General features: G+C 40.8%; 2 protein-coding genes and 2 long non-coding RNA genes across 10 annotated transcripts in view; 3 read left to right on the top strand and 1 right to left on the bottom strand.

The window, feature by feature from the left end:
• Positions 1-1,989: 1,989 nt before the first annotated feature.
• Positions 1,990-13,985, bottom strand: LOC102080373 (uncharacterized). 2 transcript variants are annotated; one of them, XM_005475558.4, is made up of 19 exons: positions 13,831-13,985; positions 13,688-13,746; positions 13,554-13,614; positions 12,670-12,830; positions 12,509-12,573; positions 12,308-12,401; positions 9,858-10,121; positions 9,347-9,637; positions 8,872-9,123; positions 8,164-8,478; positions 7,964-8,085; positions 6,886-7,099; positions 6,636-6,788; positions 6,235-6,425; positions 5,396-5,547; positions 3,748-4,005; positions 3,236-3,389; positions 2,408-2,537; positions 1,990-2,130 (listed from the first exon to the last, which is right to left on the bottom strand). In XM_005475558.4, coding segments are annotated over exons 1-19 (3,063 nt in total). In that variant the 5' UTR covers positions 13,833-13,985; the 3' UTR covers positions 1,990-2,005. The 2 variants fall into 2 exon arrangements, with proteins under 2 accessions (XP_005475615.1, XP_005475616.1); XM_005475559.4 differs by having other exon boundaries at positions 5,396-5,520.
• A 200-nt stretch (positions 13,986-14,185) lies between these two features.
• On the top strand, positions 14,186-39,575 carry LOC102080527 (cAMP-regulated D2 protein). 4 transcript variants are annotated; one of them, XM_013274167.3, is made up of 10 exons: positions 14,186-15,797; positions 17,457-17,658; positions 18,079-18,212; positions 19,914-20,041; positions 20,259-20,377; positions 20,868-21,008; positions 21,289-21,461; positions 31,718-31,803; positions 34,297-34,368; positions 34,484-39,575. In XM_013274167.3, exons 1-10 carry the CDS (start codon positions 15,330-15,332, stop codon positions 34,644-34,646), a joined length of 1,686 nt encoding a protein of 561 aa, XP_013129621.1. In that variant the 5' UTR covers positions 14,186-15,329; the 3' UTR covers positions 34,647-39,575. The 4 variants fall into 4 exon arrangements, 3 of the variants coding, with proteins under 3 accessions (XP_013129621.1, XP_013129622.1, XP_005475617.1); XR_269949.4 differs by lacking the exons at positions 31,718-31,803; positions 34,484-39,575 and adding an exon at positions 21,680-21,839 and having other exon boundaries at positions 34,297-34,433; XM_013274168.3 differs by lacking the exon at positions 31,718-31,803.
• Positions 39,576-52,196: 12,621 nt separating this feature from the next.
• LOC106097839 (uncharacterized) lies at positions 52,197-53,393 on the top strand. 3 transcript variants are annotated; one of them, XR_003214661.1, is made up of 4 exons: positions 52,197-52,372; positions 52,446-52,533; positions 52,614-52,979; positions 53,140-53,388. It is a non-coding gene; the product is annotated as an uncharacterized LOC106097839 (long non-coding RNA). The 3 variants fall into 3 exon arrangements; XR_002056847.2 differs by having other exon boundaries at positions 52,474-52,533; positions 52,614-53,393; XR_003214660.1 differs by having other exon boundaries at positions 52,614-53,393.
• A 6,126-nt stretch (positions 53,394-59,519) lies between these two features.
• Positions 59,520-59,668, top strand: part of LOC109195152 (uncharacterized) — a 753-nt gene continuing 604 nt past the window's right edge. Inside the window, exon 1 of the long non-coding RNA XR_002056851.1 lies at positions 59,520-59,668. This exon is cut by the window's right edge and continues 190 nt beyond it. This is a non-coding gene — a long non-coding RNA (uncharacterized LOC109195152).

Raw genomic sequence — 59,668 nt, 5'->3', positions numbered from 1 at the left:
TTTATAATTGCTGAAATCTTTGGTGAAAAACACGTTTAATGGGTTGAAATACACCAAAACATTCACCTGACAGCCAAAGTGCAGAACTGAAATTCACACAGAAGAACTTGGAAACTAGCTGAACAGCTTGAAAATGCACATAATAAAAACTGTCTAATGACAAAAGAAAATTTAGAGCTAGAACACATCTGAATGAATACTAATAGCTCATATTCTTTAAATACCTGGAAGAATGGACTTATGTATTTTAAATGTCTAAACTCAAGAATCTCAAATGAAAAAAAAAAAACCCTGAATATTTTCAGAATATGTCTGTGTGTTTGTGTTTGTGTTTGTGCGCTTGTGTGTTTGTGTGTGCGTGTATAATGTGTGTGCGGGTTCGTACTATCCTGGTGGGGACCAAAATCTGACATTTACTATACTGGTGGGGACTTTCTGCACAGTGGGGACCAAAATCCAGGTCCCCTCGGGGTTGAAAGCAATTTTCACACTCAAAATGTGGTTTTAGTGTCAGGGTTACAATTAGGTTATGATTAGGTTTAGGGTAAGGGTCAGGGTTAGGCATTCATTTTTGATGGTTAGGGTTAGGGTAAGGGGCTAGGGAAAGCATTATGTCAATGGGATGTCCCCACAAGGATAGCAAACCAGACGCGCGCTCGCGTGTGCGTGTGTGTGTGCGTGTGCGTGTGCGTGTGTGTGTGTGTGTGTGTGTGTGTGTGTGTGTGTGTGTGTGTGTGTGTGTGTGAGACCCAATTTTTATTCTTGTGGGGGCAGCATTTCATCGGTGGATTCAAATTGAGCAGATTCAGACTGGTTGACTGGCATAGACACACACAGGACACTCCATGCTCTGTGTGCATATGGTTCAAGGTTCATTATTTGTACCTTGAACCACATGCACACAGACACACACAGAGCATGGATGTGTGTCCATATTTGTAATTTTGTGCATCTGCTGGCTTTTTGCTTTTCTAATGTTTCTGCTTAAGTTATTACTTTTCTACTAAATTATAGTATTTCTGCTACTATGTTACATTTCTACTAAGTTATACTATTATACTACTGTATATTAAGTTACATTGTTACACCACTTCTTCCAAGTTGTTATGTTTGTGCTAAATATTAACATTTCTGCTGAATTACAACACTTCTGCTGTGTTGTACCATTTCTGCCAAGTTACTCTGTTTCTTCTAAGTTACTGTGTTTCTGCCAAATTATTACATTTTTGCTTGTTATGCTTGAGCAAAATGATTACAAGTTCAGCTACTTTTCAAATACTGACTTCAGCTTCTTCAGCGGTTTTCAGCAGATGGCTTCAGCTTTACAGCATTCACACAGCATTTTCGCAGGAAATGCACATTTTTCTAGGTAGACATTATGAAACATGACATGTAAAAGCGAATTTTGTCGAAGTTCCTGAAAAACAAATGTGTATTAAGAAAAAAAGAATTAAAAATAAAACTACTACATGTATAATTTTCTCATGTCATGTGTAATTTCGATTGCAAATATTAATCACAGTTAAAGTAAGAGGGGAAGGCAGTAAAAACTGTGGAACGGAGATGTCGTCAAGTACACTGTAGAATGATCGGTGCGTTCTTTGGAAGTCCACACTCACGTGCGAACTTCAGACTAGCGAGAACGTGAGTACGGACTCGCGTACTTGAGAATTGAGAAATGGCCCGAGAGTTTACAGCAGCGCTAGTTACAGCCGCAAGCTAAATAGTTGGATAAATGGATAGATAGAGTTGGGTCCTTGCTTGTAAAGAAATCAGTCCTTATGGCAAAGATAAGAAATGCAGTGACTGTTATAATAAACCATCCCTTTCACTAAAGCCCCCCACCCAATTGAAAAGCTCTTAAAACATTTAAATCATTAACACAGCCATAATGAAAAACATTTGCTGTGGAGATTGTACACATTTGTTAGTTCTCAGCAGCTCCCATCTCCCCATCAATAGAGCCAAGCAAAAACAACAAATTACACATACTGTTTCAGACACTTTATTGGGGCCGTAGCTGTTCATAGTAAGCCATGATTGCTTTAGTAGCACTCACTGAGAGCACCGTTACTCCCAGAAAGCCTATTGATCCAGCCACAATGGTGATTACAGTCATGTACTCTGCCCCTGGAAAGAGATGGATATATATTTCATCACCCCTGTATTCACAATACACATACACACATGTGCAGTAAGTCAAGACAAATTAGAAGATCAGTGACAGTCTATATCAGGACTGCCATTTTTATATGAACCAAGTAGAATTTAAGTTAAAACAAAAACTAACAGAAATGCATTGATGCATTGTAATCTAAGAATAGGTAAGAATAGGAAGCAGATGCAGATTCTTTTAAGAGTTCATTCTTAAATTTGAACTAACTGAATGATCCCTTGACAAACTCACAGTAAGACGGTGGAGCTGACTTCACTCTTGTGTTGACAATCAAAGGTCCAGCAGACACGACAGCAGCTTGTTTCCCCTCACTCTCCATTTGACTCATTGACCTCTTTGTGTGCTGCTTGCCAGTGCAGTTCTGCAACAGAATGAGAGTCAACTTTAGATTCATGCAGAAAGAAAAAAATATTTAATTTCTGAAATCTGGATAGAACAGGATAAATAGATTTAACACGAATCTGACTGAACCACAGAGCAGCATGTTAAATGAGCAATAATGGTCACCTAAGGGAACTTCATGTACCTGTAGGTTTTTGTAGCCAAAAAGCTTTGAGCTCTTGTCTTCAGAGTGTACCAACACTTTAAAGATTCCAACAGCTGAGATCAAATCCAAGTGCAAAGCTGACCACCTCAAAATGGGATTTGGTGGATTCTCATTGTGGCCCTATTTGGCAAAATTGCCAAAACTAAATGTTTTATAATAAATGTTTTGGAAACTTACAAAAAATATATATTTTTCTCTATTCATAGAAACCTAACTAAAATAAGAATATGACTACATGAATGTCGTTTCAGTATAATGACAGCCAAGCACGAAACAAAATGTGCTGTGACTGACATGCAGTGACATACACATGCAGTAGTTGTGGTATGCCAAGACACAACCAGAGTGGGGGCAGAAACAAGACAATGTTCCCACCTGAGAATTTCAGGTGGGAAATGGAAAGACCTGTTCATCCCTGTTGTCTGAGTAACCTATAGCCAGATACTTACATCAAATGGATTAACTACATTATTTTACCAAGTGCTCAAGCTTGAAACAATTAGCCATTTTACCAGTCGACAGTCTTCATCATGTCCACATATGCTGGCCAGGCAGTGAAAGTAAAGAGGTAACTTCTTAGGCATGTTGAACATCTGAATGGAAAACCTGCTTCTATGTGCCAGACCGTTCACAGACAGCCAGTGGAAAGTGGGATCAACAGGACAGCTGAAAGGAATATGTAACAAGAAAGAAACGTAAGCGTGTGGTTCTATTTAGCAATACTAACCTTTCAAAATGTATCTTCTGAAAGTCATCAAGTTTGTGGGCACTGAGGAACCAGACTTCACAAAGCAAGTTGGAGAGAGCTTGAGACTTCATTATATATCTAACCATACAGTTTTAAAAAGTTTGATTTAACTAATTTTTTCTAAAAAAACAAAAAAAAAGTAAAAAAAAAAAAAGGAGGAATAGGTATTTGGTATGTCCAAAGTCTAGCCCATTCATTGCTAGCTGCATGCTCAGCAATGGATTCTAGCTGTCAAACATAAAAGGTCAGTTCTCTAGAGAGAGATTTCATAAATACCCATCTTGCAAAAGTACGCCCTGGGTAGGGTCGTGAGGGTCGATGCTCTCAGTCGTCCAGCACGACTTCACCTGCAGGAGCAGGTCTACAGCAAAAGAGCCGTTTGTCTCCAGGGCCACCTGGAAGAACAGTGTGTCCTCAAGTTCCAGGGTTATGGCATCCCTGTAACTGTTTGTGTAAGACTCATCCCTATACAAGGTCATTTTCAGGCCCAGGTGCACTGACGAGTTAAACTCCACCAAAGTCATGGACGTGAGCCTACAAGCAGAGAGCAAGAGAGCTGACTCAGGATCAGAATCAGAGAGAATTTATTTATGAAAGAAAATGACTTCTTAATTGCCCCTTGGGGATGTTGCCCTGATTTACAGTACATTATGATAAAAGAAAGAAACACCTGCCTCACTTCACTGAGGTTTGCATGGATTTCTTCATGCACAGCCCTGTGAAAGCACTGCCACAGCATTTCAAACAGGTTTAGCCTTTTAATTTAAACTTATTCCAGTATTCCTCATCCTACATTAAAGATTACTACTAAGGCTGACAAAACACATGTTTCTTGTCCTCTACCCGTTTTCTTTTCCATCATATCAACTTTGCTGTCTACTTAAACCACAGTGAGTGTCTCAGGGGAACACATATTCAGAAACATCATTATTTTAACTGGAATAATGGACACTTTTTGGTAAAACTTTTGGCTTCATATTTGTCTTTACAATACTTTGGTAAGGAGTGCATGGTCAACTCAATGACTGCAAGGTGCTGGAGTCCAAAATCACCAACCTTCCAAAGGGTGTACATTATGGCAAAACATCCACACTTTGGTTTCATCTGTCTAAAGCAGGGGTTCCCAATCCCAGTCCACGAGGGCCGGTGTCCCTGCAGGTTTTAGATCTCACCCTGGGTCAACACACCTGAATCACATGATTACCAGGCCTCTGGAGAACTTCAAGACATGTTGAGAAGGTAATTTATCCATTTAATTCATCTGTGATGGATCAAGGACACATCTAAAACCTGCAGGGACACCGGCCCTCGAGGCCTGGAGTTGGGGACCCCTGGTCTAAAGCCTTGCAGTTGGTTCAAATAGAGTTTTGTAAACCTAATCCATGCTTCCATATTTATTTTTGCTTCCATATTTAAACAAAAAAACAAAAACAGGCTGAAGTCATATTTGTTCAGCCTTTTCCCCTAATTGTACTGTCCTGAACTTTGAGGCCTGTAGAGCCTGAAATGCAGCTCTTGGGTGCTTTGCAGTTTCTGAGCACTGCAGTCTGACCTTGGGGTGAATTTGTTACGAATTCTACTCCTGAGAAGATATGCAAACGTCTTGAATGCTTTCATTTGTGAATATTCTGTAGCTTTATATTGATGACTTCAAATTGCTCCCACTGATCAAAAGGGAGCAATGCTCAATCTTGAAGATTATATTGATCTTTGAGAAACAAACTTTGCTGCTGTTGTCTTACTTTTTTAATTCCTATGGAAACATTAACAGTGTTTCCACACATTGCTTCTGCATTTTGGCTTAATTTTTGTATATAATGTAGTGTAATATGTTTTGTAGTTCCTGTGAGGTTGCATTTACTTAAACCCCAAACTAGTAAATGTATGAATATTCCTACAAACACTGGGATTTGATGAATCTCACCATTCCATATCCACACTGACATGAGCATTGCGGACATAATGTCGTGGGTAAACACACTTCCACACCACTTTTAGGTCCTGCCTGCTGATCGTCTGCCCTTTGGTCAAAGTGACAGTCAGAGAATTCTGGAAGTTGATGTGAGTTTTGTTAACCTAGACAAAACCGACAAACAGAAATAAAAATCAAACCACAAGTATGAGGGGAAGAGGTAAAAAAGAAAAAAAAAAAAACCCCTGCACATTCAACTACTAGCAGATAGATTTTCCATTATTGTAAAACTCAGCTAATTTGACTGCACACAGCTAAAGAGATACATTAAAGTTGGGAAAAAAAAAAACAAACCCTAATTTGAGTATACATCATATCACTTGGTGAGCAACAATTTTCAGACTATTCTTGAAATAAGATTATAGGACTCAGGCTGCTTTATGCAGACTATGATTCATTAATTATCAAGCAAATATCCAGTCATGTAGCAGGCAGTGGCACACACCAGAGGTTTTTGCCTTCCAAAACCAAGATCACTAGGACTATACAAAATCTTTCCATCCCTCACCTATGGCATGACATGCATATCACAGAATACTGTGTAATCAATCCTGTCAAGGGCAAATATTCAGAGGCCACCGATGTATCCTTATTAGTCCTTTATTTATTCAGGTAAAAATCTCATTGAGATTTAAAATCTCATTTCCAAGAGAGACCTGGCATCCTAAGGGGACACTGAAAACTAACAGAGTGTGTGTCTTTTAAAAAAAAAAAAAAAAAAAAAAATATTGGTAAGAAATCTGTCTGGCAAACAAACCTTTCAGAGCTTCTGGCTGAGCTTAGTTACTCACCTGCTTCTCACTTCCACATTCAGAGACTTTTCGTGAGGTGCGGAAGTAGTACAGTGTCTCTGTCTCATTCACAATGCAGCGACCATCATTCAGCTTTACTGCAACTGCTCCTCCCATGCGAGAATGCAGGTAGGGCTTTGCTATTCCACCAGCCATCAATTTATCCAGACACCGGCTGAAGAGACCTTTTTCTGTTTAAAATTGAGGGTCAGAAAAAAAGAAAAGAAAAAAAGATCTATCTCTCTCTCTCTCTCTCTCTCTCTCTCTCTCTCTCTCTCTCTCAGCAGCTGTACTACTACACAGGCATTTTTCTATTCTAAATTCGTAATAAAAAAAAAAAAAAAGGATCAGCTTTTAGAATTAAATACATAGGTTTAGAGATTGATGAGAGGTCTCTGTACCTTGGCAGACTGGATGTGAAGCTGGAGCACGCTCAGTCACAGAGCTGACGTCATAATAACCATGCTGGCATACACAAGAAAATGAGCCCAGAGTGTTGATGCACAGAGAATTGTGAGAACATAAAGGCTGCTTGGAAGCACACAGGTCTGGACCTAATAATCAAGCAGACATGCAAAGAAAATAAAATCCCACGAGAAAGATGAAGGTTTTAACTGACAAGGGCTGAGCCAGCTTTTTACCATCACTTACCATCCCAGTAAATGACTCCACTTTTAACAGTGATGTTGGTGGCATTTAGAGAGCCAGTGTAATACAGAAGATCTTCAATATGTACGGGCACATTTTCTGTAGTATGGGAGGCATCAAAAGCCGTGAAGAAAATCTTTGTTTTGCCTGGCTCATCTGCAGGTTCAAAAGAGTCCAACTTTATCCGAACTGGCTTATCTTTCAATAGCTCCTGCAGCTGGAGGACGATAAAAAAATAAAAAAAAACCCCTTAAATTCAGTAATGTTCATAACAAACTAAAAACATTTATTATAAGTTTGAAAGTTTAAATGGAATAGCAAATTGGAAAGATGTGTTTCGTGTGTGACATGGAGAGAGTGAGGTTACTCATGTATGGCAACATGCAGTCTGACCCCTCTGCCAGCTTTTAAATGCGAACTTCTCAAACCTGAAAGCTAAAAATTGATATTAAAACATACCAAAATGAAAGCAGTCCCTTTCTGTTTTGTCTCAAAGAGTGTCCTATCATAAAGCTTCTTACCCATTTGAATCCAGTCTTAAATTGTGGTTGCAGTTAGCCATCTCTGAAAGAAGATTCAAATCCAACTAAGACTGCATTGGAATATGTATTCTGTCATTTTGAACTGCAGGACTTGTTCCATTAACAAATTCCTGAAGCTGTTATTCAAGTGTTATGCATGTGTGCATTTTAATAAACTTCTGGTCTTTGATATGAGACCGATGGGAGTCTAGTGAGCTAAACAAGGTATTGCTGACCTTTTTTTCCACTACTCTGAGATCACTGAACTGTGTGGAAACAGAGCTACCATTAGCTGGTAAATTAGTACACTCAGATTTATCATCTTAAGGTTCTCTCTTACCAACCACCCTGGCTAACATCAGATGTAGGAGAGTGGGAGATATTTTTGGCACATACCCTACATTGGTACAAGTTCAGCATGTCACATAACCAACTCTGTTTCAAAAGTGATGAAATGGCCAGGTTTTTACTTTTTATACAGAACTGTTTAAAATTAAGATGAGCCGATTACAGATTTTTTAGTCCATAGCTGCTGATGTAAATTTTTATGTTTTGCTCACCTTATTGTTGAAGATCTCCTCTATTTTATCTTTAGCTTCTGATGCGCCGTTGTCTAGATCCTCAGGCAGCTTCCAAGGTACAACCACTGTGAGACCCATGTTGTCATAATCTAACTCTAGTTCTAAAGAAGCCAGGAAACGGGAACAGTGGGTAAAAGTTTACATCAAAGACTATTGGAATAAAGGTATGTCAAACCAACCCATGTCGTGAGCAGGTCCACCAGCCCTCATACGGAGCTCTGAAGAGGAATTGGCTGCCATGAAAAACAAATGAGAATGTTCAGACTCCAGCTGGTTGTCACATTCTTCCCACACATTGAGAACATAAGTTCTCCCTTCTTCCAGCCCTAGGAGGGGTAGCTTTGTGACTGACACACGGCTGCTGTCGATGGTAGTGCCGTTCTTCAGGGACAGCTCATATATGAAGGCCCCAGCTTGCTGCTGTGGGCCACTAGGTTTCCACACAGCAGTAGAGTCATTAGAGTGGTACGTCAGCTCAGACACACCGTGAGGTCCTGGATTCACATGCAGAATCAATACAGACGACACAAAGACAAATAAATAACATACGTACATATGAAACTTAACAAGTTACAAATAGCAGCAGTAAGATAAGTTGACAGTGAAAATAGGTTTGCTTTATTAGCTTCTTTATGTCTTTAGCTCACTTATTGAACCATCCTGAGACACCAAATTTAAATAAAAAACTAGAATGAACTCCTAATATAAAGCATTCAGTAATGTTCGGTAACTACCAAGTTACAATACAAATATACTTGGTATAATTCAATATTTCATGTAAATGTTAGCCATTAATCCCATTTACACAAAAAGTAGTTACATTATTAAATGCTAAACACCAACAGTTACTCAACTTTAATGGCCAACACACAGAGGTCATGTTTTACCTGTATGTGCTATGATCGTCTTAGCACTCATGAGCACACCATCTCCACAAAGTGCCTCCACCCTGGCCTGGTACTGTCGGCACGGCAGCAGCCCCCCCACAGTGTAGCTGTTCATGAGAGTAGTGCCCTGCAGCACACCTTCATGAAACACTCTGAACATGGAGATGGAAGAGGTGTTCCTCACCTCCCAGCTCAGGGTGTAGTTGGTGGGGCCAAACAATGTCTGACGCAAGTCCTCAATGTTGGAATGGACTGAGGGAGAAGCAGAGGGGCTTTCACTAAAGGATGGCTTCTCTGCATGAAGTTGTAATGAATACTAGAAATATTTAAAAAAAAAAAAAAAATGCTATTCTATAGGGAGATAAGTGAATGCCAGTATGGTCAAAATGTGAATGGTTCATAAATTAAAGCAGGTAAACTCTGTCAAACTGCTAAATAGGTTCAAATCCAAACAGTGTGTTTGTGAGTCACATACAAGAGTTTCCGTTATTCAGGACCATCTTGCTGTAGCGGGACTCGATTCCTGCCTGGCAAACAGTCTGTAGGCCAAACTTCACTCTGCTGCAGGGCTGCAGGTCAGACAAGCTGACCTCAAAGTTATCTTTGTGCCAAAAAGAGACCTCCTCTCTGATGTGATTTGTACCGTTGAGGTAGAAGGCAGTGAGAAGGAAGACGGAGTACTTGCGGTTCACAGGGCAGTCCCAGGATAAAGAAATGCTGCTGCTATTCCATGATGTAACCTCAAAGTTCTCTGGAACATCTGGATCTGATGGAGAAACAGAACAAGAGCTACAGCAGCAGTTTTAGCAATGTTGAAAACAATTGATAGCAGTGTCATTTAAAACAAAACACCCCCCCCCCCCCCAAAAGCTTTGAAGTTAAAAATCACAGTTGGCGCCATCTACAGGTTGTTATGTGCATTTAAGGCCTTTAACCTCAAGTACCTTTGCAAATTTGTTAACTAAACATCACTCATTAGCCCATACCAGTAATAGTAGAGAGGCATGCTAAGGAGAGAGTGTCTGCAATCTCTACACAGGCCATGTAGAAGGTGCAGGGGTCCAGAGCAGAGAAGCGGTAGTGGTTGTGAGTGGTAACATCCAAAGTATGTGTGTTATAGGAGCCTAGTTCAACATGGTACAAAGTCACATTGTGACTATAGATGACATCTGGTTGATTCCTCTCCCAGGAAACCAGCAACATGGAGGGACTGCGGGACACCAGTTTGAAAGCGAGGCGCATTGTGTGACCTAAGGAGAAAAAAATAGTTTCAAAGATGCAGAAAACGGCAGCAGTGGCACACGCATATAAACATTTTTTATAGCACAACTGGGTGGCTGTAGCTCAGGAGGTAGAGCAGGTCATCTACTATTTGGAAGGTTGGTGGTTTGATCACAGGCTGCTCCAGTCTGCATGCCTAAGTATCCTTGGGTACTGAACCCCAGGTTACCCTCCAATGCATTCGCTGGAGTGTAACTGTTAGATAGAACAGGTGAAAAACACATGTTTTATGAAGAGCTTTGAGTGCTGGAGTAGAGGTGAAAAGCATTTACTTCAATGATATCCATGCTAGGGTAGCCTAGCTACAGGTCATGTGGTCTCCAAACAACTTAAATATCAACTCTAAAAGTTAGATACCGGTCGGATTAGGTTAGCGGCAAACATCAATGCAAGGCAGAAGAAACTAGAACCTTTCCTGAATATTCAACATCAGTAATGGTCACCTTTTACCAGTTTATTATAAATACAGGGTAGAAAAATTAGGAAACAGCCATCCATATATAAATAACACCCTGTGGTTTTATGCAGTTCTGTTGCTAAGGAATATTTCTTAGCTGGTTCAGGTGACTTCCCAGTTTTGCTGTCTGAAGTGTACAGGGAGTGCAGAATTATTAGGCAAGTTGTATTTTTGAGGAATAATTTTATTATTGAACAACCATGTTCTCAACGAACCCAAAAAACTCATTAATATCAAAGCTGAATGTTTTTGGAAGTAGTTTTTAGTTTGAGCTATTTTAGGGGGATATCTGTGTGTGCAGGTGACTATTACTGTGCATAATTATTAGGCAACTTAACAAAAAACAAATATATACCCATTTCAATTATTTATTTTTACCAGTGAAACCAATATAACATCTCCACATTCACAAATTTACATTTCTGACATTCAAAAACAAAACAAAAACAAATCAGCGACCAATATAGCCACCTTTCTTTGCAAGGACACTCAAAAGCCTGCCATCCATGGATTCTGTCAGTGTTTTGATCTGTTCACCATCAACATTGCGTGCAGCAGCAACCACAGCCTCCCAGACACTGTTCAGAGAGGTGTACTGTTTTCCCTCCTTGTAAATCTCACATTTGATGATGGACCACAGGTTCTCAATGGGGTTCAGATCAGGTGAACAAGGAGGCCATGTCATTAGTTTTTCTTCTTTTATACCCTTTCTTGCCAGCCACGCTGTGGAGTACTTGGACGCGTGTGATGGAGCATTGTCCTGCATGAAAATCATGTTTTTCTTGAAGGATGCAGACTTCTTCCTGTACCACTGCTTGAAGAAGGGGTCGTCCAGGAACTGGCAGTAGGACTGGGAGTTGAGCTTGATTCCATCCTCAACCCGAAAAGGCCCCACAAGCTCATCTTTGATGATACCAGCCCAAACCAGTACTCCACCTCCACCTTGCTGGCGTCTGAGTCGGACTGGAGCTCTCTGCCCTTTACCAATCCAGCCACGGGCCCATCCATCTGGCCCACTCTCATTTCATCAGTCCATAAAACCTTAGAAAAATCAGTCTTGAGATATTTCTTGGCCCAGTCTTGACGTTTCAGCTTGTGTGTCTTGTTCAGTGGTGGTCGTCTTTCAGCCTTTCTTACCTTGGCCATGTCTCTGAGTATTGCACACCTTGTGCTTTTGGGCACTCCAGTGATGTTGCAGCTCTGAAATATGGCCAAACTGGTGGCAAGTGGCATCTTGGCAGCTGCACGCTTGACTTTTCTCAGTTCATGGGCAGTTATTTTGCGCCTTGGTTTTTCCACACGCTTCTTGCGACCCTGTTGACTATTTTGAATGAAACGCTTGATTGTTCGATGGTCACGCTTCAGAAGCTTTGCAATTTTAAGACTGCTGCATCCCTCTGCAAGATATCTCACTATTTTTGACTTTTCTGAGCCTGTCAAGTCCTTCTTTTGACCCATTTTGCCAAAGGAAAGGAAGTTGCCTAATAATTATGCACACCTGATATAGGGTGTTGATGTCATTAGACCACACCCCTTCTCATTACAGAGATGCACATCACCTAATATGCTTAATTGGTAGTAGGCTTTCGAGCCTATACAGCTTGGAGTAAGACAACATGCATGAAGAGGATGATGTGGACAAAATACTCATTTGCCTAATAATTCTGCACTCCCTGTAGATACAGGAACGACACTCACCCAAAGCAAGGAAGAAATGTTCCTCCTGGTGGAAGTATACCGTTCCATTTTCACATGCAAACACTTCAGTGGGACTCAGCAACTTGAGGAAATCCTGAGGAATGATCAGATCATAAAAGCAATCAAACTATGCAGTGAGGTGGACTGTGCATGAAATCTAACATACCCACTCATCTGTGTAAAAGTCGTTGTCAAAAGTACCTTAGTGGCATTTGTTGGATGTTGTAGCGGCTGCTTTCGGCCTCTGATTTTAGTAAACTTTGTTCCTTGGGGTGAGGTAAACACATTTAAAGGAACATTAAACAAGAGGCTGGGGGTGTCAAATTAAACTAGGAATCAAATTAAGAAGGTATGGTGCTTACGTGCGCTTTGTGGAACTGTTAGAGTCCATGCCTGGACAGAGCCACCATATTGGAGGGTTAGCTGGTTTTCTACACCCGAGGACAGAGTCACAGAAGTCACTTTGCCCACCTTTCTGATGGATTTTAATGATGTGCCATTGAGCCATATGTCTCCATTTTTCCTTAAAGAATGGGAAACCGTACACCTCATTTTCTCCCATATATTACATGATCATTCCATATGACTGATTAATAGCTGCCTGTTTATCATCACCCTTATTCAGACATGGTCAGGATAACATGACCTGCTCACATTTAAAGTTTTAACAAGCCTTTGTCTTTATCATCTACTACAGTAAGTCATCTTGGCTAAGCTCATTAGACCTCTTTGATCAAAACTTCTAAAACTAAACATAGTACATTTACTCAGTTACTTCAGTTGAGTAGTTTTAATGTAATAGTGTGAAATTTTGTCATTGGTGTATGAATTCTTGGAGTCAGTGACCTCAAGAATTGATTTGTTATTTGTTATATTAAACTTTAATAAACAAACATTAACAATTATTTGATCATAATCTATGGAGTTCTGGAAATATAGGTACTTTTAATTAAGGTACCAAACGCATATTAAAACTTCTGGACGACTAACTTATTTAAGAACCTAAATACTAATTTCATCCCTTTTAAAAACAGTTATCAACAGCATTCTTGTGCAGCAGCACGTATGATGAAATATTCTGCATTCTAATTCGGCACTTTGTCAAGCAATAATAATAATAATAAGTTTTATCATTCAGAGTTAAAGGAACGCTACATTTGACATTCTGTTACATTTGTCCTGAGGTCTTTGAACAGCACAGGGGGAGATTATGCAAATCTATGAATCACGTTTACTTCACGTTTACCTGTCCAGAGCATTCCCTTTGCTCATCCAACACAACGAGAAGGAAATATCGTTGCAGCGTCCTGGAAGAAAGTCGATGAGAATACCAGATGTCACGTTTTATTTTCAACATTTTACGCGAGCAACCAAACTCACCGAGCGATATGACATGAGGCACCAGGATGAAGAAGACGAACGAGTACTGTAAGGAGTTCCTGAAAATATTAGAAGCGTATAAATCCGCTGAATTTGAGTGAGATAAGTTTGTTTAAACCGGCAGTGATAAGTTATTTCCTTACATGTTGTTTGGAATTCCAGCAAAGGAAAGTAGGTCGCGTTTATTAAAAAGAAGGCCGGGGTTTGAATCAGCAGGCTGCTAATAAGTGACAGGTGTGCACTTTCAGCTCACCTGCTCAGATCCTCGGTGACGCATTACTGCCGTAAAAAAGCAGCAAAGTCTTTTTTATTTTTTAGAAACAGAACCCCCCGATATTGAACCAATAGCGATACGTTGCATTATTCTTTATCTGTTAATGCAGGGGGGACGACCACTAAGGACTGCACAACTTGATTGCTAAGTGCAAATGTTGTCATCTCCTGTTCAGCGACATGCCATCGGTACGTGCACGCTAGTCGATAGTAGGCTATGGTTTCACCTGATTAGGGATATGATATGTACACGCCTGTTTCCAGGATTTTTAAAAAATGTCTCAACAGGTGGAGCCAAGTGGGTCATAGTTACCGATTCATTAATGTGTAGTGCATCACTTTATATGTTACAGCTGGAGATTATTTTAAGTGCGTATATTCTGCTTCCCAGCTTTATTTTAAGTATACGCATTCGTTTATGTATAATAACATATTACTAAATAAATATAATCAATCATCGTCAGAATGTTAAATAATTAACACTTTGAAAAATAAAAATTGTAAATCTGAAAAACTATACCATCTGTTTTTCTGTTTGATGGTGAAATTACACGAGAAACTGCTTCCATCATATTTTACAAGTGATTCTACAGTCTGAACTCTGGGTGCAACTCAAAAAGAAATATCACCCTGTAATCATTATTACTGAAAACAAGAAAATGATCTAATCCGATACTTTTGTAAAGCAGGTTTTAAGAAATTTCTGGATTTAAATTCGACTTTCAATCCTTTTCGAGGACAGCAGACATGCTAAAGATTGAGATCTTCCAAAAGGGGGAAACGTGTGTTAATAAAATAAAGTAAAACAATAAAAATTAAAAATCAAAGCATATGCATACTTTTCTATGACATAACCCTAATTACAGAATAACTGTGGCATGTTGTTGTGCATAAGGCCTGTAGATGGCACTGTGTACCTTATGTTTGCTGTCCTCTGCCTGTAAAGAAAAGCGTATTAATAAATGTATTGGTTTTAATTATACATCAGTGACTGATAAGTCTGAATGATAAAGGAGAAACGGATTTTTATATAAGCACAGAAACCCGCGTTCATAGAGCCCACTGCTTGGCTTATCCCTGTTTACCATTTGTGCGTGACTGCGATTACATTAAGCAAAGGAAAGACGACTCGTCCTCTATTAGTGGCCCTGCACCGCAGTGTCTGCATCCAGCTGTTCAGAGTCTACTGGACAGAACTCAACACTAAGACAGAGCAGCTTTTGTCTGTTTAATCTTAATAAGGAACCAGGCAAATTGGAGTCACAAGCATGCAGAGTGTGCAAGCTTATGAGGGCCGCAGCCATAAGTCAAGTCAAATCATGATCTAGGCAGCTGGTCTGGGGAAGTATTAAGAGTATTCTATCACAATATGGAGAACTGGCACTGTTTGCTGCTGCTGTGCACACTGAGTTTAGAGCTTTCCTCTGGAGGAGTTACAAAAAATGATGATGACATCGACCTTGTCAGCTTTCTGAGAAATATCTACCCCGAGCCGTTCATCATCAACCGAGACTTTGAGATAAACTCCCTCGAGGAGCTGGGACGCCCGGGGGACCCTGCAATCATACAGCAAACCAAGGACAAACCTGTCACTCAGGATACAAATGGGGCTGCTGGACCAGTGGTGATAACCAAAGATGGCCAGATCAAGGGGATTACTGTGGATAAGGCCCATGTATTCTATGGTGTTCCGTACGCAAGTCCTCCTGTTGGGGCTTACCGCTGGAAGCCCCCCAGACCTGTGAGTCCTTGGCACGGGGTTTATGATGCCTCCTTCCCCAGGGCCGCATGTATGCAATTCTGCAGTAGAGCTATCACTGAGGAGTGCCCTAAGAGTGTAAGTGTATTACAACCTTGTATTTCTTTATATGCTACTCTGATGTTTTATATCACTTTAATGTTACAGCTTGAGGTTATTTTAATTGCTTATGTTCTGCTGCTTTGTGATAATACATAGCTGTTGTGATTAATGTGTTGACATGCTAATTATCATAAAGTGACACTAACAGTACAACACTGAAATTTTAATGTGCATAGGCTTAGTGCACACAAACTTTTGCATGTCAAAGATATTTCATATTCAGTTCAATTACACTGATTATATGGAGTGGGTGGATCAAAAGAGCTGCCATTATTTTTGAGAGTGTGAGCTAAGCCATGGATGCTAAATTCTGCACTTAGAGATGGAACCAATTTCATTAGAGTAAAAGTGAACAATCCAGCTCAGTAAAAGTCGTTAGAATCCATGTTGTAAGGGTCATGTCACATGGAGTGGCCTCATCCCTTTATGAGGCCATTGTTAATAAATTATATTTAGCAAAAAGATCCTCAAAGTGACAAATATATATAAATAAAAATCTATATAAAATACATAAACAATTTTATAGCATTATAATCGGTTTAATGACTCAAAAGGATGCAGCATACTATTTAGAGGATACAATTTCAAAACTACTGCAGTTATTTACAATAAGGGAGAACAGTTATGCTGTATGTTAGATTTTTAAGGACAGCTGATAATAATCCAACTGTAATTTAAGTTAGTGATATTAAGAGTTTTTAACAACATTCTCCAGTTATCCATCTATTTTTTAAACCAGCAAACCTACCGAGACTATTAACAATATCTGTGTATATAAATAAGAATTGTATCTTTACACGAATATAGTAAGCTTCCTGAATCAACTTTGTTTAAATATGATTTAATAACATAACAACAAAAAAGTAATGCTAGCCATTTAAAATAACTGCAGAATGTATATCGTTAATATGACAGCAGATAATTGAGGCAGGGTTTAAAATGAACAGTCTGTAGCTCAGGAGCAGGTAGAGCAGGTCATCCAATAATTGGAAGGCTGGTGGTTGGAACTGGCTGAGATCACCAACCACCAACCAAGTTACTAACCCCAAGCTGCTGCCCGATGCGTTCATTGGAGTGTGAGAGTGTGTAAATGGGTAAATAAAGTATGTTATATAAAATGCTTTGAGTGCTCCCGTAAAGTAGAAAAGCACCATATAAGAACCAGAACATTTAACAAAAAGCGGGGAATCCAAGCACTCGTATATGGAGCACTGGGACTATAAAACCTCTGAGAAATTAAACATTATTAAAAACAACTAACAAACAATATCAATAAGAATCATTCAGAAAATATGAGTAACCAAACCCAGTACACCAACCAAGAGACAGAATTCACAACAATGCTCAAAGTGGACAAATGTCCTTATTTAGTCCTAAATAAGATGTAAGGAGTATAAGAAACCTGCTGTGTGAGCCTACTAATTAGTTTGCACCATAAACGCTAAATAAATCATTTATATTCTATCTGCAGTTTTTACCTATCACCTGCCTGGCAATTGCCTCCTAACTCGTATCTGTGTATCTGTGTATCTCTGTCACATACGGCCAGAACTATTAAATTCAAAAGAAAAAAACAAAAGTGACAACAAAAAGTGAAAAATTGAATGACCTGCATCCTCTAATGTCTCCAAAAAGGTCAGTGAGGACTGTCTCTACCTCAACATCTTTGTACCGCTGGATGTGGACTTGAGCTCTCCTATGCAGAGCCACCTGCCTGTCATGGTTTGGATCCATGGTGGAGATTTCGTTGCTGGTTCTGCCTCCAAGCCTCTGTATGATGGACGTTTCATTAGTAACTTCACCCACAGTGTTGTTGTAAGCCTGGAGTACCGACTGGGTAAGAAAGATTACGTTTAAATGGACCTATTAATGTGTAATAGCCTGTGTATTAGAATCTCAATGCCTGTGTCACTCTGACCCCACTTCAAATTTCACGCAGGGATAAAATTCAGATGAACTTTAGCAGTGGACTTCTCAAAGGCAACAACAAGAAACTCGTGGAATCACTTAGTGAAAATAAGAATTTACTTATTACAGAGAGTGTTTGTGCATCTGTGTGTGTGAGACAGTACGAGCCTGAATAATGTTTGTGTGCCACTTTAAAATGGCCGAGCCTGTTGGTAATTACTCTGCTTTCCTGCAAGACTGAAAACAGGAGCTCTGATATGTGAACAGTAATTTGGAGCTCAGAGGAAATGAATGTCTTGCCTGAGTCAATTACGTCTTGTTGATCATGTGAAATCCTGCGTCATTAAAGGTGCATTTGGGTTCCTTGTGTCGGGAAAAGATCCTCACACATCAGCTGCAGGGAATTATGGGATCCTGGACCAACAGGCTGCTCTTCTTTGGGTCCAACAGAACATTGCCGTGTTTGGAGCGGATCCCGCCAAGGCAAGCAAGCACGCAGACACACACCAACACCTAAGATAATTATTTCAAAATAAGCCATTTATTAATAAGGTACAATACTGTGTGGGAATAAACATTGTAAGAAAACATAGGACAAAAGAAGAAAAAAGGGAAAATACTGAGAAAATGACCACAATGGAAGACGTGGGGAAAATAATGAAGCAGTTGCTTCCAACTATTAAAGATACTTATTGTAAACTTTCTGCTCAGAAGCTCCGACCTATTTTCTCAAATTCATAAAGTATAAACATTTAAAGAGGGTTATCTCAGAGGGAAAAAAAGGAAACACATTTCCAAATTTGATAACTCACTTGGTTTGGTTTAGACCGACAGTATTATGCTATTTTCCAACTCCATATTTAATTCTTGGACTTTGCTAGAGTAACTTTTACAGTTTAAAGTCATTTTTGTTTATCTTCTGTCAAATGCAGCATCTTAATTAACCTTCTACTTAAAGCATGCTATTTGAACCCCTTCCACTTTTCTTTTAATCCAGTTTTGTTGTGATTTGTTGCCCTTCACAAACAAAAGATTGGAACAGCATCCAGGTGCCCTTAGATGGCCATTTTAAGGCCTCTGCTTTCAGTGACATCATCTGACATCACAATTCTTACCTTTTTCTGTCATTCTGTTGTAAATTTGCTGGTGTGGTTGGGATAATTGTCCTCTTGTAAGACCAAGGCCAAGCTTTAGCTGTCAGACTCACTTTTGTCTCTAGAACACTTTGGTAAACAGAAAAAATAACTCAATATCTACAGTGTGCCCAGGTCATGTGTCTGCAGAATAAGCCCAAATGATCACCTCTCTACCACCGTGCTTGACATTTTGTTTGAGGTTTTTATGCTGATATGCTGCGTTTTGTTTTGTTTGGCAAAAACAAACAAACAAACAAACATGTCAATGTCCATTATAGCCAAATATCTGCGCTTTGGTCTCATCTGTCCAAAGGACATTGTTCCAGTATTCTTGTTTCTTTTTCAGATGCAACCTTCCAATACTTAGCCATGCAACCATGTTCTTTTTAGTGAAAAGAGGCTTTCTCCTGGCAACTCTTAATACTCCATTATCATTATCATATTTAACATGCTAACTGAGGCCTGTAGGGCAATGTTTGCAGCCCACCATTGTTGATGCTGTTTATCCTCATATATACCTGAATTATCCAGACCAGCAAAGCGCCAAATCGTCTGCTTATATAGCAGAGGTTTTTGCTGATGAACAGTTTGTGCATTTGATTATCAGCACCTGTCTACTTTATCTTTTCACTTTCTATGGAGCAGTATGGGCATGCTCAGTTTTTCACAAACTTCTTTACATTTTGGCTGAATTTTTGTTAAATAAATAATGACATGGTGTAATATGTCATGTTTTGTTGCTCATCTGAGCTTATTTTACCTAATTTTATTACCTGGTAAGGAACAGGTTATTTCTGTTACACCCTGATAAGTTAAGCCTTTCTCAGGTCAAGTCAACTCCAAATTTCAAAGTTTCCTTGAAGAAGGAAACTTGCTTTTCTTTCCAAGCTCCTTAGACTACGATCACCTGGATCTACATGTCCTACATTTACTAAGCCTAACTTTCATTGTTCTGTTTGTATTTCGTTTGATATGAAATTAATATATTTTGCAATATTAACAGAAATTAAGTTAAAGAATTTTAAGTAGCAACATTTTTTTAAATCAGGTCACAGTATTTGGGGAGAGTGCAGGTGCTCAGTCGGTAAGCCTTCACCTGATGATCCAAAGCAGCAAGCCTCTGTTTAAACAGGCCATCCTGCAGAGCCTGCCCTTCTCCATCCCTCTGAAGACCAGGTGAGGAACTAACAGCTCATGGCAATACTGGGCATGGATGTGAGATAGATGCATGGATGCTTTGATGGGGTTTCAAAAATTGGCATGGACTTTAAAGGACACCGAGCGATCAAAACGTTAAAGCTGAGCATTAGATTGCGTGAAAGATCTTGATCACATTTTAGGATGACTTCAAGCTGAACTGTAATTTTGTTTTTTTTCTGCACATCTTTCTCAGACACGATGCCCTGAAACTGGGAAAAGACTTTGCTAAACAGACGAACTGCTCTGTGAGCGACTTTGTCTGCCTGCTGTCTCTCACTCCGCAGGCCATCCTGGCCGCCCAGATGAAAACAAGTAGGACGCCACAAACCCCAGATTTAGAGCAACACTCATTGCTGCCCACACATTACATAAGGAAGCAGGATATAGTATATTTGTCTGCAAATGACTGTGAAAAACATGTTCATAGTGAGATACTTGTAAACAAAATCATTATGACTGAACAATGAGCCTCTAAAGGGGCAATTAGAGTAATTTTACTGTCTAACAGCAAGGAATGAATTTGATATACCTGCAGGCCTGACAGTGTTATTGATCTGTATCACTGTGATTACATCATCAACAGCAGTTTTCAGGATGGGTGAACTCATGGTTAGAGCTTATAATTGAGGTAGGAAAATGCACTCTGGAGAAGAAGTTTAGTATAAGACTGGAAAGCTCCCTTCTTTAGACAAACAAATCACATTAATAGGATTTTGAGCTTTTATAACACTGCATACGATGCATTGCTTAACATACTTTTTTCCCTCTGTGTTTTAACTTGCCAATCTGTTTTTGATCCCAGGTTCCAAGATTTTGAACCCATTCAGGTTTCTGGAGGTTTTTGAGACGTGGGGTCCGTATATCGATGGGGAGTTAATCAAAGAGCAGGCTGTCACTGCCTTTCAAAAGGGGCACTGGCAGAAAGAAAAGCCAATACTGCTGGGTAAGAGCAATAAAAGAAACCACACTGTATTATTACTATTATTATTCAGGATTTATATTTTATTCTCTCAGCTTTCTGCTTAACTCCCACTGGTTCTTGTTATACGACTATTTGATATGAAAATTCTGACATCATAACAAAGCTGAAGGCAATGTTTAAGAGTGATTTTTAAGTACAGAGACAATCAGAAAAGCCATTGGTCAGAAGAATCACAGCAAGCCCACAGGCAACACAGACATCTACTTGTTTCTTTAGAGTAATGTTGTTTTCTGTCCTGCAGGTACAACGTCCGAGGAGGGGGTTCTGTTTGCGTATGGGGTCTTCAACAAGCCAGTCTCCACAGTGGAGTGCACTGTGTACATCACAGCCATCTTTAAACAACACACCCTACGGATCCTACACAAGTACCTGCCCCTGTACAGGGATGCTGACCACAGAAGTATGCTGGCTCAGGTAAGAGGAGTTTAATACAGTCCTTTTAGTGTTAGTATTGCTCTTAAATTGGAAAAGAGTCTTTCACATCGCTGGGGAGGAATTTCGGCCTGCTCTTTTTTTCAGAATTGATTTAATTCAGCCATGTTTTCAAACTTGAATGACCCGTTCAAAGTCCTGATAAAGCATTTTGGCATTTCCTTCAGCACTTTCTGACAGAGTCTTGTCTTGTCTTGTAGCAGCCCCGATCATCACCACCACCACGTTTGACTATTTGATATTTTTTTAATGAAACACCAGAGATAACCGGACACAAAACTTCCCAAAAGTTCAATTTTTGTCCCATCAGCCCAGAAAATATTTTCACAAAATCTTGGGGATCATCAGCTTTCAGCAAATGTGAGTTGAGAATTTATTGTTCCTTTTGGTAAGCAGTGAATTTCGTCTTAAAACTCTCCCACAGATGCCATTTTTGCCAAGTCGTTTTCTGATTGTAAAAGATGAACACATTGACCTTAACTGAGACAACTGAAAACTGCAGTTGTTTAGATGTTGTTCTCAGTTCTTTTGTGGTCTCCTGGATGAGATGTGTTTGTGCTTGGAGTAATTTTCGAGAGAGGTTCACCACTGTTCAAAGTTTTCCTCCCAACGACTTTGTAAACTTTTCCCGAATGTTTTTCTCATTTATTCTCAAGTTTCCTCAAAATATGGCATGATGTGGTGTTTCTTTGAGATTTTTTACTTTCTCACGTATGACTTTGGATAGCTTCTTTCCCTCAATAAACCAAATCATCATTTAAAAAGTACATTTTGTATTTACTTGCGCTATCTTTGTCTAATATTTACATTTGCTTGATGACCATGTGTGAGAAATATGCAAAAACAAAGAAAAGAAAAAGAAATAATCTAAATGTTCAAAATTTACACCTTTTACCATTTTAAATATATATTGCTCACAGACACACACATATTTAAAAGTGCCAGTATGGTGCATATTATTAGGATGCAATGTTTGACTTTAAGCCTCAGTTTTATATAGATAGGCCTGGTGTGCAGTTTAACACTGAAAACAGGTCAAATGTAGTCCAAATGTAAAAGAAGTTCAATTTCTGGTTTGAACATCCGGGTTGGCGTGGACATCCTCTCTGTGCTAGCTTGTTAGTTTTTTCAACAGCTCTCAAGGTTTTGAGCTCTATCCCACACACTCACACGTAACAGGAGGAGAAAATCCATGTCACTTACATCGTCTTGATGCATTCTCAAACATCCAGGTAAGTAAATGTCACTTACAGCTGTTTGTAGGTGTCTTTCCCCCTTTTTTCATACCAGCAGCATGAAGTAGCAGATTTAGATCAATAATTATTCATGACTTTTCCTCCAGTGTCACATCTGCTTAAATTTCCAGCTGACACTAATTTTATGATAAATTGCTTCAGATATTTGTAATGGTTAACACGATGGTTGGTAAGCAAACCAACATTGTCTGATGTTGGCATGTGCTAGCATAAACCTCTATGTGTGCTGTGTTTATCATTAATTTTCATGAGGGAAAAATGAGAAAACCCCCGAGCAGTATTCTGGCTGTGATTTTGATGAATAGTGTAAGGTGTCAGCCTCTGGGAGCTACAGGGGGTCAGGAGGTGACACCTATTTAGTATTCAGTCACAGTTGACTGTGCAGTGAGGCTGTCCTGCATTTCTTCATGAAGGGCGCTTCTTCAGAGGACCGGGGGTCAGTGCAAATATCTGAGCATGGCTGAAAATTCTAAGTGTTGCTGGGAAATGTATTTTAAAGTAGCTGTTTTGAATTTTTTTCTGCCATGCTACTGTGATTAAGTATTGCTGTTCCTTTATAAAGAGGAAATGTTTTCCCTCACTCATTAAAAGTGTAACCCCTAGCCTCCATTGCCAACCTTGAAATTATGACAATAATTATGTGTGCCTGCCAGAGACAAAGTTTTGAAGAGACTAAAGGCTAATTATCTAGAGTCCCTCGCTTGCATTTCCTTTGCTACAGGGTACACTGATTAACACTTGAAGAAGAGTTCACAGAAATAGAGAAATATTCAGTTCACAGAAGGGGAAGTTTCTGAAGCATGCTGCTTTTGATCCGACAAATTGCATATAATTAATATTCCTCCGTTTGCTGTGGCTTCGTTTTCATCGTAGTTCTATCTGGTGGCTGTCAGGAAAGTGTCAGGGAGCTTTACATTCAGCCAATAATTTGCAAGAACCTGCAGAGCAGAACATCTCTACAAACCTAATGCGCTGTCTGTGTTCAAGAAGTCAAACAGCTTATGTAAAAGAAAAAAAAGGATGCATTTACATAATGAGCTGCATCTGAAGAGGTTTTGTTCTGTTCCATTTCTCCTCTTGCTCACAGACTGAACAGTAAATCCTCACACACAGTCTGCCACACACACGCATCAATAACTACTCATTGGGTGGCTGTGTGAGGCAGGACATCACGTATGGATCGATAACCCTCCTGGCCAGAGCTTGGTGTGTAATGAGGACCCAGCTGTGTGGTGCTGTCTGCCGCCTGTCTGTGTGTAATGACTGATGGCGAACTGAAAACAATTGAACTCTTGTTGCTGAAGTTGGTTTGCAAAATGTTGCACTTCCTTATGACCAGACTGAAAAGACAGGAAAATTTCACCATGCATCAAACTTTGGCATTATAAGTAACCTTCCAGATTTCAGTGGAAATCAAACAACATGCGTTAACACTGCCTACAGAGGGAGCTACAGCTCCACTGTCTCTCATTCAGTAATGTTTTTTTCTCACCTCCATCATTTGTATGGGTGAATCATTTGGACCACCTGGAGTCAGGGAGGTTGTCTGCTTGAGATTCAGCTTGACTGCTCCACTAAGAAGCAACTCGTCTCTCCTGAACATCTACAATGACAGGGGGGACGAGCTGAGGAATCACAGATGAAGTAGAGGACAGGCTTCCAGAGGAGGAAGCAATGACTGGAGGAAGACACCCCATTTGTATTAATGAGAGGAGAGTGAACAACAAAAACATCTCTTAGTATGACATACTGTAATTCCAGTACAGCCTTCAAAATGATTATAACATTTTGAAGGCTCCATAAAGGTAAAATCTCTTGCAGCCTGTTTGTACTGCATCAGCTCAAACTAAGTATATAAAAACAACTGTCACCTGAGTGTAATCTTAAATAATGTCATAATTACTGATGTTAAAAACTATAATACTTTTGCTACATGTAATATGAGCAGTGTTAGTCATTGTGACTGACCCACAGAGAATTAGCTGTTGACTTTGCAGTTCCCCACTGAGTGTTTTAGCATCACTTACATCATTGTTTTGGTTTCTACGTCCAACAGCTACTGCTATGGTTTAGTCTCACTGATGTCATCAACCTCATTTTCAAGTAGCTGCTTTCAGAGAGGGAGCTTTAATAAATCCAGAGTAAATAGCCCGAGGTATACTCAGCACTATCTGTTGGCATCGAACAGCAAATAAAGTCAGGAACTAGCTGGCAAACATGCTGGAGATTTCTCCAGTTAAAATACCAGATATTTCCAGAAAGACTAAACAAAGCAAAAAATGAAATAACCAAAGTCTGAATGTATCTGTCCAAAAATCAACATAAACTGCAATAAATACAAGGGCCAGATTTAGATTAAACATGCAACTAGCCAGCTTTTTATCTTGCAATCCATTACTAGTAGTATAGCATGTTTTCCAAAATTGTGGCCTTGAAGCAAACGATACCGAGCAATGGGGGTACGTTTGACTTACTGAAAAGTAAATTATATATGATCTATATATATATTATCTATATCATATAAATAACCAACATCATATTTGCAATAATTCAGATTGGACTATTAGAGGTATAATTGCCACAAAATTAAAGAAGCATACTGATGACATGGCATCAATCTTGTTTCGCCATTTTGGGCTGCATTTTTCACACATGTGTGACACACTAGTGTTTAGCGTTTGCTGTGTTTTTACTGACGGGAAAGTTTCTTTTTCTGTCCAAATGTACATTTGGAAGACTTGGTTTCACACTTCAATCTCAGCATGGTGGTACAGAGGTCAGCATTGTTGCCAGCTAGAAGGTTTTGGATTTCTGATCTCCTAGCAGTGTTTGTGGAGTTTTCATGTTCTTCATGTTTCACTGTTGCCGTCTCAGGTGACGTTCTAGGTGGAGATGTGTGTCTGTTGTTATGTGCTGCTTTTTCCCACCCAAGGAAAAGCATATAAAACATTTTCACCTTTCAGAAAGATGCATATATTGCTTGTATTTAAATCATAAACACCAATAAAACCAGCAGATATGAATCTGGTTAATACAGTAGTTAATAGCTCATATATTCCCTTAGCTATACACATGTGAAAATGAAGTACAACCTTACAGCTTCTATAGGAATTAAGAGGCTGATAATCAAAGGCACTTCATTAGTTGATCATTAGCAGCTGTGCCCACTTCTGCACAGAAGCAACTATTTGCTGGTCTGAAGCAGTCAGGTGTGTCTTAACTCAATATCAGAAATGATCGTTCCAGCAAATTCACCCTAAAGTCAGATTGTGAAATGCTCTGTGAAACTGCAAAAGACCTACACCTCAGACTTTACAGGTCTGAGTGAGCATTTCAAATATTAAAGTTCATGACAGTGCAGGAGTCTTCTTTTGATATTTTCAGTCATTTAGATTTTTGTTGATTGTTTATGCCATTGTTTATACTCTGGAGCCTCAAAATCTGTATGTCAACTGGTGGATGATGACACAGAAAGGGGGGGGGCTTTCAGCCGGTTTCTGTCACAGTTTTCAATTCAGAATGCAAGGTATCTTCCCCCAGGGAACTCCAGGGGGGTCAGGAGGTGACACTGCTGGATATATTTAATATTCAGTCACAGTTCACCCTGCAGTTGGGAGTTGGTAAAATTACAACAGGAGCTTACTCTTCCACGTACACACACTGTGTGTCTTTATAAATGCCACTTCTCCTGAGGCCCGAAGGGGTCAGCGCAAAGACCAACCAGTCACAGTGGAAGCAGATGTGAAGAGCTCTGCTTTAGTCCTACAATTTTTATATTTATGGAGTATATACATTTTCTCTGCATTAGACAAACACAGTATTTCTGAATGCATTTTGAACATAATCAACTTCCTTCCCATTGAAAACCCCACTAACCAAGTCTATGAGTTCTGTGACAAGTCTCTCTATGGCAGAATTATAAACACCTCTGCTGTCCTAAGGAAAAATGAGACTTCATTTTGTAAGCGAGGGAATTTCAGCTGAATCACTGACAAGCTTATCGACTCTGTGTGAAGTGCTGCCATCACTATGAGCAGTTCCAGTAAAGCGGCAGCTTCTGTCAGACTACTAGAAATGACGTGGTACAGATTTTTATGTCTGTGAAGGTTCTCGGTCATCCAGGTCATCGTAGTCTAAGGAGCTTGGAAAGAAAAGCGTCTGGACTTCTTTAAGTTTCTTGATTGATTGTTTCTTTTTGAAACCAGACATCACTAAAGACTGAAACTAAAGGGACACTACAAGCAGATCCTTCTTTCTGAGTTTCGTCCTGACTTTATGAGTAGTTATTAAAATGATGCCATAACGCATTTTAATGTTGTATTCGGCTTAACTTAAAACAACCAATGAGTTCATAAACTCTTGAGGAAAGGGCTCATTGAGGTTATAGGTTATAGGAAGTCAAGAGTCATTTTTCCAGTATAACTGGAACTCTCTATAACCACCATAGTCACCAACTCCTATTAAAAGGAGTATGTAACTAAATTATGTATAAAGCTGGATTTCAGCCCAGTTACAATGGCTGAATGCATTTCCATGGTGATGCATTTAGCCCAGCACTGACACAAGTGAAACAGGTTTTTGATGCTGTGTGTGCAGTTTAGCTTGCTCATGTGCATTTTACAAAGAATTTAATAATGATGGCCTGAGTAATGAGACCTGTTTGTGGAGAAATGCCCTGCACCGCAAACATTATTAATGATCTAAACCAGTACTCCGGGGAGGGAAACACAAAGGGGCCAAAACAGTGCTACCAGGCCATCATACGCCCTCCCATAAAAATAGGGCTTAGATAGCCATGAAGTTAGTTAACATTTTGCCAACACTTGAAGTTGTATTACTAGGACACAGCCCTTGATAATGCATCAGCCAAAACATTGTCTGCCCCCTTTATGTGTTAAACTTCCAGATTATATGGCTGAAGAAAAAGGCACCATCTCAAACACTGATTGGGATTCTGGGGATTCTGAAGAAAATGAAGGAAGGTGAGGCGATTGTGATCTGTGTAAACTAAAACAGGATTACCCCCTGCCCCTACGTATACTTCAAAATGTTGTAGAGCCCATATTAAAGCCGATGCGTCCTTCTCCACTATCGAGTAGTTCATTTGGTAAAATTTGAACTTCTGGGAGAAAAAACTGACAGGAAGGTTCACTCCATCCTCCCCCTCCAGCAACAGAACAGCTTCGGCTCCCACCATACTAGTATCTACCTGTAGTTTGAGTGGCTTATCCATACAGGGAGCTGCTAGAACAGGTACAGAGGAAATCACAATTTTCACTTCCTGAAAGGCTTCCTGACAAGGTGGCATCCAAAAAAACATAACCTTGTAGCTGCAAGAGGGGCAGCTACAGTGGAAAATTCTTGCAGAATTATCTGTAGTAGCCAACAATCCCAACAAAGCATCCAAGCTACTGAGTGACTCAGATATGTTTTGGTTTCTACGTCCAACAGTTATTGGTCGGCAGTCCCTCCTCCCAGTCACGATCCACTTCCGTACAATAAGCACACAACAAGGACTTCAAGGTTTGGTGAAACCTTTCAATAGCTCCCTGACTTTGTGGATGGTAAGGATTGAACTGGTTTTACCTGAAGGAGCTTCAGTATTTCTGTGAACATACTTGATGTGAAATTTGTCCTTCGGTCACTCTGAAAAATCTTTGTGATACCAAAAACCAAGATAACCTGCGACAGGGCTTTAACCACTGCTCTCGTGGTAATGTTGGGTATTGGGCAGCTGCGTAGCGAGTACTTAAACACATCACTGTTAATAAGTACATATTTCCTGCCTTTGACCTGGGTAACGGCCCCACACAGTCAATCAGCAAATCTCAAAAGGCTGGTCAATCACTGCAACGGGACATAAAGGTGCAGGCTCAATTGCTTGGTTGGGCTTTACAGTCACTTGACAAATGTGACATGTTTTAATGTACAAGGAAATGAAGTTTTTCAGTTTTGGCCCAAAAAATGGTGCAGGACTCTGTCATAGGTTTTCTGAACACCTAAATGTCCAGCAGTGGAATCATGAGCCATCTTCAAGACATGCTCTCTAAGGCTGCGTTCACACTGCAGGCGAAAGCGCATCAAATCCGATTTTTTTGACCCTATGCGACCCATATCCGATCATGGTATGACAGTGTGAACGGCGCAAATCCGATATTTTCAAATCCGATCTGGGTCACTTTCGTATGTGGTACTGAATCTGATACATATCCGATGTTTTAGAAAGCGAATGCTGTTTGAACGGTCAGGTCGCATTAAATCCGTCTTTTACGTCACTGACACAAGACGGACGCCAATTATCAGCGCCGGAGAAATGATGGTCCCATTAACTTATCATGATGAGTCCATTTTCAAACCAAAAGCCATCATCCACAAAATACCTGGCTGTCTCCATCTCATCTGTAGGGCGGACCAACTGTAACGGTTCTTGTAAAGATGCGTCATCCCTCACTACACATTACTGACAAATCATATTCTGACAGAGGAAATGACACATTCAAAACATTGGTTGTGGTTTTATACCTAGAAGCTGTTGAAAAAGAATCTTCGGGAGAGTCTTTACTCCTGGCCCGAGTGATCACACAGTACTTTGTGTCTGGCTTACCTCATCCCTGTGTCTTAGTGGCACATTTTGAGATGGATGACCATTTTTCCACACTTTAGTCCCAATGAAATCATTTCCCAAAATCACCTGGATTCCCTCAGTGGGTAGCCTACCCTGTACTAGCTCTAATGACAAAAACAGACGATGTAACGGTACAGTCATTACATTTCGATTCATACCCTGGACTTTAGAACAGCAACCACTATCAATTTCTGAGGGCAACACTGGGCTAAATAAATGGTAATAAATAAATCCAAAGCACCTGTGTCTCTAAGAATGTTTACAGCTATCTTCTGGTCACGACCCACCAATGAGACTAAACCTCCAGATACATATGGTCTATACCCTGGGTCAGTGGACTGGAAATCCAGTTAATTTTTTTGAATAATCCCAGGAATCTGCAGAATCGCAGACCTAGTGTGAAACTGCACAGCAGCTATTACCTTATTCCTTTCAATGGGGGCAGCCAAAACTGCAAAGGCAATAGGTTTCACTGAACGAGTTCCCTATGCAGATTTAGCCTCAGCCTGCAACAAAAGGCACTCATTTTCCCAGTGACCTTTACCTAAACGGTAATTGCATGTCCTACTTTAGTTTCAATTTGCACTGGTAGAGTCTTGTTTAGTAATTGCATTCTGTTGGCCCTTTCTCCCAACTAACAAGACAATCTCCCTGCTTCCAACCACTACCTCCTTTGATTGTCAAAGTAAACTCATCTGCCAACACTTCAGCATCAGAAGCATTTTTCACTTTCTCCTCATTCAAGTATGTAGCTACTCGTTTAGGAAGAGTGAACCTTAAGCGCCCAGCAAAACAAGCTCCCCCAACTGTTCAAATGTACTTACTCCAGAGGCAACCTGCCAACGGTTAAACACAATTCTTAGCCCACGAACAAATTCCACATAAGTTTGGCTTTGCTGTTTCTAGGAAGCTTTAAACTTTTGTCTATAACCTCGGGAACTAGTTGGTAAGTTTGTCAAACAGCCTGTTCAACTTTTTCATAGTTTTCACTGTCAGCCTTTGATAAAGCTGAAAGGCTTCCTGAGCTTTACCAGTCAAAACACAATGCATTAACAATGTTTGTTCGGCGTCAGACCACTGTCGTATCACCTCTCAAAATGCCAAATATAAATAAATATTGTCATAAGTTAGTAGAGACATCAAAAGGTTTTCTGAAGTGTGGTGAGCTAGTCTGACAAGAATCAGTAAGCTGACCATTAACCAGATCTAGTCTATAATGCTCTAAAGTTAGTGAGAAGCACACAGCAAGCCAGAGTTCAGAGTCACCCTATGTGTTGATCTTGTTTTTGTCCTACAGCACAGTGTGAACAGTACTTTTTGGAGTGCACCATGATGAAAGAGCAAACCTGACATGCCTCAGCTGAAAAAGCTTTGCCTAGTGAGGCCAAAGCTTGGACTGTCCTGCAGTAGACAGTTGAAGCGCTTTATACAGAGTGATGCAACTTGGGTGGTGTTGTTTCTGTGTGGTTTCTACTGGTGACTGGAAAAATCTCATACTTGGGCTCTGACGTAGATGCCATACCTCTCCTCTCTGGTGCATCTTGAGATGTTTTGTCAAACAACTTGTATGAAAAAGAGCCATCACCTATTTTTTACTTCCAAGCTTGGCATTTAAGCAGATTGCTGTTTGCTATCTGTCTTTTGTCATCATCGCTTACTAAACATTTTCCCCAAAAGGAACCTTATCAGGATGTAACACCCCCCATCCCCCCCCCCCCCCCCCATTATCTCCAGGGAGAGGCAAATGGTGCCATGATACAGAACAATATATTGAACACAATTTACTGAAAAGAGGCAAGGGCAAGTTATTCCAGGGGTAGAAGATGAGGATCGGTCTGGGTGGAACACTCTAGGTCTCAGAAGTGGTATTTACCAGATGTCATCATGTGGTCACATGTAGGAAATAAAACCACGAAGGTGGGACTAATAGTAAGACAGAAGGTGGGATATTAGGAAGCAGCAGCAGCAGACAGGAAAACAATCCAGTATCAGCAAATGGTCCAGCATTACATGACTGCTTACAATGGAAACCATTCTGGAATCTCCGGATAACATTAGGAATAAGGGTTCACAAGAGAAAAACTGATTTAGGAAAGTGGTGGAAAGAGCTTCCTGATGGCTCTGGCCTAGGAGAGATGACACGGCCCGGAAACTGTATGGAGATAAGTAGTGTTCATTGCTGAACAGCCAACTCATGACCTCAATGGCCACATTTACTGAAAATGGTTTTGATATGCCCTCTCTTATGTAAGTAAAAATGTCAGTAATTGAAATTGAAATGTCCTTTGGTAACATGGTAATTTTGCATTGTTCCCTCTTTTGCTGCCACTGTTCCTTCCTTGGACGACCTTTGATAGATACTAACCACCGTACTCCACAAAAGCTGGAGCTTTGGAGATATTCTGCCCCGTCTTCTATCACAGCTTGGCTCCAGTCAAACCAGGTCAAATCTTTACACAAGCCCATTTTTCCTGCTTCTAACACATCAACTTTGAGGATAAAATGTTCACTTGCTACCTAATATATCCCACACACTAACAGGTGCCACTATGAAAAGATAATCAGTGTTATTCACTTCACCTGTCATTGATCAGAATGCTATGCCTGATCGGTGTACATCCATAGATGAATACGCCAAAGTTCAAATGCACAACAGTTACTGAATAGAATATTTAAAGTGTTTGTTCTTTCTGAACATGACAATAATCTGACACTGGAGAAAAGAAGTATGCCCAAAAACAAAAACAGATTTTAGCAAAGAGAGAACAAGTTGGACGCGGGAGAGAGAAGTGAGGAGAAATTCATTTCAGAAGATATAGTAGACATAACTTCAATTCTGCCTGTGCTCGTATTACCTTGAATGCGTGAGACATGATCATAAACCTGTGTGGCGAAAAATAAATAAATAAATAAATAAAAAGAATTGAGGGAGAGAGACAGAGACAGAGACAGAGAGAGTCCCGTCAAAGTCAGCAAGCTTGTTTTCAGCTTTCAGATGTTCAGCTGTGTGGGTGCAGGTGCTGAAAAAGACACATTGGTTTCTAGGTAACAGGCAGGAGAAAACAGACTACCTTCATTTTCTTTGCTTCCTTTTAGCTGAGAGGGAACAACATTTTTTGCTGCTCTGCCCTTAGCCTGTCTCTTTATAGATGCAAGGCTAATTAGTTATTCTTTTTCTTTTCTACACACGGCAAACTCCACAAGAATCGCTGTAATGTGCCGACTTGGATGTTTCTTTAATTTTAAATCAGTTTGGTTGTTTTTATTTTGTTTCCAGGTTTAATACTATTTAATACTAGTACGTCTCTTACCAGTTATCAATATAGAGCTACTTAACAAGCATATGGAACATACAGCCATGAAATTTGTCAAAATTCATTTCTGCTTCCCCAGTTCAAGGTCATGGGGTGAATTGAGCCTATCTCAGCTGTATTCTGGAGACAGACAGACATAGTAATATAATAAGAATATGGTAATTACTAGGGTAATCTTTGTTAACATTTGTTTGATTATCTAAAATGAGTTGATGAAAAAAAAAAAAAGAAATTCAGAAGGGAGCAAATACTTTTAAACTGCACTGATGGGTAAAGTGCAGAAATAAAGTACTATTTGAAAAGCTTGAGTGATATATATAAACTAAACATACTATTTAAAGATACTGAACACTGAGCTGCTCCTGATGCATTCATGTAGCACTTAGATATAGAAAGAAAGTGCTTGTATGAATGTATGTGTGCATGAGGTATACTATACAATGCATTGAGTGCTCAAGTAGGTTAGCAAAGCACTATATAAGAGCCAGTCCATTTACCATCACTTTTAGAGAGGCAACGATCAAGATGGGATTCATAAGAATTTAGTGATTCCAACTCCATTATCGATATCACTTTGATTAGTTTACTTATTGATTCTCTTATCGATTGTCATTAGCTTCTCACTGGCTGCACTTTGACAGTGGCCACCATTGTTAAGCAGTATGTCAAAGACATGACATTCATGCATTCATTCTTTTTGTGCATGCTGCGTGGTCAGATGTTTCTGCATGTTCAAGGTATTTCAGCTCTTTGTTATGATCAGTGTTGGCGTTATTGCTCAAAAAAGTAATGTAGTACACATATTACACAGAACACTTAAAGTGATGCAGTACGTTACGTTACAAAACAACCTGAAACGCATTGTCTCATAATTGCCAGTTAACAATATCAACCTATAGACTACAGTTCCACACACACTCCCCTGGTACATTTCCTACAATCAGCAGACTATTGCACAAGTGCAGATGGAACTGATAGGTGAGCAGAACAACAATTTCAAGGAACTAAAGTACTAGGAGCTGGTTCTCTACAAGAACTGGCTCTCTATTCCCATGCCTCATAAAGCTGATAAAAAGTCCAGGTTTGTGAAAGTCATTACTCTCATCCTGAGAGTGTAGATTTGCCAAATTTCATTGTAGTCCAGGCGCTAAGACAATTTTGTGCCAACCCACCTGTGGGATATCCGATTGGACTTTGGTGGTACTATTAACAAGGTTATGTTTTCTGGAGTTACATAATTTATGGAGTTATATAATGTGTTATAAAAGGCTTATTCATGGCGGGTCATGAGAAGTTATTGTCCTGAGAACATGGGTATATTTTCCAAGCTTTACTCCAGTCTTAATCTGCGAAAACCACAAAGATCAGGTGGTGTTACTACAGGAAAAACAATGCTGATCATCAGAGTTAGTGGGTTTTATCTTCATCCAACATGCTTGTTTGTAAAACATTTAATAACAAGACAATTAAGAGATATAAAGTTATTTCAGTCTGAGCCATATTGGTGTCTGACAACTTGGCTAACCCCACAAAAAGGCAAGCCACTATAGTGCTGACAAATCATTGAAATCAGTTTAAAATAATGTGACCTCACCATCTCCCTCTTATTTTCCTTTCCTCAGATTGTTACCGATTTTGTCTTCTTATGTCCATCGAGGAGGTCAGCACGTGCCGGCACAGCAGTGGGGAGCAAGGTGTGGATGTATGTTTTTGACCATGTGATCTCGGACCGCAGTGTCTGGTCAGGTCTCACTTTCTGCTATGAGCATTCCTGCCATGGTGCAGAGCTGCCCTTTCTTTTTCATTCAGCCTCTGTGGCCAACTTCACCCTGTCACCGTCGGAGAAGCTGCTGTCCAATCGGATGCTGTGCTACTGGGGTGCCTTCGCTCACACTGGCGACCCTTCCTCCAGGAGCCAACAGACAACTTTCTGCCGGGAGCAGCGTCTGCCTATTTGGCCGCGCTATTCTGACACCAGTGGCTTTCTAGTCATGAACCTCACTGTGCGTTCCCATGCACAAGCAGGAACCAGAAACCATATATGTGATTTCTGGGACCAGCTGGGCATCTACTAGAGAGGGAACAGGTTGGGCATGCTGTTCTTTTGTTGAAACTAGAGTCAAAAGAATGATTCTTTTCCCTGCATTGTTTTGTTTCTAAAAGTAGGATATGTACATGTCTGCTCTAGCTTTGCCCCAGAGACTGTCAAGTTAGTTGATGAAGTTTTGCTAGTTACTACAGTACTCCTGCCCCTTTGTCTTTATTTGTTGCAAGTAAACCATGTATTTCTTTGTATGCAAGATTTCCTTTCTAATTGAATCCAAGTCTGCATGACTTGGATTGTTATCTAGGAGCAAAGCAGCCAGACTGTAATTTTTAGCTATATCAGACATCCAGACTGGATTATTACAACAATTCACAAATTAATTACCATAATGTTTGGTACAAAAATTCATTGCGTAGGGGGAATCCTGCTAATTCTGTTTTGTTCTTTATTAGGGATTTGCATATTTGGACTGGAGTGAAATATCTTGTCAACTATGTGGTGTGGTTCAAAATATTTTTCTGCCCTGAAAACAACTCCATAAGTTATTTCTGCTCACAACTTATTAGGACCTGCAGTCATATGTTATTCTAAGACAAATGCCTCCACTTTACAAATTTTTATGAGTCATAAGACACTGGCATCAAACACTTAGCCAGAAGAAAGCTGGTTCTATCTGGCAAAAGGGGAAAATGAATGCATTTGGTAAAAGTGGTAAACATCAGCAGGACGATTGGCTGATGGAGGGCTAGTTTGGTTTTTGGGATCACGTCTGCTATGCAGGCTAATGTCAAAGAAATGCAGAATATCTCAAACAACAGGAAATTAGATTTATGTTGACTCGTAGCAAATTAATGGTGAGCTGGTTAACCATATCTTGCTGCCTATCTGTAACCAAATCCTACCTGGAAATACTATTTACCTTACATAACCTGCGACTTTGAGGCAAAGTGATTGAAGATTAATTGAACTAATAATGCTGGTAGAGAAAACGACTGACCGACATATGACAGTATGGTAAATACTCTACTTTAAAGGTGGGTCTTTGGAACTAACTGCCAGTTACAAAGCAATGGTTAAGAGGGAATTGTTGAATATGAGCCCTAGACCGCAACATGGTACTACTCAAATTTGGGCTGCCAGCGATTTTTTTGCTTTCTGCACCCCCCTGCAAACCATACTAGTCTTGCAGTGGCACCATTTGTCACAAGTCATTGTTATGCTCTTCTGGCTATTGTTTCTATCTTAGATTATTAAGTAATTAAGAATTAAAACCAGTGTCAGTCTCCACTTTATATTGTACCTTATGAGCCAGGTAATAACACTAAAGGCCATCAGCAACACATCTGCGTGTTGTGAAAAGTAAATGGCTTGATACTCTCAGCTAAGTCACTGACATTTTATGTGACATTATGTCAAAACAATTCAGTTATGATTCTCATCATACAAGTCTTGTCAGTAAGTAATATGGGTGATTTTCTGCAATGAATGCTAATCTAAATTTACATAAATAAGGGTACAGCTTGTCATATCATCCAAGAACAAAGGAGGCAGTAATTTGTGTGAAATAGTTGTAGTTTACGAGTTTTACGTTCCAACAGAAGTGGTTTGAAATCTTTCAAATCCTTCACTTGATCTGGGAGCTTAACTGGCAAATGTCCAGTCATAAGCCTGCTTCCCTAGCCTTCAGGCGTTCACCACTCCTGTCTCTTTCTAGACCAGCTGAAGTGGCCTCTCTCCCTACTGGCACAAAGGCCACAGTGAATTGTCCTGTTTCCTTTGGCGCCAGTTTAATATATGCCACAGACACACATTCACGCACACACACACACACAAGACCATTTTTATTGGCTGTTTACACACGACTGGTAGAGCGCTGACACACTAGGGTGTGTTGAGGCCACCTCATTATCTCGGCAGACATTTACTTTGCTGTCATCCAGTATCAAAGCTCGGCCCGCGCTGCGACTTAGCTGTCTGAGATGGCCGCACAGCTAATCAATTGCTGTTCATCCCAGCACTGCGCCAAAGGCTGTGCTCACAGGCTGTCCCCCTCCCCCTTAAAAACCCTGCTGCTCATTATTGTGACAGCTGATAAGAGGGAGATGGAGTGAGAGCGAGAGGGGAAAAACAGACACAATCCTTTCTGTTGCCTGTATAATTTAGAAAAGGTTATGGAATCAATGTCTGGCTGTCACTCTCCAGCTCCAGATCAAGGTTGTTGGCTTTGCACAGATGCATTCCAATAAGATCTGATTATGGCCACTGCATTTGCAATTAAAATCAGATGAAAGGCCTTCGCTGCCCAGTATGCTGCTCAGGACAGTTAGAATACAGCAGCACGCTGTTCAGCGGCGTCCTTCTCAAAAAAATTGGGCTCGTTCAACTTTTCAATTCAATTTTATTTATATAGTGCCAAATCACAACAAAAGTCTCCTCAAGGCGCTTCAAAAAAAAAAAAAATGATGAGAAATCTCTCAGAGAAAAAGTGTGGCTGGAGTGATAAGCTAAAAAGTATTGGTCAAGCAGTAAACAGTGTTCAGATCCATAATATTCAGGAAATCTTTCAAGGATGTTTTCAACTTTTAACCTCCTAGGACCTGGCGTCCAAATATGTGGACATCACATTTTGGGTTGTCTAGACCAAAATACTAAATTTTGGTCTACTATCCCTGTGGTGCTGTTGTTCCTGCATCATAATGTTTGGTTTGCAATTGAACAAGTTACACTGTTGTGATGTGATAGGATTGCAATGTGAAGAGAAAAACTGTTTATATAAAAGTCTGTACAGGAACAAGTGGTAAGCATGTCAGCTGTTTACTTTATTATTTGATATCATTTAATAAATATATTATTAAGTTAGGTTTGATGTTAGCCAAATTCAGATCACTCATGTTGGTTTGCTCATGATCATTTTTAAAAGCATTAGCTAACTTCTTGGCTAATGCTAACTGCTCAGACAGCATCACTGGTCAGTTGATGATCCTGGACCAAAATTATTATGAGGATGTAGGAACAACACTAACACAGGGATGTGAGATTGTGCACTTGGACACCCTTCAGTCCTCGGATTCACCTGGAAATCCTGCTTATTAGAGTAATGAACGGAGCTGATGACAAAGACCATCCCTGGAAAAATACATCTCCCCACGGGCACAAGTCTGACTCAGCAGTGCAAACTAAATTATTTCTACAGGAACTGAAAAAGCTGTATCAACAGGCCATAGAACTTCTCCAAATCCACAAAGCACATGGACACTGGTCGGGTAATTTCTCATGGACCCCAAAATATCATTAACAGGCTAAAGAGCTGGTCCAGTGTTGCAAACCTTATTTTGGGATAAAGTTACCTGCAGAGTTTTAACATGTGTTTAATATTATTTGGCCTGTGTTTCTATATAATAATGTCCAGATGACTACAGAAATGAACATTATGACTCTCTTCCGATTCATTTGGATAAGGGCTTGGGTTTGTTGCCTGGAATAATTTATTTCTAGAAGGACTTTGACTGAGCTCAGACCCAGTAAGCATAGCTTAGTAAGAAAACTAAAACCAACCTGACTCTGTTAGAAGTTAATAAAACCTAACTCTACACTGTGAAGCTCATAGTTTGAACTATATGATCAAATAAGTTTCAAAACCCTTATTAATAATCTGGAGAAGTGCTGCCAGGAGGAGTTTGTTACATTTTGACCGAATTGGGCTACAACTTTCTTCCATTGTTCTACTTCTAAGTGAAGCTAACCCAGCAACAAGGTAAACAAGTGTTTTTCTCAAAATGTTAAACTTTTCTCTTAAATTCTGAAAAGGGCGACAAAAGCTGTTTAGAATGAAAGCATGACTTTCTAACACTTGTGACATCCTGTTTGAACTTAGCTAAAAGAAATTTTTTTTTGACAAGTTTGTTTGTAGATTTTGGCTTTGGAAAAAACCCCTCACAAATGACACTGCATACAGATAAGACTGTACATTTCTGTTTGTGGCTGCCTCTTCTTTTCCCTGGCTTTGCTCTTGGCTACATGAATAAAAGCAACACAAGCACATATGCTGCGATTTGTCTCAACACAGTGAAGGCTCAAGGGCAGACACGAGAGGTGAGATGAAATTAGGACTGCTGCTGTTTATTTCCAAGATTAAAAACAGAGCACAAAGGCCTTTGGCTGAAATATCACATTGTATATGATAGTTACAGTTTCGCTTTGAATGTGGAAGTGAGATTCTCTCTTATATTACATTTTAGTGCTGTGGGCAGATATCACCGTTGACAAAGACATGCCATTTATCTGTCTTGTGCTCTAAACAAAGCAGCCTGTGAAGGATAATCTTTTATTCTGCTGCAGACTCAGCAAACATTTCATAGAAGACAACAAGACCAAGTTTCCTCAAACAAGTGCAAACTTTTCAGCCTGTTTAAACTGAGCCAATGCCATGAAGTTATGTCCCTTCTCATGGAGTCGTGCGTTGGACTTGGGACATATTTCAGTTTACCACAAGTGTGTAGGCAAGGATAACCAGCTATCAATACTTTAGTGTAATAATGGAAAAGTATTACATGTGGTATATTCCTAGTGAATTTTGAAAGTATTCAGAACCTTGAGTTTCAGTTGCACATTTCAGGCAATTAGCAGCCTTTGTATATCTTTGTACGTACTTTTTAATATTTAAACTTGGTGTCTCTGCAGATTTTGGGTATATACTACTCCTATAAAAAAAAAAAATTACACTATTTTCAGCTCAGCTCAGTTTATTCGTTTATTTATTTTTTTGTTCTAAAGATTTTGGTAGCACTTTCTATTACAGCTCATTAATAAAGTGGTAATAGTAGCAAGCAGAAATAAAAAAAAACAAACACTTTGTATCTGACCTTTCCATGTGCATGAAAGTGCTGCGAGGACCTAAAACAAAAAATATATAAGATATTAAAAAAGTCCTTTTAACTATAGTGGTCACTGAACTATTGTTGTTTAAGCTATTAAACCTGTCTGAGATTTGCTTGATTTTAAGGAAAGACTGTTTTTTGTTATTTCTTGGAATGGCAGAAATCTCAGAAATCACCAAAAGAAATTCCACAATAACATGATTTCTTTAAAAACAGAAATTTGTCATAATACGTTATTGAATCACATGATCAAACATGGTATTTATTGTTACATGGTATGTAATTTAAATATGATCTAAGTTGGATATATACAATATATTGTATGTTTGCAGCTGAACAATCCCTCCCTACAGTAATTAGTAACATACTGACAACCACCAATAATTCCACTACTTTTACATTTCTAGTGCTAGACTTGACATATTATGAGCTACATTTCTGTACTATCAGGGATAACACAGGATGGATGGCTGTCAACCAGGATGCATGAGATTAGATTAAGGCGCAGACACACATTACTTTTCAGGTCTAAGGAGCTTGGAAAGAAAAGCGTCTGGACTTCTTTAAGTTGCTTAAAGACGTTTCACCTCCGAGAAGCTTCTTCAGTTCTAGGGTCAAATGGTGGAGAGTCCCAGATTTAAGCCCTGTGGCCTAAGCCCTACCTAATCAAATGAGCCAAGGTGTGAAAATGGGTGTAGGTCACAATCAGCCAAGGTTTTGGGTGAGCTCATTGTGAAACCTGGCCCCACCTTGTCATGTGATTTCCTGAGGTCAGATGGCCCAGGATGTGAGTGGGCGTTAAGGCGTCTGGGGGGGGATCTCAAAACTGGATTATAGATGGCAGACAGTTGGTGTCGTAAACCACCGCCTCTGTTCAAAGATGGTCGCTCACAGTGGACATAAATGGCTTCTTTCACTCCTCTTTCAAACCATCTGTCCTCTCCTCTCATTACTTTTCACAGCTTTGTTTAGCTGCTTAGATGCACTTTAGATGAAGGATTGTTAGTCATTCATGCAAATAATAAATAAATGTGGTGCAGTATTGGTTTCAGCCAACCTCTTGGTTCAGTGCAGTGATGCTTAACATGCTTGATGACAGAGAATGAGTAAGCATATGGATTACAGCACAGATGCATCATGGGACTGAGCGATACAGATACTGAAAATCACTAGCACAGTCAGAACCAAACCGAAGCATTAGAAGCAATTTGGATTCGAACCATGAATTTCAAGTTTCAAGGAGGTAGACTGTGGAATAATTTTCTTCACTTTAACTTTTATGTAACAATTACTTTACTTTATATTCCCATTATCTTCTTACTCCACAGGGAAACACATATTCTTCTATATTTCCTTATTAACAAAGTCATCCCCTCCATATGTTTTGAAAAACATTTGCACATTTAGTAGGACCTTTAGGCGTAAGACCCAGTTAAGTGCCAATTAAAAGCGAAAAAAAATAATTTAATCAGCTTTTTTATTACAGTATTATACAGAAACCATGTGCATACAAATGACTTCATTCAGAAGATGGAGCTTTCTGCTGACCTACGAGCCTGTGTCTCATTCTCATGGAGACTTACTATGTTATGGCAATGCTGCTGCCAGAGTTGTTGTTTTTTTTTAACTTCCCCAACCTCAACTGAATCAGTCCCAAGAGCTCTCAGTGTACATATAGGAGGTAGACTACAGTGCATTTTGCTCATAAATCCAAAAAGGGCTGTAATTCTGAGCTGAGGCTTATGTATTAAGAAAGTGTAGGCGGTTGAGAAGAGATAGCAGAGCATTCAAGCTCCAGTTTGCTACAGCTTACTGTAACAATAACACTCGAGAGGGCACCTTTTACTGTATTGAGCCAAACATTTACAGCATCAACACAACACTGATCAGAGTTTCAGAAAGCTCCTTTGTGTTTAAAGCTTTAAAGCAGCTTTGACCCAGTATAAGTGGAACAGCTGTGTTTGAACTAGCCATAGTGAGAAATTCCAAATGAAAATCCTCTGTTGCTTTAGTTCTGCGTGCAAACTCACGATCTGGTTAATCCTGTATTGTAAAAACTGAAAGACAGCTGTGATTACTAGTAGCTCAGTGCTGCCTGTGGTATCAGACTCCGCTGTAACAGTATCCCCCTGGTTTTGTGGTTCATTGTTCAACGTTGAATTGCACACAGGTCTCAGAGCTTCAAAAAAATGTTGTCTCGCCTCACAGTGAGCCATCAGACTGTGAGGCTATTCAGAATACATTCGTCAGTCATAATTACCAGCTTTCTGAGCAAAGACCAGGATGTTTCTGCAGCTTAGTCACTCATGGGCAAAGCGCAAGGTTTTGAACTTCAGTTAATCATTTTTCCCATGCCAGCTTTTGATTTTCAGTTTTCTTTAATACATGATGCAGTTACTACAGTAACCATCAAGTACAGATGTGTTGCTCGCCTCTTTCAGTTACTTTGGTTAAATCTCTATCAACTGACCTTTTTTAGGTCACTTGTGGGAAATGCAATAAGCTGTAAGCATCACTAGCACACTTTCTAGATGTTGCACATTTACTGGAAAGTAGATGTAATTCTTCTGTAAATCTGATTTTGCAGACTTATTTTCGCTCTCCTAGATAGTACTGGAGTATAATACTGGAGCCCCAAGAACGAAGAGAGAGAATTGTTGACCAAAAAAATGTCTTCTTAAATATTTTTCATCTCTTTCAAAAAGTAAAACGAACAACACTGTAACATGTTTTCCCCACAAGTTTTTTTTTAACCGATTAAGAAAAAGCAATAATGGAGCTTGAATTTTTCTTTTTCTGGAAAAAAAAAGAAAAATTCAAGTTCAAGTTTCTTTTTTTTCTGCTTATAAATCATATACACAGGAGAGACAACAGTTTAGATGACACACAGAAAATGTCTCACCAGAATTTTCTCAACACTTGTCTCTCAAAATGCTTCTGCACTTTTCCTCTCTCCCCAGCTTAAAGTTACTGACTCACTCTCAAGCTGTCAGTTGCACTTAGTATGCTCACAAATAGTTGCTCACTGTGACTATCCAGATATGAGTTTCCACATTGGGGATACTGAGTATTAATTAATTGAGTAAAATGAAGAAGCGTAATAAATGAAAATCTAAATAGAATGCAATGCAAAAACAAACAAACAACCAATACAGTCTCTATAAAGTAAAATAAACTGAATAATACCAGCTTACTATGTAGTCCCAAAAAGGAACACAGGAAATGTGAAATGGCATTAAAGTTAGTCAGAGTGTGAAGTGTAGTGGACACTGAAGTGCAATAAAGCGGGTCAATATACACAAAGTGTTATGTTTTTTTGTTTTTGTTTTTTTTACATTATTTACATTTGATCTTTTATATTGTGTACATCGTCTATTGATTTTATTGTTTATTTTAATATTTATGTACAGCGCTTTGTGATTGTCTATCTGCGAAAAGCGCTTAATAAATAAAGTTTACTTACTTACTTACTTTAAAGTGCTGGGCTGAAATAAAATAATTCAGTTGAATTCAATTCAGTTTTATTTATATAGCACCAAATCACAATAACAGCTGCCTGCTTTATGTTGTAAGGTAAAGACCCTACAATAATACAGAGAAAACACTCCAATTATCATATGATCCCTTATGAGCATGCACTTTGGCGACAGTGGGAAGGAAAATCTCTCTTTTAGTAGGAAGGAATCTCTAGCAGAACCAGGCTCAGGGAGGGGCGGCCATCTGCCATGACCGCTAGGGGGGTGAGTGGAGGAAGACTAGACAAAGAGCCAGAGATGAATAAAAATTAATGATTAAACGGAGAGTGGTGTATAAATACATAGTGAGTCCCTTTTCCACAGTACAAGTGTTGTTGTCTGGAGTATGAAAGACCTCATGTACCTGACCTTGTGGCAGCTGAGCTGAATCAGTCTGTCTGCCTGTCCAGCAAGTGGTGCAGAGGGTGGTCAGGCTTATCAGGTGACTTCTTCTCCACCACAGCTTCAAAAGAGTCCATTTTGTAGCGAATCACAGAGCCCAGCCTTCCCAATCAGTTTATCCAGTCTGTTGCTGTCACCTTGTGATCTCCCAGCACACCACAGCAAAATGCACTCTTACAAAATCTCCAACATTTTGCTGCACACATTGAAGAATCTGATTTTCCCTATGATATAGAGCCTTGTACACAGCCTCAATACGATTTCAATCTGTACTAAGTACTGAATGAATGTAGCTCGTAATAAAAAGGGCTATACGTGCTTATATAGTGCTTTTTTATCAAAGTCAGTCCATTTAGCAAAGTAGCACCTATGATAGACATTTTACAGTAGTTATTCCAACACTTCTTGGCCTCATTTCCCCCAGTAAAACAAGTGCATGCGTGCTAAAAAAAATCTTTGCTATTATTATCAGCATTGAAATTTACTGTTAGTAATATTACTTACTGGTATTATTAATAAGATAAGATAAGATAAGATGGCCTTTATTAGTCCCACAGGTGGGAAATTTGTTTTGTTACAGCAAAAGTGCAAAGTTATGTAGCAGAAATTAGAAAACACTGGAATGCAATAAAATACAATAAAATAAAATAAAATACTATATACAATAGAATAAAATAGAATAGAATAATATATACAATAGAATAAAATAGAAATACAAATACTATATACAACTGAGTAGGAAAATACAAAAACACAACTTCGTCAGAAGAAGAATTGCACGTATAGCAGTCTTATTGCACATGTGTGGGTTTGTGTGTTTGATCAGCTGCAAAAGTCTTTATTGTAGAGTCTGACAGCAGTGGGGAGGAAAGACCTGCGAAATCTCTCCGTCCCACACCGTGGGTGCCGCAGTCTCCCACTGAAGGAGCTGCTCAGTGCCTTCACAGTCTCATGCATGGGGTGGGAGATGTTGTCCAACTGCTTTTGTACTGCTTTTAACATGATTTTTGCTGCTACTGTTATAGCTACTGTTACTACCATTATTATAATTTAATTTCCACGGTGACCCGAGAGGTCAAACGAATTGCAACTTCAAAAAACACTAGTAATTAGAAAAACACTTCATAAGCATGCAAAACACAGCATAAATAGAAATAAAACATCCATCAAAATATCAAAAAAACTGAACAGAATTGTGGAACTCACAATTCTGTTCGTTCATTTCAGTTTTATTTATCACAAAAAAGTTACCTCAGTACAGTTTATATTGTAAGGTAAGGACCTTACAACAGTTGCACAATCAGATGAACCCCTATGAGTAAGCACTTGGCAACAGTGGAAAGGAAAAACTCTCTTTTAACAGGAAGAAACCTGCACCCCCCTCAAATTTCCTCTTCGATTGTGCTTCCATTTTATTTTATGTGCTTTTGCTGCATTTTTTCTTTTTGTGATTTTAATTATGTTGCAGTGCATTTGACCTCTCACAGTCACTGTAAATTTCCCAAAATTGGGACAAATATTCCCATTTTTTCTGTTATCCTGTGAACCTCTATCAGGATTACTAAAGCAGAAAATAAACGAACAAACACCAAACCAAATATGAAATCCCATTGAACATGCTGAAAGAAGACAGCATTTGAGATTATTCTATCTCAAAGCATGAAATTAGCTTTTAAATTATTTTTGGGGGGCTTCCTTCTGCTTTGTAGTAGGTACTAATTTTGTTGCAGCATGTCAAAACAAGAATGGCATTTTAACACAATTATGCATTCACTTCAATGATGATGACACCACAGACCTTCCAAATAACACAGAGCTTTATGACTCATTTATTCCTGTTACTATTTAAAAGTCCAGAACAAAATGGCTAAACAGAGTAAATGTACTACCAAAAAACAATCCAGTGAAGAATGTTCAGTTACGTGTTCAGAGTTTAGATCTGTCCCGGATGTTAATGCAACTGTCATTAGCAGTTTATAAAAGAACAGCACAAGGGCCAACAGAAGACAGGTGATGGACAAGGGAGTCGGTACAGCCAAAAGGTTTGGCTGTGTTGAGTAAATTTATCGTCCCGTCCATGAGCCTGGAGCTGCGCTACTGACGGGTGAGACAGTTCAAGGTGCACCTGGCTGCTCCTTAAGTTAACTGCACTGCTCATCAGTGACAGTCCCAGAGGCTGGTGGGTTTTATGGACCCTGAAATAAAGTTAGTTTATGAGGCCATTTCCTCTTTATATGGAATAATCGTGTCAGTAAGCACTCAGAGCAGCACAGAATTTTAATACCGTCCAAACAGCTGTGGCCCTCTCCTTGAGGTTGAATGAAAATGACCTGCAAATGCTCCAATCTGTCAACAAGTATTAGCTCCTCATCTTGCCTCATCCTGCTGGCCACTCAAATTTTTCTTCTCCAGAGCACTCAGTCAAATGAATTGCAGTCAGAGCAAAACTGCTCCATTTGTATTCACCATACTACTGCCTCTGCACACTGTTGTAAACTAATGCGAGTGTTTTAGGAGTAAAGAATATTGCTGTCAGAATAGACACCCTGATCTGGACTTTTTATTAATTAATGTTAGGTTCTTTTTGCAATGATTCATGTTTTTTGTCTAGTTCTCTTGAGACATGCAACAGTGCAGCAAATTTTGACTGGAGCACCATTTTTGTTTATTAGCCCAAATGTAACAGCTGTATTTCATCTGTAAACTTGCAAATATATTTTCTCATTTTTGTCTATTGGGAAATTAGAGGACTGGAAGCTGAGCTGGAGATAGCATTGCTCAATATGTTAAGATTAAATTAAGACTGGAAATGAGAACATCAGAGGGAAAGCTCAGGTTGAGCGCTTCGGGGACAAAGTTAGAGGGTCAAGATTGAAATGGTTTGAATATGTGCAGAGGAAGGATATGATGTTGAAGACGCAACGGTGAGGCAGGGGGACAAGAGGAACATCACAGAGAAGATTCATGAATGTAGTAATAGCAAATGGCCTGGGTCTTACATACCGCTTTTCTACTCTTCATGAGCATTCAACATGCTTTAGATTACAAGCATTATTCACCCACAAGCACTTATTTCTATGCATGTTTTCTATCTAGTATTGACAATCTGAAGAATGCATCAGAGAACAACTCCGGGTTAGTATTCCAAAGATATGTTGGCATGTAGACTGGAGCAGCCAGGGATCAAACCAACCACCAACATTTTGACTACTAAAAGACCTGCTCTAGTTTCTGAGCTATAGCCCCCAGACGGTTGGTGTACTAGGATATAATAGGGGATAGGATGATATGGAGGCAGATAATCCTAAAAGCACAGCTGAAAGAGGAAGAAGAAGGAAAGGAGAAAGCTTCAGGACTTGCAAGTTTTCACAACATTTTCAACAGAAGTGGTTGCTTGAAAAAAAAGGCTCCTTTTAGCTATCTATATTCCTTTCCAATATCTTTATGAACTTAATCATCAGATCTATAAACACTTAAATGCACTCTAAAAACTATTGTTTAAGCTCAACAAAAAAAATTAATGCAACAGTTTCCATTAATCTTTTTGAGTTACGATAACTTATGTTGAAATTATATTGAACCAACAAACTATATTGAGTTAGGGGAATTAACTTTTCCTCCATAATCAAAGGTGATTTTAATTACCACCTACTTAATAATTGGTAGCTTAAAAACATGTTTTTAAGTTGTTTACTCATAAAAATTATGTTCCTCCAATTACTTTTTCCACATTATTTAAAATGATTTTTAAGTGTTAATTATTAATTAATTACAGCAATTACAAAAACATTTTTTTTAAGTTAATCATTTAAAATATTAAGTTGCTGATTTTCTTCATTATTATCATCGTTTTAGCTTTTTCTTATTTTTTTTATTGTAATAGCTTTTAAAAAATGAATTCATTCAGCATTTTTTTTTAGCAAATAACTTTTTTATTTTTTAACTGTAGGCCTTTCAACACTTCATATTTAAAAAGTGAAAATAAACCGGAAATTTAGATTTGTACCATCGCAGCCAAGTTAAACAATATGCTTTTATGTATTTAAGACCACAGAAACAAATGTGTTCAATTGGTAAAAAATCTACTTAGAAAACATTTTGTTACAATAATACTTCCATCACTGTAAAATCTAATTAGTTCCCAGAACTCAAAAAAACTGAGGAAACTCATTGCCTTAAAAAAATTGAGTAAAGCTTAGCTAAAAATGACTAAATTAGGACAACTTATTTATTTTGAGTACTCTGTACAAGCTCATTTGTTCCCAGAAGTCAAAAAAATTGGATCAAGTTTACTTAAGATGACCAAGTTAGGGCAACTTACCCATTTTGAGTACACTGTACAGCCTTGTTAGTTCCCAGAACTCAAAAAAATTATGGAAACTTGTTGCCTCAAAAAAAACTAAGTAAAGCTTACTTAAGATGACTGTTAGGACAACTTATACATTGCAAGTCTGCAGTATTAAGAATAACTTGATATTTCTGAATGTACAATACTAATTGTTTACCTACTGACAAACATTCAACTAAATGAAAAAACAATTTGTGGTAACCTGAATATGATTAAAAATAATTAACAACACTTTTTGTAATGATGTTAAAATGAGCCCAACTTTTATTTTCAAATGCAACAAAGTATAACAGCCAACATACTGAACACTGTTCTGCTGAACAACAAACAATTATAATCTTACAATGAGACAAAGTCTCAGATGTAATTATTCTTAAAATAAGTTTAGGCCTACCACAAGTTTGTTTTGTACTTACTTATATAATCAAAATAAAATATTTATTGTTCTGTCACAAGTGCAGTCTCTAATTTAAACCACACATTTGTTTTTCATTCCAACACATGAGCTGGAATGTTGTATTATTTTAAGGATGCTTGTTTCCAGTCCAGGCATTTATTATTATTATTAACCTTTATTTAACCAGGAAGATCCCATTGAGATTAAAAACCTCTTTTTCAAGGGAGACCTGGCCAAGATAGGCAGCAGCAGGTGTCTCACAGTTACAGAGATTACTCAAACATAGGCATCAACAACACACATGCAACAATAAGTGAAAGAAAACAAATAAAATAAAATTCAATTAAAAAAAAAAAGAAAAAAAAAAGGCAGTTAAAATGACAATCAATCTAATTAAAACAGTTGCATATTATGGACTTGGCCTCAAGGATTCGTAGTTTAGATCTAAAAGCACTTAATGAAATGAATTCAGTCATTTTCCAGTCCTTCTGCAGTTTGTTCCAAGCCGAGGGTGCTAAATTGACAAAAGCTCTTTTACCAAGTTCAGTTCGGGCAAGTGGAACAGAAAGCAACAAGTAACCATGCGGACGAAGAGATTCGTCATTACTGCCTGAATGACTGTCATGGATCGAGGTGATCCAAATGTAAGTGCAGAAGAAAGTCTTTAACTTCCCTTAAGTACAGTGGCAGTGGATGTGGGCTGGAGATGCAATGAGCTTGAACCTGCAGGCGACCATCTTCACTGACCACACCACCTGTGACGGAGGACTCGTCTCTCCTGTTGTCCTGCAAGCAAACATATTTTTTGGAACATGAACTTAATTTCTTACTTAAAACATTTTTTTCTGCATTTGGTATAGAACAGAGTCCAATTTAGACAACCTCAGGCTCCCTCCCCACCGGAGAGGTGACATTCAATGTCCCAATTGTCAGTCTGGATAGCCGTGACCACCACCCAACATACAATAATGTCATGAAAGCATCATTTTAAAAAAGGCTATGCAAACATGGCCAATAACTTTCATTCTAATGATGTGCAAAATGATTTGGGCACAAAACAAATTTTGCTGTTAGAAAACTTGCAGACTTCACTATATACAGATTAGCACAGGGGTGGGCAATCTCAGTCCACGAGGGCCGGTGTCCCTGCAGGTTTCAGATGTGTCCTCGAACCAACACAGCTGATTTAAATGGCTAAATTAGCTCCTCAACATGTCCTGAAGTTCTCCAGAGGCCTTGTAACGAACTAATCATGTGATTCAGGTGTGTTGACCCAAGGTGAGATCTAAAACCTGCAGGGACACCGGCCCTCGTGGACTGAGATTGCCCACCCCTGGTGTAGACCCTCTAAACCACAGGTGTCAAACTCCAGGCCTTGAGGGCCGGTGTCCTGCAGGTTTTAGATGTTTCCTTGATCCAACACAGCTGATTTAACTGGCTAAATTACCTCCTTAATGTGTCTTGAACTTCTCCAGAAGCCTGGTAATGAACTGATCACATGATTCAGGTGTGTTGACCTAGGGTGATATCTAAAACCTGCAGGTCCCGAGCCTCAAAGACAGTAAGAAGCAAGCAGAGGGAGAAAAAACAGAACATTATTCAGAAACTGATTTGATCCTTAATGGCTGTGCAATCATTGTAACATAGAGTTTGCTTATGTTGTTAAATAAAGGCTAGATTTGACATTAATAGATGCCACAGATGTTCAAAAGCTGCCACAAAGCATGAAAAAAAAATGGACGTCTCTGAAAACGTCGGAGCATTTTTGCAAATATGTGATGTCTTGATGAATTGAGCAGATATTTGAACTTTACACAGCTACATTCTCGCCTGAAAATATCTTAAAAGTTTATTTTGTGACCCAGAAAAAGTAATAAGTTTTTTAGCCGCACTCCTCCGCCATTGCCGCGCTTACAAGTACGCACAGGCTCCGACAACCAATCCTCCGTTTCCCCAGACTACCCTTTCTGGGTCACAAAATAACCTTTTAAGATATTTTCAGGCGAGAATGTAGCTGTGTAATGCTCAAATATCTACTTAATTTATCAAAATATCACATATTTGCAAAAGTGCTTCCACGTTTTCGGAGAGCTCTGTTATCCACCAGCGCGACAGCTGACCGGGAGGTCAAGGCTTGATAGAGTCCGCGAGCACAGCTAACTCCTGGCATATTGTTTTCAACACCCCTGCAGTCTTTTGCTACTCAGGTTAAACATGATGTATATATAGCTAGTTAGTTAGTTAGTTAGTTATGGATATGGATTGAAAATACCCCCCACACCCCACCCCACCCCTAACGGCTGCACCTCCTGAAGAATTTTGTCTGGGCTCTTATCTCACTTTTTTATTTCAAACAATCAACAGAAAATTTCACAGACATAGTTTTATGTAAGGTTTTTAAGGCTGTGGTGTTAATTTTTAAGTAACATGAGCCCAGCGGCAGCAGCAACGCTAGGCTAACACTAACTAGCTCAGGGGCGATTTTAGCCCATTTGAATGAATCAAAGCACCCCCAAAGATTTCTTACTTTTTTGGACAATATTTGCTGCTTGTGTGACACACTGCTAAAAATATAAAAACCATACAGTACTTGGTTGAGACATAACATTTTAACAACAAAAGTATAGATAACCCCCCCCCCTCCGAAAATGGTTTGTTCCAGCTCGGCTCTCCCCTACTCTGGCTCTAGCGCTGTGGCTGCCAGAGCGATGGTGGCTGAGACGCAGCAGAGCGGAGGTGTAAGTGCCTGGCTTAACCTTCAGTTACTCTTTATATAGTTCGGTAGGAGTCAGACCATGTCAGCTGAAAAACATTACACCAGGTAACCTGCAGTGTTCAAAACATGTTTTCCGACAATGTTTGCTACCCTACAATCCGTCCTGCTCTGTAGTAAAATCAGCGACATTTGACCGTCCTGTTGCTCCCATTGAAATGTATACAGCCTATTTAAAATCTAAAACTTGAAATTGTCCGTAGCCTACTGTTGTTACCACTGTCCTGTTTGAAATGGATACTAACTAGCTAACTGACTGAATGCCCATTAACCTTATAACTCCTGTTGTGTGTGTTTGTGTGTGTGTGTGTGTGTGTGTGTGTGTGTGTTTGTGTACAGAGAGACAGCCAGGTTCATAAGGGATATAAGGAAGTTTTTTCAAAAACAGGAGCCACATTCAGGTAAAAGTGTAAAATCAAATGATCCGTCAATCAAGAATAATGTTGGATCAGTATTTCAATATTTATATCTTTTATTAGATGTTCATGTGGTTTGGTTATTTGCCTTTTGGTTGAAAGTAAACTGAGAGAGGACTTTTTGTTAGTGATCTTAATAGTATTTTTTCATATTAATGTAATTTTTTCATCTAATTGAATACAATCTATTTGTGTATGATTGTCAGTCCAAAGAGGGAGAGAGGAAAGAGGGAACGTGAGGAGAAAGTACAAGGTCAGGAGAAACCAGGTAAGAAAACAGACAGGGAACAGTGACAGGCACAACAGAAAGTATTAAACTGACAAAGAGAAAAAACCTGATTTTACTCATACAGTCTGGAAGTTGTGCTCTCCCTATATAAAAGCTGCTATACAGAATCTGCAAAACAAACTGGGTTGAAACATTTTTGACCCTCTTTAACAACATTCCAACATAACATTATCATTGATTGGGGAGATTAAAATTAATGATATATTTTTATGTGGTTCAGCCACAACTTTACTAAAACCTCAGCCAGTAATAGGTAGGCCAACTTTTGGACCGTCCAGTTGTCTGTATGACTGCCGCAGTACGTGCACCACATTTGCCACATCAGAAAGTGCCAAACAGCCCTGGTGGAGTGAGGAGCTGTAAAGAGACGCAGAGTGCTCTGTTTATATTCTAAAAATGTTTTAAGCTAGCTTGTTTCAAAGATTCTGTACTGCAGCTTTAAATGTTCTCGCTCTCGCTGCGCAACTACGTTAATTAGGAACCCACCTGTATATTGATTACAGGGTGGTGTTTACCTGTATAAAGGGAAGCCGGTTTTTCTTGTTGGATCATTCCTCCCGAGCTTCTGGTGCGACACAGCAGTAAATGCTGGCCTATCGGTTAATTTTACGATCGGATCGTGTGACTGCTACAGGTAGGCCTCCTTCTGACCTCTGATTTTTCTCAAAGTCGGTAACTAGTAGTCATATTTTTGCGGCCCGCTACAGCGCGGCTATTTCTTTTTTTTTACTCCAGCCGTGGTGGAGAGACGCGTGAGTTGCGTCCACCGTGCAGTACAGTGCCTCCAGTCTTGGGGTAAGCCGCTTATATTATAGCTGCTAGTATTTTTAAAGTAGAGAAGATTAAGGTTATCTTTGCCTTTTTTTTGTTTGTAGGATTTGATTGCTGCCGCACCCTCTCAGGGATCAACTGCCTGATTTTAAGCGAAGAGTTGAGACGCCTGCCTAGCTGCTGTCTTGTCTTGCCTTGTTTTATCTTGTGTTCCGATCTGTTGGTTGTCCAGTTTTGTTCCTGCTGCTTACCTCGCCCCTGGGGGCTTTGGGTCTCACGCTAAGCCCCTTTTGGACTATCGTTTCACTCCAGCTTTCGCGGCGGGTCGGGGCGATCCTCAGCTGCATATTGGGCTGGTGTTACAAAACTGGTACTGCCTCTCCCTTTTCTCCCAGTTGTGGAGAGCTGCGCGAGACTGAGTGGGGCTACGGACAATCGGAACCAGCACCAGCTGTGGGCTGGCTCGCAGAGTACAAGTACTTCTAATCTGTGCTCTGTGGTGTGTATGTGGGTGTGTTTTATTGCAGATCTCCGTTTTTCTTTTAATTTCTTTTTTTAGTATATAGAGAGCCTGTTTTATGTCCCATGTTTTTATCCTTTTAATGTGTATGTCTTGTGCTTTTATTTCAGCGAACTGAGGATCTACCAGCGGCCGTGGGACCTTAGGTGGCGGGTCGTTTTCCACACTTCTTTTGTTGTACAGCACCAGGTGAATAGACTATAGTAGGTTTTTTGTGTGGTTTTCTTTTGGTCCACCGCTGCTGGTAAGTCCCAGTTGTGTGTTTATTTTTATTGTAATTTGGGACACCGTTTTAGACATTCAGTGCGCTCTCTGTGTTTTGTTTTTATTTTACATCAATAAATAAAATTGTGTTAATATTTGAGTCGGCCTCCCTGAACCTGTGCAAACGTTGTTGTTCTAATTACATGTCATTTTTAAAGTTCATATTTCCTGGGGGCTAGAATTTCCCCTCAGGTGGCGTTGTCATGTTATTATTTCTTTTATAACCCCACCGACCACTTGGTCACATACTTGGCGTTGTCGACAGGATGCACATTTGAGGTAGACGTTTGGTTTTGTAAATTGTTTTAATTTTTTTTTGCAGAGAGCATAGTTTACCTGCTTTGAAGGCTCTATTATTATTATTATTTTTTTTTTAGTGTGTGATTGTAGACAAGACAGCAGCATCCAGGTTTAGGAGGAAGAGTAATAGGATTGTAGCACCTTGCTGATTTTAATTTTCCCTGGTTTTGGTCTAAAATTTATTATGGAGGAAGAATTGCAGCAACTTAGAGACTTGGTAGCGCAGTTAAAAGCAGATAATGAGCAATTGCGCCAGGATAGAGGTGCTGTGCTGGAGTCTGGTGGTGGTGCCGCGTCGGCCTCCTTCGCACCAGCTGGTTGCATACCAAATGTTGGTAGCCAGGCCGCTGTTACAGAGCGTTTGGTGGTGGTGCCTAGGGACCGTAAATGTCCCATGTTTAATGGCAGAACGGGCATCAATATAGCTGAATGGGTCGAAGAGGTTCAAGCGTGCATGCGTGCCCGGCACCTGTCTGTTGCTGATCAAGCATTTTTTATTTTTGACCATTTAGAGGGAGAAGCAAGGGAGGAGATCACATTTCGCCCTAATTCAGAGCGAGGGGATCCTGCTCGGGTGTTGACCATTTTAAAGGAACTGTATGGTAATGCGCAGTCCTATGTCACTCTGCAGCAGGCTTTCTTTTCGAGGAGACAGCGGGAGGGAGAGACTTTGCAGGAGTTTTCCTTAGCACTAATGGCTCTGATGGAGCAAGTGAAACAAAGTGCACCTGATGGCATGCGTAATGCAGAGGTGTTGCTCCGAGACCAGTTTGTAGAACATGTTGCTGACAGTGCTCTCCGCAGAGAGCTTAAACAATATGTTCGCCGTGTGCCTACTGCCACCTTGTTAGAGGTGCGCGGGGAAGCAATTAGATGGGAAAGAGAAGGGTTTTCAGGTGGTATACGTGACCGTGGCTATTCCCACCCATCAGCGTATGGTTTCCAGTGTGGGGTGCACACTAGCCCTAGGTTCACTCCTGTTGGTACACCCGAGTCCGAGTGGCGTGAGCTAAAGGAACTCCTAAAGCGCCAACAAGAGCAGTTAAATCAGCTCACTGAGACAGGGGTTTCTTTACAGAACCCCCGAAGAGGTGTTCGGCCCTCATGGGGTGGCTCGGTGATTTGTCGCCGGTGTCAGCAGCCAGGACACTTTGCTAGGGAGTGCACTGGGGAGTGGGTTTCACGCCGCACCAGAGCAGGTTCTGATTCAGGCCCTCCTCGTACGGCAGTTGGCAATCACCTTTCCGCTACCCAGTCGGGAAACTAAAACCCTCTGAGCTGCAGAGCCACAGTTCAGGTGGGGAGTTCACTGGCTCACAGAAAGATAGGATTGGCAGGCTAATTTCATCATGTCCAAAGATGGATGTGCTGATTAGTGGGGTGACTGTCCCTTGTTTGGTGGATACTGGTTCCATGGTTTCCACCATCACGGAGCGCTTCTTTTTGACGCATTTTTCCCCTTGGGGACAAGAACGCCTTCAGTCATGCCATTGGTTACAGCTTCGGGCTGCCAATGGGCTTGCCATTCCTTACATAGGCTATTTGGAGCTCAGTGTACTCCTGTGTGGCAAGGAAATGCCCTCTTGTGGGATCCTTATAGTGAAGGACCCTCCTGGTGCCACGCCCTCCGTCCCTGGTATTTTAGGGATGAATGTAATCCGCCACTGTTATCAAGAACTGTTTGGGGCTTTCGGTGGCTCCTTGTTTAATTCTCCTTCTGTGTCACAGGCACCGAGACCAGTTTTGGAGGCCTTACATCAGTGTCACCAGTCTGCAGCCCAAGCCCCAGAGGACCCTGTCGGTACCGTCAAGGTACAGGGCCCGCGGGCCGTGCGGATACCTGGTGGTGTCATGCAGCTGGTGGCCACCACCTGTTCTCAGCAGTTGTCAGGTCAGTCTGTGCTTTTTGAGCCTCCTGAGTCCGGGCTGCCATTTGGGTTGCTGGCCTCTCCATGTTTGGTCCAGGTGGATAAGGGCGTTGCCTATATCCCAGTCACTAATGTGGGAACAGCTGAAGCTGTCCTCCACCCACGGATCCATTTAGGAGTGATAAGCCAAGCTACTGTTGTTAGCCTCCCTGCTGGTGTTAGCGAGGAACACTCTTTTCCCGTTACAGTTTCCTCCCATACAACCAGCAGCCCTGCTCAACACATGGTGGATGCGATTGACCTGTCTGCTCTCGCTGAGTCAGAGCAACATGAGGTACGGTTACTTTTGCAGAAGTACCGCTCTGTTTTCTCCACTCATGAGGGAGACTTGGGCTGCACAAACCTCATTTCACACGACATACCTCTGCTTGATGACGTACCTGTCCGGCAGAGGTACAGGCGAATTCCTCCTTCTGATTATGAGGCTGTCAGGGCCCATATTAACCAGCTACTGGAGGCCCAGGTAATTAGGGAGAGTAGCAGTCCTTATGCCTCGCCCATTGTGTTGGTCCGCAAGAAGGATGGAAGCCTCCGTCTGTGTGTTGACTATCGTTTGCTGAATAGCAAAACAAGGAAGGACGCCTTCCCCTTACCTCGCATCGAGGAAAGTCTGGATGCCCTTGCTGGCGCACGCTGGTTTTCTACCATCGATCTGGCCAGCGGGTACAATCAGGTACCAGTTTCTGAACAGGATAAGCCTAAGACCGCTTTTTGCACGCCGTTTGGCTTGTTCGAGTGGAATCGTATGCCATTCGGGCTGTGCAATGCTCCTGGTACCTTTCAGCGCCTAATGCAGAGGATGTTCGGGATCAGCAGTGCCAGTCGTTACTGCTGTACCTAGATGACATCATTGTGTTCTCCTCGTCTGTTTCTCAGCACCTGCAGCGGCTGGAGATGGTGATGGCAAGGCTGCAGCAAGAGGGGCTCAAGGCTAAGCTAGAAAAGTGTGCCTTTTTCCAGCAGAAGGTTAACTACTTGGGCCATGTAATCTCTTGTGAGGGTGTCTCCACCGATCCAGCTAAGGTTGACGCAGTAGCCAAGTGGCAGTGTCCTCGTTCCGTGTCAGAGTTGCGATCCTTTTTGGGTTTCGCCAGCTATTACCGGCGCTTTGTGGAGGGGTTTGCCACATTGGCGGCTCCCCTGCATCAAGTGGTGGCTAAATTGGCTGGCACAAAGACAAAGAAGGGCTCGGGACAGAGTTTGAGTGCTATCTGGACACCTCAGTGTGAGGAGAGCTTTGAGGCCCTGAAAGCCAAGCTTGTGTCTGCCCCTGTGCTGGCGTATGCTGACTTCGCATGCCCATTCATCTTGGAGATTGACGCCAGTCACAGTGGTTTGGGTGCAGTTCTCTCCCAAGACGTAGAGGGTGTTGTTAGGCCAGTGGCTTATGCCAGTCGAGGTCTTCGGCCCCATGAGCGCAATATGGACAATTACAGCTCCATGAAGTTGGAGTTTCTTGCGCTCAAATGGGCCATGGCAGAAAAGTTCCGGGAGTACCTGCTGGGGCAGAAGTGTGTGGTTTACACTGACAACAATCCCCTCAGTTATCTCTCTTCAGCTAAGCTGGGTGCCACCGAGCAGAGGTGGGTCTCCCAGCTGGCGGCATTCGATTTTGAGATTAAGTATCGCTCAGGCCGCAGTAATGGGAATGCTGATGCTCTCTCTCGACAGTATGAGACGAGCTCCAGCCTGGCCGAGGGGGTGTTGCCTGGGACTCCTGTCCCAGCTTCACTTCAGCAGCGTCAGTGTCTAGCAGTGCTGCCCGCTGTTACTCAGTCAGAGATTGGGGCCTTTCCGTCTCATTCCCCGGGGGATATTCGTGCTTTGCAGGAGGCTGACCCCCGCCTGAAGGATTTCTTGGTATACTGGAGGAGGCAGTCCCCGCCCTCTTCAGAGGAAAGGAGTCAAGTCCCCAAACCAGTCATGGTTCTGCTGCGTCAGTGGGATCGTCTGGTGGAGAAGGATGGCATCCTTTATCGCCGTATTTTGCGTCCGGGTGGAGGTGAGGAAGCCCTCCAACTTGTTCTTCCAGAGGCTCTGAAGCCTGAGACCTTGAGGCAGCTGCACCAGGACCATGGGCACCAAGGTATTGAGCGTACCACTGAACTGGTCAGGCAGCGTTGCTATTGGCCCGGCATGTCCTCTGACATCAAGCAATGGGTTCAGTGTTGTGAACGCTGTCAGGTCGCAAAGGACTCAGAGTTGGGGTCTCATAGTTATATGGGTCACCTGTTGGCGTCTAGGCCAAATGAAATCCTGGCCATAGACTTCACAGTGTTGGAACCTTCCCGTAGTGGAGTTGAAAACGTCTTGGTTATGACTGACGTTTTTAGCAAATACACTGTTGCAGTCCCTACCCGGGACCAGCGGGCCTCTACTGTGGCCCAGGCCCTGTTAACAGAGTGGTTTTTTAAGTTTGGCGTTCCTAGCCGCCTCCACTCTGACCAGGGTAGAAACTTTGAGAGTTTGGTGATGCAACAGCTATGCGAGTTGTATCGGGTAGCCAAGTCCCGTACAACCCCTTACCACCCAGCGGGTAATGGGCAGTGCGAACGGTTTAACCGGACCCTCCACAGCCTCCTACGGACCCTGCCATAATCTCGGAAATGCGACTGGGCTGCGTGCTTACCACACGTGCTCTTTTGCTATAATAGCACACCCCATCAGGGCACTGGAGAGTCGCCGTTTTTCCTTATGTTTGGCAGGGATCCTAGGCTGCCTATTGATTTCCTTCTAGGCCGCGTTCAGGACCCAGTGCCTGGAGAGGTACAGGACTGGGTGGCCGAGCACCAAGCCAGGTTAAGGGTGGCTTTTGAGGGAGCTCGGGCACGGTTGTCGCTGGCCGCTGACCGTCGCAAGGAGCGGCATGACCAGAGGGTCCACCCGGTTCCTTTAAAGGTCGGTCAGCTGGTGTATCTTCGAGACCACAGCGCCCGGGGCCGGCACAAGATCCAGGACCTATGGAGCTCCGTGGTCTATCAGGTGTTGGGTGCACCTCAAGAGAATGGGGCTGTTTATACCATTGCCCCCGTGGGAGACTTGGAGAAGGTTCGCCATGTCCATCGTGACATGTTGAAGGCACAGGTCAGCCTAGGGCCTCCTACACCTGGTCCACAGGTTCCACCTCCACCTGCGCCTGCTGACTCAGAGCTGACCTCTCTGAGTGATGACGAGTTGTGGCTCCTTGTCCCTGAGGTACCCTCACACCCTGTAGCACCCGTGGCGTCACTCTCCGATGCCTCCAGAGTTCCATCGGTGGAGCTCAGGTCTACTCCCAGTGTGATTGTAGCACCCTCGACCTCTGCTCCCCCAGGTTCTTCCTCAGGCTCTGTTGAACAGTCTGAGGTGAGTGGGCCACACTTGCGGAGAACAGCACGTTCGACAGCTGGTCAGCACTCGAATGTACATCACTTGCCACGTCCTGTTGAATCTGTACCGGTCGCCAATGCTCAGCTTGCCATATTCAGGCCATGGTGTTAGGTTCCTTGAGTTATTGTCGGGGCGCCAATACAAAAAGGGGGGGTAGATGTAGCCGGATGGGCTACTCGCCTTTCTTTTCTCTCTCGCTCACTCTACTGCTTTCGCTCGCTCTCTCCTGCGCTCACTCTCGCTGCGCAACTACGTTAATTAGGAACCCACCTGTATATTGATTACAGGGTGGTGTTTACCTGTATAAAGGGAAGCCGGTTTTTCTTGTTGGATCATTCCTCCCGAGCTTCTGGTGCGACACAGCAGTAAATGCTGGCCTATCGGTTAATTTTACGATCGGATCGTGTGACTGCTACAGGTAGGCCTCCTTCTGACCTCTGATTTTTCTCAAAGTCGGTAACTAGTAGTCATATTTTTGCGGCCCGCTACAGCGCGGCTGTTTCTTTTTTTTTACTCCAGCCGTGGTGGAGAGACGCGTGAGTTGCGTCCACCGTGCAGTACAGTGCCTCCAGTCTTGGGGTAAGCCGCTTATATTATAGCTGCTAGTATTTTTACTAGCACCCTCTCAGGGATCAACTGCCTGATTTTAAGCGAAGAGTTGAGACGCCTGCCTAGCTGCTGTCTTGTCTTGCCTTGTTTTATCTTGTGTTCCGATCTGTTGGTTGTCCAGTTTTGTTCCTGCTGCTTACCTCGCCCCTGGGGGCTTTGGGTCTCACGC

Source organism: Oreochromis niloticus, linkage group LG17 (assembly GCF_001858045.2).
Source record: "Oreochromis niloticus isolate F11D_XX linkage group LG17, O_niloticus_UMD_NMBU, whole genome shotgun sequence".
Taxonomy (NCBI): Eukaryota; Metazoa; Chordata; class Actinopteri; order Cichliformes; family Cichlidae; genus Oreochromis; species Oreochromis niloticus.
Note: the sequence above shows the minus strand (reverse complement) of the source record. Positions and strands in the feature narration are given on the sequence as shown.

Coding starts and splice junctions, on each gene's coding strand:
- LOC102080527 (XM_005475560.4), top strand. CDS start 15,330: ATGGAGAACTGGCACTGTTTGCTGCTGCTGTGCACACTGAGTTTAGAG. Junction 18,213..19,913: donor TTGGAGCGGATCCCGCCAAG/GCAAGCAAGCAC, acceptor TTTTTAAATCAG/GTCACAGTATTTGGGGAGAG. Junction 20,042..20,258: donor TCCATCCCTCTGAAGACCAG/GTGAGGAACTAA, acceptor CATCTTTCTCAG/ACACGATGCCCTGAAACTGG.
- LOC102080373 (XM_005475558.4), bottom strand. Junction 12,402..12,508: donor ATCCAACAAATGCCACTAAG/GTACTTTTGACA, acceptor ATCATTCCTCAG/GATTTCCTCAAGTTGCTGAG. Junction 9,124..9,346: donor CCTGAATAACGGAAACTCTT/GTATGTGACTCA, acceptor CTTCTCCCTCAG/TCCATTCCAACATTGAGGAC.